General features: G+C 44.4%; 1 protein-coding gene across 1 annotated transcript; it reads right to left on the bottom strand.

The window, feature by feature from the left end:
* Positions 1 to 18538: 18538 nt before the first annotated feature.
* LOC132823532 (sodium-dependent phosphate transport protein 2A-like) lies at positions 18539 to 60917 on the bottom strand. The gene is made up of 11 exons (XM_060837475.1): positions 60717 to 60917; positions 57466 to 57625; positions 51937 to 52080; positions 46350 to 46461; positions 44755 to 44950; positions 41899 to 41994; positions 34993 to 35113; positions 33396 to 33563; positions 30295 to 30411; positions 23730 to 23854; positions 18539 to 19111 (listed from the first exon to the last, which is right to left on the bottom strand). Exons 1-11 carry the CDS (start codon positions 60915 to 60917, stop codon positions 18539 to 18541), a joined length of 2013 nt encoding a protein of 670 aa, XP_060693458.1.
* Between the last annotated feature and the right edge of the window lie 11172 nt (positions 60918 to 72089).

Genomic DNA, 72089 nt, shown 5'->3' with positions numbered 1-72089 from the left:
AATCAGGGGCTGGACTGTTTGGGTTGCACTTTCATTTCCAACCCAGAAGAGTATGAATGCAAGACTACCCCATTTCCCATCTGAAACTTCAACCCATACTCTTGACTGAAGCATGTTGGATCCTTTCAGCAAACGTGTCAAACTGAGGCTAGATCTGCTTTCTCAGGGGAACACGCTCGGCAATATTGCTGTTATTCTCAACAAGATAAGCTCTCAAGTTCAAAGCAGAATACTTGGCCATTTAGTTCCATTATTGCCTTTGAACACTTGATTTCATGAACATTGGTGCTTTACCTGAAATTTGATGCTGACGTGAAGGTTGTGAAAGGGTTTGGATATCTTCTGATAGTAAAAATATGTGACAGAAATGTGACCTGTTTCTTTTATGTCTACAGCACAATCTCTGTGGAGGGCAATTGTCTCTGTTCCCCAATATTCTGCTGGCCTTATTGTTCCTCTACATAGTTTCGTCATTTGAAGTGCAAGTTTCCTATCTTTCTCCACCTTTATCGAATCTCCTGAAGCTAACTTTTCTTTTTGAGTATAATCTGTTTGACCTACATGTAATGCAGCATATTTAACAGAGAAAGGAGCACATAAACTGCCACACAAATCTGCCAATGCTATTGTGTATAATCAAAAATAATTGTCATCATAGATTTTTTCGTTGTTGCGTTTGAATGCTAGGAGAGCGAGCTATATAATTTAAGCGATAGCTTTCTGTGGTAGTTATTTGATTCAACTGCTTTTATGTTGGTTCCTTTTCGAACTAAACTCTCATTGAGTGAAAACATCTCTATAGTTGCCAGGAAACACAACTTAGTTGCTGCAGCGACAAGAGAAAGGAAATGTTCATTCAGAACGGTAGAGACATGGTGATAGGACAGTGAGCTGGGATTAAATCACAATATAGTCTATCCCTAAAGTGCCTTGCTGGTTTTAAGTGTTAGATTGAGAAGTGTCTCAGTCCCGGTAAAAGAAAATAATGTTTAACATCAATTGCTCTTTTTAAGTAGATTTCAGAAAAGTGAATCATTTGACTAAAATAATGGTCTTCATTCCTCATGGGGAGCATTTTAATTGCAATATGTTTCTTGTGAAAAGATGCTTAAGGTATGCTGTAGGTTGTGGAGTCTCAGACGCAGGATTTTCTTTTGCTAAAAGCCCTGATGACTCACCAAATCCTTGCCATGGAGTGAAAATGTGTTGCTTGAAAAGCGCAGCAGGTCAGGCAGCATCCAAGGAGCAGGAGAATCGACATTTCGGGCATGAGCCCTTCTTCGGGAAATTCCTGAAGAAGGGCTCATGCCTGAAACATCAATTCTCCTGCTCCTTGGATGCTGCCTGAACCTGCTGCGCTTTTCCAGCAGCACATTTTCAGCTCTGATCTCCAGCATCGGCAGTCCTCACTTTCTCCTCAAAGATTTCATGGGGCACAAGGTGAGATGAGTCCGTTGTACAGGAATTTCTGGGTATACCTCTGAGGTTTTATGAGGCTCGTAAATGACATCCAGGCTCAACTTTCACAGAATCAAATCAGATTGTGATGCGTTGGGATTGGGATGGTTTGGTAAAAATTCACGTGAAAATTTGGGTCTCAATATCTAAATGGAAATCTTAACCTTCTGCACGTATTGATGAGGTAGGATGAAACAATTTTTAAAGAAAACCCACACCCAAACTCAACACACCTTGAAACTATTTACTTTAATAGAAATGATAAAAGGCCCAGATAACCAATCTACTCTTAGAAGGTTGGTTACTCATAGAGTCATAGAGTCATAGAGATATACAGCATGGAAACAGACCCTTCAGTCCAACCCATCCATGCCGACCAGGTATGCTCATTGAGATACTTTAATGAGGTTGCATATGCCTGATTTTACTTCTCCTCTATTTTTATCCAGGATGACTGAAGGTCCCAGTTCTTAGAAAGCAGGACATACCAAGGGAGGCTGAGTTTCGGAGCCCAGCACTTTTCTTGGTGCAGGAGGAACAACAGTACGCCAGCCCGTTTCTCTCTTTTGTTGATCCTGACATTATCATAAAAAACTCTGCTGGGACCCCGTCAATGATATTACCCTTCACTGTGTGGTCTCGCCATCTTCAAAGCCTCCTCATCAGCTATCACTGCCCCAATCGCTCTCTGCGACCTCCCAATTTAACCCTCTGAATGTATAAGCCACACCCTTCCACAGCAGTACAAATGTACCTGATATTGCTGTCAACTTTATTTGCTGCCCCTCACCTGTGGATTTTCTGTAGCATTAGTATTATTTTCAATATGAGCAGTTATTCATTGATATTTGCAGTGGCTCAGTGGTTAGCACTGTGACCTCACAGTGCTACTGGCCCAGGTTAGATCCCAGCCTCGAACGACTGTCTGTGGAGGGTTTGCACATCTTCCCCGTCTGCTTGGTCGTCCTTTAGGTACCCTGGGCTCCTCCCACAGTCCAAAGGTTCGATGCATTGGCCATGTTAAATTACCCACAGTGTTCAGGGATGCGCAGGCTGGCTGGATAAGTCAAGGGATATACAGGGGTGGGGTGGGTCTAGAGGGTCAGAGTGGATTCAATGGGCCAAATGGCCTGCCTCCACACTATAGGGATTCTATATGTGTTCATTGATATTTTTGTTTTGCTGCATGGCTAACAGGCTAAACAATGATTCACATGTTATGATCAATGTTCCCCACCACCTCTGTTGTCTTTACAGAAACTTTAGTTTTACATCAGGAAGTTTTGTTAAACGGGATCAATGCTCTCAGTGTTATGGGAGATGCTGTGCAAAGTTTATTGGAATGGGAACGGCAAAATATCTCCGGCAGCGTGTAGCTGAACATCATCAGGGCGAGTTGGCCAATATAACATCTTCTGGTGGCTTTGCTGAGGTGAAGTTTGAGGAGGAGAGAGTGGCATTGTGGCTGCACAGTACATTGTTGAGATTACTTTTGGAACGCCATGTTCCATTCCAGTCTCCCTGCTATTGGAAAGACATGGAAATTCATAGGGTTTAGAAAAGATTTACAAGGATTCTCCACAACCACCTGATGAAGAAGGGTCGCTCCGAAAGCTAGTGCTTCCAAATAAACCTGTTGGACTATAACCTGGTGTTGTGTGGATTTTAATTTTGTACAAAGTTGTTGCTGAGACTGAGCTACAGGGAGAGGCTGTACAGGCTGGGGCTGTTTTCACTGGAACATTGGAGGCTGAGGGGTGACCTTATAGAGGTTTAGAAAATCATAAGGGGCATAGATAGGGTAAATAGTTAAGGTCTTTTCTCCAGGGTAAGGGAGTCCAAAACTAGAAGGCACTGGTTTAGAGTGAGAGGGGAAAGATATGAAAAGGACCTAAGGGGCAGCTTTTTCATACAGAGGTGGTGCGTGTGTGGAATAAGCTGCCAGAGGAAGTGGTGGAGACTGGTATAATTGCAACATTTAAAAGGCATGGATGGGTAAAGGAACAGGAAGGGTTTAGAGGGATATGGGCCAAGTGCTGGCAAATGGGACTAGATTAAGATAGCTGGTCGGCATGGACGAGATGGGCCGAAGGGTCTGTTTCTGTGCTGTATGACCATATGCCACTGTGCTAGTATTCCAGAATCGTTTGGGGACTTAGATGGCAAGTTCCAGAATTAAAATCTGGAAATCAAAGTTAACCGAATGGTTGATTGTTGTAAAAACAAAACCAGCTGGTTCACAGTTGTCTTTTTGGGAAGGAAATCTGCTGTGCTGACCGATATGTGATTGAGGTCCACTACAATGACGATGCCTCTTTACTGCCCAGGCAGGATGAGTAATAAATGCTGACCCAGCTAGTGACACCTAAATCCCTTGAATGAATGTTTAAAAAATCACAGAGAGGTAGTTGTAGCCCATTTGAGCTCCAGGAGGTAGGTGCTGGCTCTGCAGGCAAGAAGGGGAACCAGTGCTATCAGCAATGGTTTAATTACGTTAAAGATGACTTTTCTGCACTGAAAGAAAGTAATAGTTCAAAGACCTCTCTAATTTCCTTCACAGTCCAGTTTGTGCCACTGACAAGTCACGAAGCCTTCCCCAAGATTGGCAGGATAACTGCTGTTTCTTCAGAAATTTAAAATAATCAAAGTGAAAGAAGAACAGTGCGTAACATAGAGAGTTCACGCTGAGATTGTTGGAGCCAATGTTTTATTACGATTGCGAACAAAAGTCCCATGTGATCTTATCTGGTTTTAGTCAGGATTTGGAGATGCCGGTGTTGGACTGGCGTGTACAAAGTTAAACATCACACAACACCAGGTTATAGTCTAACAGGTTTAATTGGAAGCAGCTGAAAATGTGTTGCTGGTTAAAGCACAGCAGGTCAGGCAGCATCCAAGGAATAGGAAATTCGACGTTTCGGGCCAGAGCCCTTCATCAGGAATGGAAGCACACTGGCTTTCGGAGCGACGCTCCTTCATCAGGTGATAGCGGAGGGCTCGATCGTAACACAGAATTTATAGCAAAAATTTACAGTGTGATGTAACTGAAATTATACATTGAAAAATTGATTGTCCGTTAAGCCTTTCATCTGTTAGAATACAGTGATAGTTTCACTTCTTTCATCTGTAAATCACAAAACCTTTTCTTAAAAGTTGCATTCTCGGGTTAGCTGTTAACAATGGTGATAGCTAGACAATATGTTGAAGGTGTTAGCCCCCTGTGTTCTCTGTCTATGACCTGATGTTTAGATTGATTCTAATCTAAAAAGTGAGATAACAGAGTTTTACATAAATTCACGCATGCATTCATGTAGAACTCTGAGCTCAAAAACTGCATGAATTTATGTAAAACTCTGTTATCTCACTTTTTAGATGAGAATCAATCTAAACATCATGGCATAGACAGAGAACACAGGGGGCTAACACCTTCAACAGGTTGTCTAGCTATCACCATTGTTAACAGCTAACCCGAGAATGCAACCTTTTAAAAAAGGTTTTGTGATTTACACATGAAAGAAGTGAAACTATCACTGTATTCTAACAGATGAAAGGCTTAACAGACAATCAATTTTTCAATGTATAATTTCAGTTACAACACACTGCAAATTTTTGCTATAAATTCTGTGTTACAATTGAGCCCTCCACAATCACCTGATGAAGGAGCGTCGCTCCGAAAGCTAGTGTGCTTCCAATTAAACCTGTTGGACTATAACCTGGTGTTGTGTGATTTTTAACTTTATCTGACTTAGGCTGCGAAAGAACAGCAAATTTAAAAGAAACCAAGTAAATTGCTTTTATTTAATCTATTTCTTAGCATTTTTTTCTGCAGGACTAGCGTCACAGGTAAACAGGTTGGTGAAAAAGGCCATGTGGCAAGCTTGCCTTTGTCAGTCAGAGCGTTGAGCGTAGGAGTTGGAACATCATGCTGCGTCATGTGGAAGACCACATTTGGAGTACTGCGTACAATTCGGGTCACTCTGCTACAGGACTGGAAAGGGGTGCAAAAAGGACTACAAGGGTGTTACTGAGACTGGATGGTTTGAGTTATAAGGAGAGGCTGGATAGGCTGGGACCTCTTGCCCTGGAGCACAGGCAGCTGAGAGGTGACCTTGCAGAAGTTTACAAAATCATGAGGAGTGTCAGAAGGTGAATAGACAAAGTCTTTTCCCTAGAGTAGGGGAGTCCAAAACTCGAGAGCATAGGCTTAAGGTGGGACAGAAAAGATTTAAAAGGGATCTGAGGGGCAACCTATTCACAAAGAGGGTGGCGTATGTGTGTATGAACAAGGAAGTGGTAGAAGTGAGCACAATTACAATACTTAAAAGACATTTGGAGAGGTACAATGGACTGGAAAGGTTTAGAGGGATAAGGATCAAATGCAGGCAAATAGGAAGGTTGGTCAACATGAACGAGTTGGGCCAAAAGGCCTGTTTGACTTTATGGCTCCATAAAGGAATCTCTGGTGAGGCTAGCGTTTGGAGGTTACCCCGAATTACCCTTCAGTAGGTGTTTTTTGCCTCCTTTCGGATATCCTTCCCTGATCTTTCACTGCTTATGTTAACCCTCATAATCCTCCTAAGAACTGAGGCATGGGTAATATCATATGGTCCAACAGCCTTTCATTACAGCACACTGACATATACAAATGTTACATTGACAGGCACATCCGTGACAGGGCCAATATAAATTACAGAGAGTAGCAAACTTCCTTTAGCGTGTCATGCTTCAAGTAACTTGAGTTAAGGTGGAGTCTGGGACCTTATGGCATCAGGTCACATGTTATTACGCAGTATTTACATTATGAGCATGTCTGCTAAAGGTATATTGACATACTGAATGTCCTAAAGGGGTATTGACCGTGAGACAGCACGCAACAGTGATGGTCCTGTTGAACCACTCCTGTCCATGTGGTGTATGTACAGCCACAGTGTTCTCAGGCAATATTGTAATTCAGCTTCAGTAAAGGGCCAGCAGTGCAGTTTCAAATCAGAATGGTGTGTTGGCGTGGATGGGAAATTGAAAATTGAGAGACCATGCCACTAAAGTCACCCGAAGGTAAAGCAGGAATAGAAATTAATGGGAAACACTGACCTTGTGATACTATTACAATATTATTTATCCAAAGACCTGGGTAATGTTCGGGGACTTGGGTTTGAATCCAGCCATACCAGATGAAAGAATATGAATTCAATAAAAATCTGGATATAATATGCAGCACAGTGGCTCAGTGGTTAGCCCTGCTGCCTCACAGCACCAGGGACCCGGGTTTGATTCCAGCCTCGGGCGACTGTCTGTGTGGGTTTGCTCCGGATGTTCCGGTTTCCTCCCACAGTCCAAAGATGTGCAGGTCAGCTGAATTGGCCATGCTAAATTGCCCGTAGCGGTAGGTGCATTAGTCAGAGAGAAATGGGTCGGGGTGGGTTACTCTTCGGAGGGTCGGTGTGGGCCGAAGGGCCTGTTTCCACACTGTAGGGAATCTAAACATGACCATAAATTCATTTTCAAATGTTGGGAAAGCCCATCTGGTTCACTGATGCCCTGAAGGGAAGGAAATCCTGACCCAGTCCGGCCTACACGTGACTCCAAACTCTCGGTCCAGGAGTTGACTCTTAATTGCCAAATGGGCGTTAAACACTGCCTGCAGCATGCACATTCTGTAAATGTATCTAAAAAAAACTAGATAACCTTGTGCTATCGCCTTCGTTGGTTTACCGTATCATTGCCAATTCTCCAGAGTGTTCCAAAAACAGGTAAAAACAATGACTGTAGATGCTGGAAACCAGATTCTGGATCAGTGATGCTGGAAGAGCACAGCAGTTCAGGCAGCATCCAACGAGCAGCGAAATCGACGTTTCGGGCAAAAGCCCTTCATCAGGAATAAAGGCAGTGAGCCTGAAGCGTGGAGAGATAAGCTAGAGGAGGGTGGGGGTGGGGAGAGAGTAGCATAGAGTACAATGGGTGAGTGGGGGAGGAGATGAAGGTGATAGGTCAGGGAGGAGAGGGTGGAGTGGATAGGTGGAAATATAGGATTTTCTGATGGTAGTTCCCACTGAACCAGATTGAGAATAGTTGAGCTGAGAGTTGAACTACACTGCAGCCTGCTGGTGAAGAATCAGTACTGCAGGAAGAAGATGACACAATCCTGGAAATTGTATTGTCCAATGAGGAGAAATGTTGAGACTGGGGAGATTACAGCTTCAGAAATAGTTGGTCAATTCTCTCTGCTTTTTAAATTAAAATGAAGTAGTTTATTTTACTCGGCATCTTGAAACAGCAGGAATTCTCTGTCTTGACGGTCAGGATGAAGTGTAGGACAAAAGGCCCAAAATTAACTGACAGAAGGTTTACCAGCAGACAGGAGAGGATTTCCTGCATTTATATCAAACCGTTTCATGGGTGACCAACATGCTTTACAGATGATGAAATGCTTTTGAAGTATGGCTTTTGTCATAATTTCAGGTACACTGCAGCCAATGTACACTCAGCAAACCACGTCCCACATTGTAACCTGTTTTCGCAAAGGTTGGCATTCCTGATGAAGGACTTAAGCCTGAAATGTCAACTTTCCTGCTCCTCAGATGCTGCCCGACCTGCTGTGCTTTTCCAGCGTCACCCTTTTCAACTCTGATTATCCTTCTGCAGTCCTCACTTTCCTCAGCGAGATAACTCCACTGGCCATATTCTCCCACATTGAATGAGACCACAACAGAGACAGGCAGGAAATTGAAAATGGCTGCGATGGAATATCGCCAGAGACCGGACCCTCACACATCCTCCCCAGGTCAGAGGGCAATGTCGACCGAAGAACTCACCCTGGGGCAAGTAGAGGCCAATTGAACTACTTGTCAGGCCTTATTTAAAGCCTTTGAGAGGGCCCAATGGCCGTATTGGACCAGCTGCCCAGATGTGAGGACCAAAGGAAAGCTGGTCATCACAAGACAAGGAAGGCGTGGGATTTAATAAACCCCCTCCCCCCCACTCCACCAAGTTCGAGGGGTTGTCACCCTCCTGGCATTGGATGGGCATCATGACAGCAGCAAGAGTATTAGGAAAGATACCAATAGAAACAGGGCAGTATGGTGGCATAATGGTTAGCACTGCTGCCTCACAGCGTCAGGGACCCAGGTTTGATTCCAGCCTCTGTGTGGAGTTTGCACATTCTCCCCGTGTCTGTGTGGGTTCCCTCCGGGTGCTCCAGTTTCCTCCCACAGTCCTACAATGTGCAGGCTATGTGGGTTGGCCATGATAAGTTGCCCCGTGTTGTCAAGAGATGTTCAGGTTAGGTGGGATAACCATGCTTGGAAACCCCTTGTGGCATTACTGGGATAGAGGTCTGGATGGGATGTCTTCAGAGGGTTGGTGCTGACTCAATGGGCTGAATGGCTTCTTCTACACTGTAGGGAAGGTATGATAAAACAGCAATGCTCCCTCATTAATCCAAACTCTTTGGAGACAAGGAGTAGCAGCTTGCATAGGTTCCAGTGCTTTGGGAAGCCAGAGGTGAGGGCCAAGACTCTAGTCTGACCATGGAGTCTGAAGGCAGGGACTCACTGGTGAAAGAACATGCAAATCCTCTCTGGGAAGATGATTATAGCCATCACTGTGATGACGGCTCTGATTTTTGTGATGAATTCCTGGTGTGGAGTTTGAATCAAAGGAAAGTTTGTGAGGAACAGAGACCACCAGTGGCCCTGGAGCAGAGACCAGGTTTCCTAGTGCCACCTCTGAACGTTGGTGAGCATTTGAGTGGTTATAACTTGTTGATGATCAGACAGTCACATGAAGAGAGGAAAAGCCAGCTCAGGTATCCCAGAGTCACCGAGCAGACATTTAACCGCAGCTCGGTAAAAGATTCATAGCTCGTTGTAATTTTAAATTGAAGGTAAACAAGTTCCCAGATAAACAAGCACAGTCATATATGGCCACACAATGTCAGAACAACTTTATTTCAGCATTGTCCCATTACACATTGCGATTTGATTCAGTCCTTTAAATATATCCACCATAAATGCAGAGAAGTCCCAACTCCCCACAGCTCATCCTTCTCCTCAACTGCTTCCATTGGCTTTTGCAGCACCATGTGGAATGTTAGCACCTTTCATACCTTTCAAAGCATTGTACAGAAGGTTTCAATTATTATGCAAGGAATGGAGGGATATGGACTGTGGGCAGGCAGAAGGGACTAGTTTAATTTGGCATCATGTTCGACACAACATCGTGGGCCAGAGGACCTGTTTCTGTGCTGTAGGGTTCAACGTTCTTCGTTCTGTGATGACTCCATTTATTACCAGTGCGGTTCTGCTAGCAAATGCCACAGATTAGGTCACATCTGTTCAATCCTCTCTGACAAAGTGAAGGGAATCTTTCATTTTTGTTAGCAATTTATATCCCAAAGGTATACGGTTAACTGAAGCATAGGGAAATAATGTTCCAATGATTTTCCGAAGCAGTGTTGAACTTGTGAAGTTCATTCACTGCTCTAATGAAGAAAATGAGATGGGCTCTTTTTTTGTTGCGTGCTGTAAGCAAAGAGAGAGTGGCCTCATGATTATTAGTTAGTGATGCTGAGGCTAGGACACTGGGGAGAGTTTCCAAAATGCATCACAGGTTCCTTTCTGACCATCCTAGAGGGCAGGCTGTTTAGGTTGTGAGTTAAAATATAACACTGCCAACAGTGTCGCACCCCTTCAGATTGCCAGTTTGGTAAGATTCTGGATTAGGAGTTCAAGACTCCGAAGTGGTCCTTGAACTAACAACTACACAGCTGAGAGCGGAGACGGTGAACACCCAGTGCCTGGTTTAAATAAATGACCCCTGGTGCTACACAAAATTACATTATCGGGTCAAGAAAACGCCTATTGTTGAGGTTGTATGAATTTCAAAGTGGGACTCCAAAATATTCTGAGTAAATGTGTTCAGGTGGCACGGTGGTTAGCACTGTTGCCTTACAGCGCCAGGGACCCAGGCTCGATTCCAGCCTCAGGTGCAGAGATTGCACATTGTTTGTTCAGGTTAGATCGATTGGCCACGCAAAATTACCCAAGGTGTCCAGCAATGTGCAGGCGAGGTGGGTTAGCCGGGGTAATGCAGGGTTAGAGTGTAGGATGATAGGTCTGGGTAGGATGCTCTTCAGAGGGTTGGTGTGGACTCAATACGTCAAATGGTCTCCTTGCACACTGTTGGGATTCTATAACTCCTAAACTCCAATATATTGCTAACCAGCCTAGAGTTTTACAAGGGCCATGTCTAGTGCCATTTCCAAACCAGAACCCCATTAAGGAGGTTTGGAATATCGGAGAGAAATGGTAACAGCATTATTTGATTTATAAAATATTCAATGAATATGATTTTATATTGATGTCCAAAGACTTGGAATGGTGTTTTCCTTGTCACCCTGTAACTGCTAGAGTTCAGACCATTGAAATATTTTCTTGTTCTTTTTCGGTTGTATGGTTTTAAAGTAGCACACAGTTGAAACAATATTTTGGATTTAATATTTTCTCTACGCTAGTAAAAACATTGCAAGGCATTTAACAGGAATGCAGTCAAACCAAAGTTATTGCAAAGGCAAAGATAGTTATATGAGGGGATGCCACTGATCCAGAATCTGGTTTCCAGCATCTACAGTCATTGTTTTTACCCCGGATAGAAAACCAATAGAGTTTTAAAGCTCTTCTGCAAGTACAGGAACAAGGAGTTGAACTTTAGAAAAGAATTGTAGAACTTTGAATATAAGGTAACAGCCCTTAGCTTTGTGTCAAGTCAGTGCGAGATATGCAAGAATTGGAGGAGCGTTGAAGTCTTGGATTGTGATGGATCGAAAGAAGGTCACCGAGATGGTGAAGCTTGGGACCTGGAAGGACATTTAATCCAAAAAAAAATTTAAGTTGGTGGACTGTGAACTAATGTTTCAGTGAGCACTGAGGCAGTGGATAAACAGACCGTGGTGTGGGATAGGAAATGGCCAGCTGAGGTTGGAAGCAGGCAGGTCAGATGCACACTCCAATAGTTGAGTTTGGAGATAACGGCATTTTTAAGATTGAGGATCATTTTTATTGTGGGTTTCTTCCCAGAAGGTGCTGCAACAATTTAGGATGACAAAAAAAACATAGGTAAAAACAATGACAGCAGATGCTGGAAACCAGATTTTGGATTAGTGGTGCTGGAAGAGCACAGCAGTTCAGGCAGCATCCGAGGATGCTGCCTGAACTGCTGTGCTTTTCCAGCACCAAGAATCCAAAAAAAACACATCTGACTTCAATTGAGTTGGATACGGGGATGGGGGTGGTGGGAGTTGGGGGTGGGGCAGGGGGTTAAGTTTTCTAAGCCCAGAGAGCTATTGGCACATGGTCACATTGTCTGCAATTTTCTGACTGTTGGTATGAGGAGGTTAAAATTGCATTGTTATTATCAAGAAAGGGGAGAAATGGCATCAATATCCCAACAAAGCCCTGAAGAAGGAGCTCAAATTAATGATTTAAGGAAAACAAATATATAGACAAGGACTCGGAACTGAACGTGGTGGTAATGTTGCTAACACAAACCTGAAAGTTGTTCAGAGCCGGTAACAGCAGGTTAAAACATAACCAAATGTTCTCTCAAGTGCAGACTTTAGGGAATTTGCTAATTGAGGTCAGAGTATTGGAGAGCTTAGAAATATTTTGTTCACGTGTGGTTGGCTCGCTATGCACCAGGAACACTGTGCCTTCTGAATTGCATATCCAATAACATTTTTTAACATGTGACATGTTGCTGGTATTGTAGCATATTAATATTGGCAGGAACCCTGACGCTGAGCATTTAGGAGAATCCTACCATGCGTTGGAAAGTGAGCCAATAGGTACTTGTTAAAATATGAAAGAGAGTGAGAGGGCTACAGTCTATGTTCCTTTAGTTCAGTTGTTGACTGCTGTGGTCTTGGGTGCCAGAGGGGTGAAGCACTGCAGATAACGGCTATAGGTCACTCACTGTCCGAAAAGGAGAGAGAGAGAGATATGCTCTGGATGGGAAGTCTCTTGGTGGCTTTGATTGCAATTCCTCTCCCCTTCTCTCTGTCCCTCAAGATGTCTTTTCTCCCCTTAATGTATGTATTATATGCAAAATGACCCCCTTTGCAATCTGGTGGGACTAGTTCAGTTTGGGAACATGGCTGGTATGGCCAAGTTGGGTCAGTTTCCCTACTGTATGACTCTACATTGGGTATATGTGGGCGGCACGGTGGCACAGTGGTTAGCACTGCTGCCTCACAGCGCTTGAGACCCGGGTCCAATTCCCGACTTAGGCGACTGACTGTGTGGAGTTTGCACGTTCTCCCCTTGTCTGCGTGGGTTTCCTCCTGGTGCTCCAGTTTCCTCCCACAGTCACAAAGATGTGCGGGTCAGGTGAATTGGCCATGCTAAATTGCCCGTAGTGTTAGGTAAGGGGTAAATGTAGGGGTATGGGTGGGTTGCGCTTCGGCGGGTCGGTGTGGATTTGTTGGGCCGAAGGGCCTGTTTCCACACTGTAAGTAATCTAATCACATATACGGAGCTGAGATTGACACCAAGTAATGAGCGCACCTAGTTTAACATTCTAGTGCAACGCTGAGAGGGAAGTAGGATCAAACCATTGCCCTATTTCACTGGATCTGGTAAAGCTTCCCTTAGCACAAAAGGGTAGACAGTTCTGCTCGAGTCCAAGCCAACATTCAACCCTCAAACAACAGCCCTAAGTGAAGCTTTGCTGCATATTCTACTTAAGACTAATTTACCAGATCCAAATATTTCCCCATTGACAATGTGACAGCAAATATGCAGTATATTAGATATTCAATGCATGGTACCATATAAATGGACACATTATAAATATTTGCATGGCAGTAATGCAAATTGTGTGTGGTGTCAGATGTTCTTACACATTAGTGAACTTTAGCGGAAGGCTTGTGTTCAAACACATACCCAAACACATGCTGGGAAACTGCAAGGGGATGAGCTATGAAACTGGATGTTTTTCTTCATGGTACTTAAAGACAACTTCAGAAATGATGTTACTTACAGAGAGGTCAATTCCCAGGTGGACTTTGTAACACGGAGGGTAATGTTTACCTTGACTGGTTAGATGGTAAAGGATTAGAGAAGAGAAGCCCATTTTTATAACCTATCACTTCCTCAGTGAGTGAACTCTACTCTGACAGATTATAAACTGTTTATTCTTCTGTTCTCATTCATTTATGGGAAAAGAGCATTATTGTCATTTATTATCCAAAAGGCACTGTGGGACATTTGCATAAGTGTCATCCATTTTGGCTGGAAAATGGACTATTGTTTAAATTGTTAAAAAATGCAGCATGCTGCTATACAGAGGGACTAGGGTGTCTTGGTGCATGAGTCATAACAGTTCGTTTGCAGATGCAGCAGGTAATTAAGAAGGAAAATTGAATACTGTCATTTATTTTTGAAGGATAGAGTTTAAAAACAGGGAGGTTATGTTGCAGCTGTACAGGGTGCTGGTGAGACCACACCTGGAGTACTGCGTGCATGTTTGGTCTCCTTACTTGAGAAAGGATGTACTGGCACTGGAGGGGGTGCAGAGGGGGTTCACTAGGTTGATCCTGGAGTTGAGAGGGTTGGCTTATGAAAAGAGACTGAGTAGACTGGGACTATAGTCAGGCAGGCATGAGTGAGGGCAGGCATGAGTGAGGACTGCAGATGCTGGAGATCAGAATCTAGATCAGAGTGGTGCTGGGAAAGCGCAGCAGGTCAGGCAGCATCCAAGGAACAGGAAAATCGATGTTTCAGGCAAAAACCCTTAATCAGGAATGACTTTTGCCCGACACATTGATTTTCCTGCTCCTCGGATACTGCCTGACCTGCTGTGCTTTTCCAGCACCACTCTAATCTAGACCCTGGGACAATACTCATTGGAATTCAGACGAATGAGGGGGGCTCTTATAGAAATGTATAAAATTATGATGAGAATAGGTAAAACAAAAGCAGGGAGGTTGTTTCCACTAGAACTAAGGGGCATAGCCTCAAAATAAGGGGGAACAGTTTAAGGATTCAGTTGAAGAGGAATGTCTTCACCCTGAGAGTTGTGAAGCTGTGGGATTCCCTGCCCAGTGAGATAGCTGAGGTGGCTTCATTGAATGTTTTAAGGCAAAGGTTGATAGATGTTTAGAACAGTAAAGGAATTAAGGGTTATGGTGAGAGGGTGGGTTAGTAGAGCTGAGTCCACGAAAAGAGTAGCCATGATCTTATTGAATGGGGAAGTAGGCTTGAAGGGCCAGATGTCTTCCAGATCCTGCTCCGAGTGCTTCTGTTCTTCTGTTTAGATTACTAGGCCACTCGTGTTGTATTCTATCCAGGGTAGTGAGCAGTACACCACCCCCTCTCACACTTTACCCTTCCAAATGTCTTGTTGGCACCAAAAGCAATACAGTAAGACTTCAAGTAAAAGCTTCTACATCTGTATTAAGTACAAAATATGTCCATAATATAACAATATATTCAAACAGGCTACGAGAACAGTAATGTTGAATGCAATTTCGCCAAGGAAAGACAAATGTTTTCTGTCCTCAACATTTTCCGAAGACTGCAAAATACTCCAAGGGGAAAAGGAACTCATTCCGGGCAGTGTATGTTAATCTTGTTATGACTGCAGGACCCCAAGAGGAGACTCATATTCAAAGATTGGAGACTCAAGTGAATAAGTTGGCATATCTGATCCACAACTCCACTAAAATTCCAGTAAGTGGGACATTTGGAAGCGGGCACCGTGACTGTCTGGTCAATCTAAGACTGTAAGTTGAAAGTACAGCCTCTCACCATCAAATTTCATGTTTCTTTCTTCCACTCCCCTGACCACTGCTTTGGGTTATCAAACTCTGTGACCGGTCAATCGCTGGTCAACTTGCTTGTAAATATCTGAGCAGTGTCACATTGCAACAAGTCCAAGAGAGTGAAATGACACTACGTGACATGATTTAAGCTCACATGTGCTCCTTCATTGAGGATGAATGAAGTGGACAAAGCAATGGGGGTGACATTACAATGCTGAAAATGCAGACACAGCAACACCATCATGAATCAGGAACCCATTTGACATCTAGGCCGTTGACTTTAATTGAACAGAAAATTGCGTTGGGTAGATGATGACTTGCTATGGCCTGTTTTGTGGAATCTGCCAAAATAAGTTTTGTCCCCGAACTCAACTAACACTAAAGGAAAATGAAATTCCATCGACATGTTAATCATAGAGCACTTACAGATTATTCATAGTACATTGACATCACACAACACCATTTAGGTGTCCACGTTATCCCTGTAATTCAATGGGGAATAAAATTACAGCTGTGGTCATCCCTACATTGGCATCGTCGCATGGGGATCTGGGATCAATGGCATAATTAAATATCGCGCATTGCTTTTGAGTTTGAATAGTGCTGAATAAAGGGCACACTTTGTCGAAACTTTCTTGTCTTGACTCCTCAGGACATTTCAGAAAAAATATCAAAGTACTAAATGTGCTTGTTCCAACTCAACAAAACAGATTGCAACCATTTTCTGCTTGATTTCTCAGGTCAATTCCAGAACCAATCACAATCAACTTGCCTGATTTAAATTGAAACAAAATTTCACAATCAATCAAACTCATACATTGTCCATGGCAATGCCTCTATTAATTACAGTTCAGCTGCTGACAATTCACCACTCTGTTCTTAAAGGATACTGGAGATATTAACTCGAAATTTGTTGGTAAGCTTAAATTAAACTCGATGGAAAAAAACATATGAAGCCTGATGTTGACCTAATGATTAGAAAGCTCACTGGTTTAATGTTTCAAAATCTGAAGAATCTGTGTACTAATGCTGAAAGCCAACAGTAATGGACTGAACTGTCAGAGTAACAGCGAGAGGCTGGAGTCTTGTTTTTGAATCAGACTAGGCCATTAGATGTGATAATGTGACATTTTATGAGTGGGCATTCTATGAGTGGGCATTTGGGATGGCACAGCAGCTGAGTGATTAGCACTGCTGCCTCAGAGCAGCAGGGTCCCAGGTTCGATTCTCATCTCAGGGTGGCTGTCTGTGTGGAGTTTGCACATTCTCCCTGTGGTTTCCTCCAGTCTCCTCCCACATTCCAATGACATGCAGGTTAGGTGAATCAGCCTGGAAAAATGTAGAGTCACAGGAATGGTATAGAGTGTGGGTCTGGGTCGGATGCCGTTCGGAGGGTCAGTGTAGACTCAGTTGGATGAACTGCCTGCTTCCACGCTATAGGGGTTTTACAAACAAGAGAATGCTTGATCATAAAACTGTCCTTCACAAATATCACATGGTCAATGAGATGACATAAGTAAGCTAAGTAAGTCAGAATTTGTAACAGCCAAGAGAGAAGCCTCTTTTCCAGGAGAAAATGAGGAAGTCTGAATGAATAAGTCAATGAAACCAGTCTTGGGTGATGCCGTGTTTGTGATGTTTACCAGTGGTCAGCCCCATCTTTGCTGATTAAAAGTTATGAGGAAGCCCTGTCTCAGAGTGCAGATAGATTAGATTAGAATCCTTACAGTGTACTACAGTTAGTTAGCACAAAAGGTTTTCTGATCAATGACTGGAGTTGGGACAAGATAGATGGATTTCAGTGCGATCCTCAAGCACATCATTGTAAACAGGTTCACTCGTAATTGTAAGCTTGATATGAGTAAAATTGTTTTGCATCATTTTGTGGTGCACTTTGCTTTAGTAAATGGCATTGGATATATCCCATTGTTAGAACTGCCTTGGATTGTTAATAGCTAAAATAAACCCGATGGATGAGGGAAAGTAGGAATGAAAGCCTACAATACAAAAATATCATTTTTATTTTGCACTGGTATTTATTGTCTTGATGAGTGAAAGACGAATGCTTCAACAAAGTCTGTCTTTTCTTTCAGTCATACTCAAGTACTGTGCTGCGACATTAATGTGCTTTTGTTTGCTGAGATTGCAACAGGGGAACTGAAGAGTTCAGGTGAAGGCCGGTTCCAACTTCAAATCTGACCTCAGACGTCTTTCTATGGGACGTTTCTGGGGTATCGAGCTAATCAAATCAAGTCGGGACAAACCAGGGAAGGTGAGAATGGACAACGATGCTGATTCATCATGGCTCGCAAATACTGTGGACCATGAATGTGGAAGAGGGAGTTTTCACAGCCCACCACGACCCACTTCCCCCCCCCCCACCCCGCAATGTACTTGAAGAACCTGGGAGTGACTGATAAGGCCACAATGTGTCCTGGAGATAGGTTTGCAGATAAAGCCTAGTTATCGTCTTCTAGCAGAGTGATGTGACCTGAGTGCATCTGGCAACTGATATTGGCACGTGCTCGTCAATAGTCTTGTCTCTTCACAGTTTTGAAATTGAATATTAAGGCATTAAGGTGTAGAATTCTGACTTACTGCAATCAATATTACTGCTTCGCTGCTTTCTAATATTAAACGAACCAACTTCCAAGATTGTTCTGCAATTAAAGATCAAGCTAGTGGACAATTCGTGGAGCAACCCAGGATGGAAAGGCTAACTGAATCATGCCCTCTTTCTTTCATTCTCTTACTTTTTTTAAAATCAGGCTAAAAGATTTTAGATGTGATAGAGTATAAAAGGCAGGGCGAGAATATGTGGAAATGGTTCATCGATTGAAACCTTCAGAATTGTGACCAACCGGAGTTACAGGCACAAGTGGATGGATGATCAGTGGTGTCAGACTTTATCCAGCATTCTTACCTCATTCAACTTCAAAAGGATCTAACACCCACTCAGTCGGCTGTAGGGTGGGGGAGACTGTCTGGGTATATTCCAGTAAGAAATCGTTTAACTAGCATAGCAGGTGTCTCCCTCAGCAACATCTACTTCACTCCATCCAACTGCAGAAGATACAATGCTGCCCAAATCCACTCAAGGAGCAGAATTGCACTGTCCAGGTCACGGAACGTGGGGACCGAATGGGAGGTGGTGGGAGGGGCATAGGTCAGCTGGGGAGTGGGGGGGGAAAGGGGGCAAGAAGGAAGAACTCTGCAATCTTGGAAGAGATGTCAAGGATCCAAGAGGAAGCCTCAAGCAGGGTCTTACAGCTGTGTGATGTCCAGCATGGGCAACCTGTTCAAAATGGGAGAGGAGGCGTCGACCGAAGGTTCCTCCGAGTAGGTGATGGGGGGGCTGTCGCAGGCAGCCTTCATCTTCAGCTGTGGAGACTTCTCACTGCAGCTCACACCCTCCTGGCTCTCTGTTTTGTCGGCACAAACGCAGTGGTCTGTACAGCAGAGGGCAGCGTTGGTTATGACCCGATCCATTGGCTTCAGGGAGTGCATCCAGATGGGGAGGAAGTCCCAGGACTGGAGCTTCTTGGGCAGGTAGCCGGGCCTGCGCGTTTGCAATACATTGACGATGCCTATGAAGACGAGGATGCCCACAAAGGGGGCACCCACTCCGATAAGGACCTGCCAACCAGCCATGGAGAGGCCAAAGATCAGTGAAGGGAGCAGAAGGAAGCAGATGATCAGGTATAAGACAGCAAACCAGCGGTACTTGGCAGTTTGTTCACCCAGGGTCTTTGCCATGCGTATAGGGAAACGGGTGATCGGGAGTGGGTACCACAATATAATCCCAGCAATGTTGAAAAAGAAATGGGAAAGGGCGATCTGCAAAAACAAAGAGTTCAAATGAAAATTGGTTCTCCTCATAATTTAGGCTAAGACATGTCTTAACTGGTCCAAACATGATACCATGGAGCATCTTTATTTAGAATTAAGATGGTTGTAAACGTTGGTACTATTAGGAAGCAAATGGGATTTGCTTGCCTCACTCACAACAGGACTGCATTTCGGGCATAGAAAGATAGGACATTCCAGATGGGCAGTGACCATGGTCTGTTCGCTTTGGTTCTCCAATGGACCCAGCGTTTCATTTTGTCTCAAAGAATTCAGGAAACTATGCTGAGCACCGAGACTCAGCTGACTGTGTGTGGCATTGCAGTTCACAGTTTCATATCAGTAATCTCGGGTCATTATCAGTGAGAGTTACAGTGTACACTTTCTCATAGAGCATAGAACAGTACAGCACAGAACAGGCCCTTCAGCCCACAATGTTGTGCCGACCACTGATCCTCATGTATGCGCCCTCAAATTTCTGTGACCAGATGCATGTCCAGCAGTCTCTTAAATGTCCCCAATGACCTTGCTTCCACAACTGCTGCTGGCAACGCATTCCATGCTCTCACAACTCTCTGCATAAAGAACCCGCCTCTGACATCCCCTCTATACTTTCCTCCAACCAGCTTAAAACTATGACTCCTCGTGTTAGTCATTTCCGCTCTGGGAAATAGTCTCTGGCTATTGACTCTATCTATGCCTCTCAATATCTTGTATACCTCAATTAGGTCCCCTCTCCTCCTCCTTTTCTCCAATGAAAAAAGTCCGAGTTCAGTCAACCTCTCTTCATAAGATAAGCCCTCCAGTCCAGGCAGCATCCTGGTAAACCTCCTCTGAACTCTCTCCAAAGCATCCACATCTTTCTTATAATAGGGCGACCAGAACTGGATGCAGTATTCCAAGTGCTGTCTAACCAAAGTTTTATAGAGCTGCAACAAGATTTCACGACTCTTAAACTCAATCCCCCTGTTAATGAAAGCCAAAACACCATATGCTTTCTTAACAACCCTGCCCACATTTTAAGGGATCTATGTACCTGCACACTAAGATCCCTCTGTTCCTCCACACTGCCAAGAATCCTATCCTTAATCCTATACTCAGCTTTCAAATTCAACCTTCCAAAATGCATCACCTCACATTTATCCAGGTTGAACTCCATCTGCCACCTCTCAGCCCATCTCTGCATCCTGTCAATGTCCCGCTGCAGCCTACAACAGCCCTCTATACTGTCAACGACACCTCCAAACTTTGTGTCGTCTGCAAACTTGGTAACACATCCTTCAATCTCCTCATCCAAGTCATTAATAAAAATTACAAACAGTAGAGGCCCAAGAACAGAGCCCTGTGGAACACCACTCACCACAGACTTCCTGGCAGAATATTTTCCTTCCACTACCACTCGCTGTCTTCTGTCAACCAGCCAATTCTGTATCCAGACAGCTAAGTTTCCCTGTATCCCATTCCTCCTGACCTTCTGAATGAGCCTACCATGGGGAACCTTATCAAATGCCTTGCTAAAGTCCATATACACCACATCCACAACTTGACCCTCATCAACCTTTCTAGTCACATCTTCAAAGAACTCGATAAGATTCGTGAGGTATGAGCTGCCCCTCACAAAGCCGTGTTGACTGCATTTAATCAAGCCATGCTCTTCCAGATGGTCATAAATCCTATCTCTCAGAATCCTTTCTAACATCTTGCAGACGACAGACGTGAGACTTACTGGTCTGTAATTGCCGGGGATTTCCCTATTTCCTTCTTGAAGAGAGGAATTACATTTGCCTCTCTCCAGTCCTCAGGTACGACTCCAGTGGAGAGCGAGGATGAAAAGATCTTCGCAAGTGGCGAAGCAATTGCATTTTTCATTTCCCAAAACAGCCGAGGACAAATCTGGTCCGGGCCTGGCGACTTGTCAATCTTAATGTTTGATAAAATTTTCAGCACATCAGCTTCCTCCATCTCTATCCATTCCAGCATGCACACCTGCTCTTCTAAGGTTCATTCACTACAAAGTTTATTTCTTTCATAAAGACAGAAGCGAAAAACTCATTCAGGGCTTCCCCTACCTCCTCAGACTCTATACACAAGTTCCCTACGCTATCCCTGATTAGCCCTACTCTTTCTTTGACCATTCTCTTATTCCTCACATAAGTGTAAAATACCTTTGTGTTCTCCCTAATCCGTTCTGCCAAGCCTTTCTCGTGCCCCCTCCTGGCTCTGCTCAGACCATTTTTAAGCTCCTTCCTCGCCTGCCTGTAATCCTCTAGAGCTGAGCTTGACCCTAGCTTCTTCCACTTCATGTAAGCTACCTTCTTCCTTTTGACGAGAAGCTCCACCGCTCTCGTCATCCAAGATTTTTTTATCTTACCCCTTCTTGCCTGTCTCAGGGGGACATATTTATTCATCACTCACAACAACTGTTCCTTAAACAGTCTCCACACGTCTATCGTGCCTTTACCATGGAACAATTGCTCCCAGTTCATGCTTCCTAACTCATGTCTAATCGCATCATAGTTTCCTCTTCCCCAATTAAATATCCTCCCATTTTGCCCAATTCTCTCCTTCTCCATAGCTATGTAGAATGTAAGGCAGTTGTGGTCACTATCACCAAAATGCTCTCCCACCACAAGATCTGATACCTGTCCCAGCTCGTTTCCGAGCACTAAGTCTAGAATGGCCTCTCCCCTCGTCGGCCTGTCAACATACTGAGTTAGGAAACTCTCTTGAACACACCTTACAAAAACAGCTCCTTTCAAATCTTCTGCTCGAAGGAGGTTCCAATCAATATTGGGAAAGTTAAAGTCACCCATTACAACAACCCTACTATGTCCACACTTTTCCAAAATCTGCCGACCTATGCTTTCTTCCATCTCCCTGCTGCTATTGGGGGGCCTGTAGTAAACCCCTAGAGAGATGACTGCTCCCTTGCTGTTCCTAATTTCCACCCATACTGACTCGGTAGGTACATCTTCCTCGACAATGGTAACTTCTGTAGCTGTGATACCGTCTCTGATTAGTCGTGCTCCACCCTCTCCTCTTTTTCAATAGCAAATCTTTTAGTTTATTCAACTGCAAGATGTTTTGCATCAACTGATGCTTTTGAAATTTAAGAGGTGCAATTAATATATATGTGTGTGGGTGTGTATACATACATATAATTTACTTTAGATTTTAGATTTTGAACTAGTGGCATTTGGGTTTGGTCTGTGTGTATGAGTGGATTTAATGATGATCCTGTCAGTCTTTCTGGAACGATGATCTGTTTTTAAAACTAGTACAAAAAAATCAGGATCATTTTTATCTTGTTTAAGGGAAAACCCAAGTTTGGAAAGCTTTAGATGACAGTTTGTAAAAGCCCTGCTTGAAGCTCAATAAAAAACAGTTTCTTCTGAAGAAAGGAAATAATTTTTTTTAAGGAAATGTCTTATAGTGTGATTGTTTCCTCTTGAAATTTCTAGACCTGAAGTATTTGGTTAGGACCCTGAAAGATTTATTTGAAGCTGAGAAAATCTAAGCTCGATTGTGTGTATAATCAAAAAAAAGAGACAAGCAAACCATCATGACTGGTAATTAGATTAGATTACCTACAGTGTGGAATCAGGCCCTTCAGCCCAACTAGTCCACACCAACCCTTCGAAGAGTAACCCACCCAGACCCATTCCCCCTAACTAAACAGGCCAATTAGCATGACCAATTCACCTAACCTGTGCATCTTTGGACTGTGGGAGGAAACTGGAGCACCTGGAGGAAACCCACGCAGACACGGGGAGAATGTGCAAACCCCACACAGTCACCCGAGGCTGGAATCAAACCCAGGTCCCTGGTGCTGTGAGGAACCAGTACTAACTACTGAGCCACCGTGCCATCCCAATCAAAGGAAGTTAAGTCAAACATATAGATCTAACAGAACATGGGCACTATCTCTGGTACATGTAGACTTTAATGTAATGATGTTAGGTTAGGTAGAATTGTATATTTACCATGTGTTTCAGAACTTTTAAAATGATGTTGTATGTAAATAGATTGATTTATTCGAATCATTTCTTTTGCATAATAAACTTCCATTTTATTGTGAAAATGAAGTCAGCAGCACTGCATGCTTCTGTTTCAGTGAAAGTCCATCTTGTTGAGTGAAAAGTGGGATATGATCTATCTCATAAGATCAGCTCAGATCATAATACTTTTAAGGAATCAACTGAAAAGTCAATGAGTCAAAGTTCAACCCTCGGTTTGCTGCATGTTACCTACTCAGTCGCTTAAAACAAAATGAACTACAATTGATCTCAGTGCTCGATTTCAGAAAATAAATTGGATGTTTTCCTTCTCATTTTGTTCTTCTGGAGAGTAGGTGTGTTAGACCATAATGTGATAGACCTTTGTGGCTCAATACCTGCTGGATTGCATTAGCAGGATGTCACAGAAGAAAGATGGGCATTTACATGTTCTCTATAGCCAGGTCCCATCTCAGATGAATACCTCTTGAAATAAAGAGTAAATAAATCAGAAACATTTAATGAAAACATAAACCTCATTTAGTCCTGGATGTATTTCCCCATTTGCATTCATCAACAAATACAAAGACTCATGACTTTGGGACAAGTTTTACCTGGAAGGCACTTGGTAACATGTCACCTGGGCTGGCCAAAGCTGCCAAGACTGCAGTAGTGGTAGTGCCAATGTTGGATCCCAGGGTCAAAGGGTAGGCACGTTCAATACTGATCACTCCAATACCTAGACAACACAACAGAACATCACAGGTTCAATTCAACCACTCTGCAACTGATCAAACAGTACACCTCACTTATCAAGTACCTCACTTATCCAAGCCAAGAAACGTTGGTGTGCAGTGATTTAAGAAGTGAGGCCAAGAATTGCCATTAGAGTCTTATTGATTATCCAGTGAAATTTTACCAAGAAGGATTTTGAAGACTGATACTTATGGAAGTGCACAGAATGACAAGACACATGCAGTGCAGGATTGAGATTAGATTAAATTAGATTCCCTACAGTGTGGAAACAGGCCCTTCAGCCCCACAAGTCCACACCGACCCTCTGAAGATTAACCCACCTAGACCCATTTCCCTCTGACTAATGCAATTAACACTATGGGCAATTTAGCGTGGCCAATTCACCTGACCTGCACATCTTTGGACTGTGAGAGGAAACCAGAGCACTCAGAGGAAACCCGAGATGGACGGGCCAGTAGCTTTTACAGGTAATGGTGGTGAGGATCCCTCCCAGAAAAATGGCCAAGCACAGGATTAAAATGGAGCTTATATGGGGAAGGTTGGGAGGAGGGAGTATAGAGGTAAGGGAGAGAGGAAGGATAATAGAGAGGGAGAACTTTTCAAGTGTAATGACTGATACGATGGAGGAAGCACAACGTAAAGTGCACTCTGCCAGCTCCTACAAACAGCTGTGTAATAAATAAGCAGAATTAGGTGTTGCTTGAAAGATATATATTTATCAAGACACTGGAAAGGCATCTTCATGACATCACTTAACCATTCCACTTAGCTTATTTGTCAGGAGCATCGAAGCATTGGCTGAAAGTGTCACCTGAGAAATGAGAGTGCAGCATCTTCTCTCAGAACCATGGTGGGGAGTCATTCCAGATCATGTTGGTTAAACGACAGAAGTGGAACCTGCCTCCATAGCCTTCACACACTGAAGTGAGAATTTAAGGGCTGAATTTGACAAGAGATTTTAGAGATGCAGTTTTGGGATGAGGTGGGTCCCAGGTGAGGAGTGTCTCAGGTGAGTAGTGTATCAGGTGAGGTACGTCTCAGGTGAGGTATGTCTCAGGTGAGGTGTGCTCTCAGTGAGGTGTGTCTCAGGTGAGGTGAGTCTCAGGTGAGGTGTGTCTCAGGTGAGGTGTTCCCCAGATAAGGTGTGTCCCAGGTGAGGTGTGTCTCAGGTGAGGTGTGTCCCAGGTGAGGTGTGTACCAAGTGAGGTATGTCTCAGGTGAGGTGTGTCTTGGGTGAGGTGTGTCCCAGGTGAGGTGTGTCCCAGGTGAGGTGTGTCCCAGGTGAAATGTGTTCTCAGTGAGGTGTGTCCCAGATACGGTGTGTTCTCAGTGAGGTGTGTCCCAGGTGACATATGTCCCAGGTGAGTAGTGTCTCAGGTGAGATGTGTCTCAAGTGAGGTGGGTCCCAGGTGTGGTGTGTCTCAGGTGAGGTGTGTCTCGGGTGAGGTGTGTCTCGGGTGAGGTGTGTCCCAGGTGAGGTGTGTCCTAGGTGAGGCGGTCTCAAGTGAGGTGTGTCCCAGGTGAGGTGTGTCTTGGGTGAGGTGTGTCCCAGGTGAGGTGTGTCGCAGGTGAAATGTGTTCTCAGTGAGGTGTGTCTCAGATAAGGTGTGTTCTCAGTGAGGTGTGTCCCAGGTGACGTATGTCCCAGGTGAGTAGTGTCTCAGGTGAGATGTGTCTCAAGTGAGGTGGGTTCCAGGTGTGGTGTGTCCCAAGTGAAGTGTGTCCCAGGTGAAATGTGACTCAGGTGAGGTGTGTCTCAGGTGAGGTGTGTCCCAGGTGAGGTGTGTCCTAGGTGAGGTGTGTCTCAGGTGAGGTGTGTCCCTGGTGAAGTGTGTCCGAGGTGAAGTGTGTCCCAGGTGAGGTGTGTCCCAGGTGAAGTATGTCTCAGGTGAGGTGTGTCTTGGGTGAGGTGAGTTCTAGGTGAGGTGTGTCTCAGGTGAGGTGTGTCTTGGGTGAGGTGTGTCCCAGGTGAGGTATGTCTTGGATGAAGTGTGTCCCAGGTGAGGTGTGTACCAGGTGAGGTGTGTCCCAGGTGAGGTGTGTCTTGGGTGAGGTGTGTCCCAGGTGAGGTGTGTCCCAGGTGACGTATGTCCCAGGTGAGTAGTGTTTCAGGTGAGGTGTGTCTCAGGTGAGGTGGGCCCCAGGTGTGGTGTGTCCCAGGTGAAGTGTGTCTCAGGTGAAGTGTGTCTCAGGTGAGGTGAGTCTTGGGTGAGGTGTGTCCCAGGTGAGGTGTGTCCTAGGTGAGGTGGTCTCGAGTGAGGTGTGTCCCAGGTGAGGTGGGTCTTGGGTGCGGTGCGTCTCAGGTGAGGTGTGTCCCAGGTGAGGTGAGTTCTAGGTGAGGTGGGTCCCAGGTGAGGTATGTCTCACGTGAGGTGTGTCCCAGGTAAGGTGTGTCCCAGGTGAGGTGTGTCTCAGGTGAGGTGTGTCTTGGGTGAGGTGAGTTCTAGGTGAGGTGTATCCCAGGTGAGGTGTGTCCCAGGTGAGGTGATTTCCAGGTAAGGTACATCCTAGGTGAGGTGTCTCCCAATTGAGGTGCATCCCAGGTGTGGTGCATCTCAGGAGGGCTGGGTTAGGGTTAGGATTAAGCGGTTCCCATTTGCCTAAACAATCTGTAAAATATCAGCAGCTTCACAATTCTCTTCCTGGGATATGGGTGCTGTTGTTTCCAGTCCCTAATTGCCCCTGTACTAAACAGTTTGCCCAACCCTTTTCAGAGGGCAGTAAAGAGTAGAACATATTGCTGTGGGTCTGGATTCACATATAAGCTAGACTGGGAATGATTGGCAGATTTCCTTCCCTCATGGACATTAGTGAATGTCTGTTTTTACAACAGATGAATTTTTACAACAATCAATGAAAGCTTTCATGAATACTATTGCTGAGAGTGGCTTTCTGTTCTGGATTTATCAACTGAATTTATCCCACCGTCTTGACTCCTTGTTCCCAGCCTACTCGTCGAGTTGCATTACCATTCTGAGACCATCTGCCTGTAATGTGTCCCTTTGAAGGCCGTTAAATATTGGGACAGCTGACCCATCTCACTGACTGTCTTTAGCCCCTCCTGATGGAGCTCCCCAGTATCTTACTGCCGTGAAGCCACCATCCAGAAAATGACAAAATTCTGCCTAAAATACTTGAAACACTTTTAAAGAGGGTAAAGGGAAACACTAGAGTTCAATTTCTGCATAGGTCTGGTGCGGCCGCATCTGGAGTATTGTGTGCAGTTTTGGTCGCCATACTATAGGAAGGATGTGGAGGCACTGGAACAGGTGCAGAGGAGGTTTACCAGGATGTTGCCTGGTATGGTAGGAAGATCGTACGAGGAAAGGCAGAGGCACTTGGGGCTGTTTTCATTGGAGAAAAGAAGGTTTAGGGGTGACTTGATAGAGGTGTACAAGATGATTAGGGGATTAGATAGGGTTGACCATGAGAACCTTTTTCCACGTATGGAGTCAGCTATTATGAGGGGGCATAGCTTTAAATTAAGGGGTGGTAGGTATAGGACAGATGTTAGGGGTAGATTCTTTACTCAGTGGGTCGTGAGTTCATGGGATGCCCTGCCAGTAGCAGTGGTGGACTCTGCCTCTTTATGGGCATTTAAACGGGCATTGGAGGAAAGTGGGCTGGTGTAGGTTAGGTGGGCTTGGATCGGCGCAACACCGAGGGCCGAAGGGCCTGTACAGCGCTGTATTTTTCTATGTTCTATGTCTTTGGAAGGTGCGAGGACAAGGTAGTAATGTGGCTTGAGGAGGAGGCCAGAGTGATATAATTAATAGGCATTGGGACAGTTTCCAGGTTCCGGGCAGTGTCCGTCATCTACCCATCTGTAGAAGCCAACAGATGGTGCCCAATTAACAGGCTGTCTTCGGGTTTACTGTCCAGCTTGGTGTGACAAGTGACACACAGACGGCATGATAGGAGAGTGAGCTGGTCACCCTTTCGGAACAGTAAACACCGCTGAGGAACAGTGACACCCGGAACGGTACCTCAAAACGCAGCCACCCATTAAAGGATCCAGGAGAAATATTATAGAAACAAAGTCCAATATCCTGAGGGATCCTCAGGGCAGTTGGGGTAGCAGGTATATTTTGCTACGATTGTAACTCTTTCAGTCTTCCGTCTCCCTGACACCAGCATTTCTGTCATCCTGCGGAGTGAATGTCTCTGAGTGTTCCTGACACAGCAGGGGCCTGTCACAGTGCCAACCAACTGGCGACATTTTCAGAAAGTGACCCTTTACCAAGACCTTAATGACACTGATTCCATGTCCACCTTCACTGATTCTCCCCACTGGGAAGCTCGCTAGAGGTCCGCGTCCTTTGCGGAACGGTCATCACTTGGTTTTCTGTCACTTTCCAACCTCAGACACCTAATTTCACCTGAAAGAGCATGGAAGGAAGTTCCTCTAAGCTGCTATAAATCATTGGTTAGGCATTGATGAGAGTATTGTGACAAACTCAGACAGAGAGAATCTCAAGGCCTGTGAGGGAAGGTTTACCAGTACATACAAATGGTCAGGAGCAGTTCCTTTGAGAGTCCAGAGAAACTGGGAGTGTTCTCCTTAGAATAGAAAACATAGAATCCCTACTATATGGAAGGAGGCCATTTGGCCCATCAACTCCACACTGAACCTCCAAAGAGCATCCCAACGACATTCATCTCCCCCTTTCCCCCATCCTATCTCTGTAACGCTGCATTTCCCAAGGCTAATCCACCTAGCCTGCACATCCCTGGACACAATGGACAATCAGAGGTGAAAATGTGTTGCTGGAAAAGCACAGCAGGTCAGGCAGCATTCAAGGAACAGGAGATTCAACATTTCGGGCTTATGCCTGACCTGCTGTGCTTTTCCAGCAACACATTTTCAGCTCTGATCTCCAGTCCTCACTTTCTCCACAATGGACAATCAACCTAATCTGCACGTCTTTGGACTGTGAGAGGAAACTGGAGCACCCGAAGGAAACCCACACAGACGTGAGGAGAACGTGCAAACTCTACACAGTTACCTGAGGCTGGAATCAAACCTGGGACCCTGGCGCTGTGAGGCAGCAGTGCTAACCATGGGGCCACCACAGTGGTTATTGCAGGCACAGAGAACAATGAAAGGTATGAAGAGAGTGAATAAAGAAACCTTCTTTCTGTGGGAAGTTTGATCACCCAAAGATACAAATTTAAAAGAATAAGTGGAAAGGTGAAGAGACTTCTTTTTTTTCATGATCTAGGTGACATTGTCTGAAAGGGTGGTGAAGGCATAATCTGTCATAGTTTTTGTTATTATTAACCTTGCGTCAGCTACAGACATGTGGAATTTTTATCCCAGCACATGATTTTTAAAGACTTGGAGATGCCGGTGTTGGACTGGGGTGTACAAAGTTAAAAATCACACAACACCAGGTTATAGTCCAACAGCTTTAATTGGAAGCACTAGCTTTTGGAGCGACGCTCCTTCATCAGGTGGTTGTGGAGTATAAGATAGCAAGACACAGTATTTATTGCAAAAGTTTACAGTGTGCACTTCAAAGGGCGAAAGGCACTACAAATGGAGCTACAATCTCCTGGGAGCTATGTCAGACTGTGAACACAACAGAAAAGCAAGAAAAGAGACAATGTTTGAGTGTTTTTCATTTAAAAATGCACAAGGGCAGGGTTAAAATCCCTGTCTGTGTGTGTTAGTGGAAGAAGTTGTGCTAGTGAAAGTGAGGTCCTTGTGGCTGCCAGCTTACATTTGTGCACTAGCGTGTTGTGAAGATTACAGTTGACAGACTCCTTGTCACCCCTGCATTGCAGATAAATGCCACTCTTGCTCTCAGTACTGTCAGCTTATGACTATCAACAGGAAATAAGATCAAAGAAATTCAACTAACTTCCAACTCCAAGAATCCCAAAATTGACTGTTCAATTACTAACATTCCATTATCTATTTTTCACAAGTGAGCCATGAAGTCTGATTGTTATATTATTTAAACTTTTCTTCTTTTTGACTCTCACTTCTAATCTACGCATTTAGGAACCAATAAATCATTCATTTTTATAAACTGATGAGAGCATGGATAAATGAGTTCCTTTTGAAAAGAAATTGATCTGGTGCTGGGAGAAAGATGCCCACAAGACAGAGGATACTTTGTGAAATAACCTTTTTTTGATCACCCAACTGGGTAGGCGGCAGTATCAGTTCATTGTAGCTTACCCTGGAATTTGACATGTTGGGGTATCTGTCTAGAAGTGTAATTGATTGGAAGTTCTCACTGGGGTCTGTTAAAGCTATCAAATGGGTTGTGGAGACATGCTTGGAATGGAAAGAATTGTAATTGATAGAGCTGGCACAGACACAACGGGCCCGACATGTCGTAATTCCATGATTCAGAGACGCGTGACGGTTTCGCCACTACATTGGCACACTTTTTGAAAGAGCTGTGAGCTTACCAATGAGGGGAGTAATGGCTGAAGTAAACACTGAGCTGCTTTGGACTACGAACGTAATGCCAGCTCCCACCATCATGGCAAGATAGCCTGCCAACCAACCAAATGGATATGGAAAATCTGAAAACAAGGAGAGAGGGTGGTATGAAATCGATTTGAGTTGCCATCCGTCTGAGCACCCACAGTTACACTCATTTACCTCAGCTCACTGTGGGCTGTCACCGGACTCGTCAGCGATCAGTCTCACCAACTCCTTATCTGCCAGCAACAATGTTTGGAAACTTTCTCAGAAGCAGGCTAGCTCTCCTCAACTGTAAATCTGCATTTGTTCCTTTAGAATAAGACTTTACGATTAGTCCACGGGATCATGTGACAGCTGTCCACAACAGCATTTTTACTTCACTGGGCTTTGGGATTTCGGCGTCACTAGCGAGATCGGTATTTACTGACCTTTCATCGTTAGCCCTGAGAAGACAGTGGTGGTCTTCATTTTGAGCGGCTACACTTCCTGCTGTGATAAGTGTTACAATAGACAATAGACAATAGGTGCAGGAGTAGGCCATTCTGCCCTTCTAGCCTGCACCGCCATTTAATATGATCATAGCTGATCATCCTCAATCACTATCCTGTTCCTGCCTTATCTCCATAACCCTTGATTCCTTGAGAGCTCTAACCAACTCTTTCTTAAATGAATCCTGAGACTGGGCCTCCACTGCCCTCTGGGGCAGAGCATTCCACACAGCCACCACTCTCTGGGTGAAGAAGTTTCTCCTCATCTCTGTTCTAAATGGCCTACCCCGTATTTTTAAGCTGTTAGCTCAAGTGCCCAGAATATTGACCCCGTGGCAGTTAAAGGCTTTTTGGGCTTTTTTCACATGTTCCTACTTAGTTATTATTTAATACCAGAGCATGCAGCTTCTTCGGTTAATCCAGTAACCAGGCACTCTTGAACTGTAGCCTTACTGACTACCAGGAAGTATATTGGGTTGAAGTGCATGGCTCGAATTACTTTGGTCATTATAGGTGGAGATATGCTGCTCTTTTAAATACAACCAGATGTGGTCCTTCATCCCTCTATGATTGACATTTGTATAAAATATCTCTCACAAGCATTTAGCATTAGATCAGATTACTTACAGTGTGGAAACAGGACCTTCAGCCCAACAAGTCCACACCGACGCGCAACCCACCCATACCCCCACACTTACCCCTTATCTAACACTACGGGCAATTTAGCATGGCCAATTCACCTGACCCGCACATCTTTGGACTGTGGGAGGAAACCGGAGCACCCGGAGGAAACTTACGCAGACACGGGGAGAATGTGCAAACTCCACACAGTCAGTCGCCTGAGTCGGGAATTGAACCTGGGTCTCTGGCGCTGTGAGGCAGCAGTGCTGTCCACTGTGCCACCGTGCCGCCCACAATGCAACTTGGAGCTTGGGATGGACTAGAACTACACACAATGCAACAGCATAAACAATTAATACTTATCATTCACAGAGCTGTATGCATAAGCATGGTGGAGGAGTGTCAGACAGAAGAGAAGCAGACCCTTCGGTCCAACCAGTCCATGCCAAATATAATTCTAAGCTACCTTAGTCCCACCTGCCTCCTCCTGGTCCCAATCCCTCCAGACCTCTGTTATTCACGTTCGCATCAATTTTATTTTTTAAACATTGTGATTGTGCCCACATCCACAACTCCTTCAGTATGTTCTTTCCAAATGTGAACTACCTTTTATGTCTTTTCAAAGACTCTCTCCTCTCACCTTAAAAATATATCCCTCTTCTTGAAATCTCCCATCCTAGTAAAACAACATCTACCATTACCCCTGCCTGTAGCCCTCATGATATTATAACCCTCCAAAAGGTCACCTCTCAAACCTCCAGTGACAAAAAAGGTCCTAATCTCTCAGTGCCTATGTGGTTAGACATCATCAAAACAAAGGTCCTTGTGCATATCACTAACTATTGTTACAGTATCGTTAAGATTAACCCTTGACCCTACAAGCTTTGATGTCATGGATCTCATTGCTGATCTCCTGCATTGATGTAGATGTTGATGTCTTCCAAACTTTCATTTCTGCCAGGCTGTTTATGAAATTGATCTACACAGCTACCCCATCCATTTTGAAAAATAACTTCGCCCATCATACGATCCATCAAATAGCAATGTTAACTCTCAGCAGGAGATGGAAAGAGTGATCATGAAAAGTTCTGGAGCCAGACAGGTTATTAAGATGTTCAATAGTCCACTTCTGTAGTCTTCCTCAGGTCCTGACAAGGAGGAGAAAACGAGGACTGCAGATGCTGGAGATCAGAGTCAAAAAGGTGTGGTGCTGGAAAAGCACAACAGGTCAGGCAGCACCCAGGGAGCAGGAGAGTTGATGTTTCAGGCATAGGTCCTTCATCAGGAATGTGGGGGTTTTACAATCACCTTCCACCTGCATCTGCCTATAACCTTCTCACCCACCTTTCCCCCAACCTCACCCCCACCTCTCTATTTATCTCTCAGCCCCCTTCCCCCTCCACATTCCTGATGAAGCCTTATGCCTGAAACATCGACTCTCCTGCTCCTCGGATGCTGCCTGACCTGCTGTGCTTTCCCAGTGCCACGCCTTTCGATCCTGACAATGAGGAACATCACCCAACAGCTTTTTTTAAATCACCACTGGTCCATAGTTTGAGTTTTACCTGTGAGGTTTATTACTGACAGCTTTGGATTGGTCCATATTTTCTGACAAAATGCGAATGTTTTCAGAATAACTTGACTGGACAAAAGGCAAAGGATCGAGAAATCTGAACTAAAAACACAGGCTGCAGGAAACACACAGGACGTGAGTCAGCATCCATTGCAAAAAGAAGGCAGTGGTAATAATTCAAACCTCTCGGCCTATGGATGAAGGCTCATCAATCTGAAATGGCAAACTCTACATTTCATGTGCTGTGTGAATATCAGAGTGCTTTATATTTGTGTTTCATTTTAACTTAGATTTGATAAACCTCTGCTCAGAAGAAGTGATAACACTTGAGTGCTTGTGTTAACTGGCATTGAGAGACACAGCGCAGAATAAGGTCCCTGATCTGCAGTCAGCCACTCACCAGTGTTAATGACGTTTTTAATGGCTTTAGCAACTTGTCCCCTCAGCATAGCATTCAGCAGCTTGACTATTAGGACCAGGCATGTGCAAAGAACCACTAGCGAACCAGCCAATAGGATCAGGCCCACCACTAGATCAGACATAGTGGAGTTTACAAACAAATGGTTACCTGGAAACAAAGCAAAAACAACGAATGATCAAACAGTGATTTGTAATGAAGTCAGGCCGTTCCTGCACTGACAACAGATGAAGGGCTTACAGAGCAACGTATTTGCTAAACTCTTGACAATCCAATGACTCTGCTTCTAGGCGATGACTACAGCTGCTGAAATGTACAAGGTTTTGTTCAGCGACTGGAAGAAGGTATCCCAAAGGCTGAGGTGCCTTTCACTGTCAATGAGCTGAGGTACATGTGAGCAGTAGCCGGAGTTTTAATGTCAGCGTGCTGTGGAGTTCACAGCAGAAGAAACAAGCACTAATAAACCCAGCACTGCAGGTAAAAATCACACACTCTGAGTGACAGAAACTACTTAACCAGTAAAGCAATTCAAAAGGAAAAAGGGTCAACAAATTTCAAATAAGATGCAAAGCCAAGAATCCAATGTTTGACTATTAGAATTCCCCTATCTATTCTTCACAAATAATACAAGACTAATCTATGCATCTTTTAACTTTTATCATCAGAGAATCCCTCCAGTGTGGAAATAGGCCCTTTGGCCCAGCTAGTCTACACTGACACTCCGAAGAGTAACCCACCCAGACCCATTCCCCTACCCATATATACCCCTACTAATGCACCTTACCTACACCTCCCTGAGCACTATGTGCAATTTACCATGGCCAATCCACCTAACCTGCACATTTTTGGATAGTGGGAGGAAACTGGAGCACCCGGAGGAAATCCAGGCAGACACGGGGAGAATGTGCAAACCACATAGACAGTCACCCCGAGGCTGGATTCAAACCCAGGTCTCTGGAGCTGTGAGGCAGCAGTGCTAACCATTGAGCCACATCTCTGACTGGACTCATCTCTCATTTCTAATCTCTGCCTATGTGTGTTGTGTTATTATTTTGTGTTGCATTTAGTAGTTAACAAATTTTCACTCTGTTCCCTCCAATGGTAAATCACTGCCCTAAGTCTCAAAATCTCTTAGAGTAGAATCACCAGAATGATGTCAAGTACCTAAAATATCACTGTGTGGATACACATTATGGTGTGTGTGTGTGTGTGTGTGTGTGTGTGTGTGTGTGTGTGTTTGTGTGTGTGTGTGTGTGTCTGAACATAAACCATCAAACTATTAAGATCATAAGATGTAGGTGTAGAAGTCTGCTCCAAACTTCAATGAGATCATGGCTGATGTGATAATCCATAACTCCACTTGCCCGTCATTTCCCCATCACCCTTGAATGACCTACTGATACACAATCTGCCTCTCTCATACCTGAATATATATTAAGAGATGCTCAGGCACTAGTTCAAAAAAGATGACCAATCTTATTCTTGATTAACAAAATCACTGTGTTCTTTTTCAATAAAGTACACATTTGCACGAATATATAAACAGGCAACAAATTGTGAAAGTTACGTTCACGCGTACATTTCTCAAAGTTTTCTTCGTAAGTTCTGTTGACTAAAGTCCAGGTGGAATTCTTGTCTTGCCAGCATGATTCCAGTGCTGTACACTTCTCCAGACTGTCCACGGTGATGTTGTCCTGTAGCTGTAAGCAAATCCCATTATCATACACCCAGAAGTCGGTAAAAGACTGCAGTAACAGTTGGTTTAAAAGTGGTTTCATCGACATCGTTGCGACTGTGTTTGGATGAGGAAACTCATCCGTTAAGAATGAAAAACCACATCATCCAGCAGCTTTTTTAAAGGATTGCACAAAGCTTTGCCCTTGCTCAGGAGTCTAGTCTGTACCTTGAACACCCCTTACATAAGGAAAATCTTCACAACCAGTTCGAACATTGCCTGGCTTCTATTCGTTTATGTGTCACTGGAGAAATATGTGAATCCTGAAATACACTTGCAACAATAAGTTGCAATGAATCTTGAAAGCCTCAATCAGAAGTGGCCAAACTTTCCAAACTGGGACATGCAAAGAATAATATTCTGCCATTTGAGAGCCATAAAGGAAGGGATTACTGCGTTCCATTCTGGTCTCCCTGCTATCGGAAGGATGTTGTGAAACTTGAAAGGGTTCAGAAAGGATTTACAAGGATGTTGCCAGGATTGGAGAGGGGAGGCTGAATAGACTGGGACTGTTTTCCCTGGAACAATGGAGGCTGAGGGGTGCCCTTATAGAGGTTTATAAAATCATGAGGGGCATGAAGAGGGTGAAGGAGCAACGGTCTGAAAGCTTATGATTTCAAATAAACCTGTGGACTACAACCTGATGTTGTGTGACTGTTGACCTTGTCCATCCCAGTCCAATGCCAGCAGCTCCTCAGCATAATTTATTCTTATTAGTTTCTTCCTACAGAATCAGGGAATTATAGATACAATAATATAGTATAGTACGTTCATCCCACATGTCTGTGCTGGTTGTAAAATTATTATCCAACATATTCCCATCTCCTCACTTTCTTGTCCACATTATTATATTTTATGGCCTTGCAAGTGAATTTCCAAGTTTTCTATTTTTCTACAACCCTGTATCATTTATCCTTTCCCCTTGTTTTCACTTTACCTTTCATTTCTTTATTTCCATTTTAAATTCTGCATCTCTTTTTCCCTCTTTCCTTATTTTCATACCACTCCCCTCCCCCCTCCCCCCACCCCGCCTTCCCAGTTTTCTGATCGATGGAAAAAGGATAAATAAATTTCAAATGGCCTTAAAGCCAAAGTGTTCTCTCAAGAGATTCCTTCAGCCAATACGTGTCCTGGGGAACAAGGCCTACTCTGAGGAATAATGACAACCACAAAGTCACAGATGAAATCATATTTGGTATTAAAACAGGAAGGAGGACAAACAAAATTAAGATGGCCAATCAGAAAAGAGCCTGCCCAGAGAATTGAGCTCACCTGTAATTATCATAGTATCATAGAATTCCTCGGTGTGGAATCAGGCCATTCAGCCCATCAAGCTTATACCGACCCTCAAAGAGCAGCCCGTCCAGACCCATTGCTACCCTACTCTTTAACCCTGCATTTCCCGTTGCTAATCAAACTAGCCTGCACATCCCTGGACACTTGGGGCAATTTAGCATGGCCACTCCACCTAATCTGCGCATAAAGTCATAGCACAGAAACAGACCCTTTGGTTCAACTTGCCCATACTGAACAGATATCCCAAATCAATCTAGTCCCAGCATTTGCCAACACTTGGCCCATATCCCTCCAAACCCTTCCTATTCATATACCCATCCAGATGCCTTTTAAATGCTGTAATTGTACCCGCCTCCACCACATCCTCTGGCAGCTCATTCCATACACGTACCATCCTCTGCTTTTAAAAACGTTGCCCCTCAAGTCCTTTTTATATCATTCCCCTCTCACCCTAAACCTATGCCCTCTAGCTCTGGACTCCCCCACCCCAGGGAAAGGACCTTGTCTATTTATCCTATCCATGCCCCTCGTGATTTTATAAACCTCTATAAGGTCACCCCTCAGCCTCTGACGCTCCAGGGAAAACAGCCCCAGCCTGTTCAGCCTCTCCCTTTAGCTCAAAACTTCCAACCCTAGCAACATCTTTGCTGACCTTGTAAATCATGACATCTTTCCTATAGCAGGGAGGCCTGAATTGCGTGCAGTATCTTTAAGTGGCCTAAATAATATCCTGTACAGCTGCAACATGACATCTCAACTCCTATATTCAGGTCCCGAAACGTCGATTCTCCTGCTCCTCGGACGTTGCCTGACCTGCTGTGCTTTCCCAGTGCCATAGTCTTCGATGCCTGAACTGATCGATAGAGGCAAGCGTACCACACACCATCTCCATCAGCGTAAAACCTCTCCCATCAGCGTTAAACAAAATTTGACGCTGAGCTGAAGGAAAGATGTTGGGACAGTGAACAAAACATTTGGGTAAAGATGTTCTAATGGACAAAGTTAAAGAGGAGCAAGAGTGGGGCTGAGGGCAAGAGGGAAAATCCAGAGCTTCGTAATGAGCAGCTGGAGATATAATCATCAGTGACGGGGGCAACAGGAACTGGGAACACATAAGGGACCAGAGGCAGAGGAACTCAAGTTGGGAAAGGATTGTGGGGCTTCTGTGGATCGCATAGAGGGGAAGGGGCTGACAGGTGATGGGAAGGATGGAGGGAGTCACAGATGGATTTGAAACCAAGGCAGGAATCTTGAAATGCTTGACCGGGAATCCATTAAGGAGGGAAGCAGCAGGGTGTTGGTGTGATTTAAGAAGCAAGCAGAGCTTCAGATGAGATGAGGTTTATGAAGAAGTGGTTAGTATTAGAATAGTTGAGGGTTTCAGTTGCAAATAAGCTGAGGGAGAGTACGTCCATAAAGTATTATCCAGCTTATTGTGCGACCTCAGGCTCATCCCATTGAAACAACCTCGTTCATTGAAATCAACCCCCACTATCAACATCCCAGCGTTTACCACTGACCAGAAACTGAACTGGACCAGCCACATCAATACAGTGACTACCAGACCAGGTCAGAGGCTAGGAACACTGCATTAAAGAGGTCACCTCCTGACTGTCCAAAGCCTGACCACCATCTGCAAGGCACAAGTCAGGAGTGTGATGGAATACTCCCCACTTGCTTGGAGGGGAGCAACTCCAATGGCACTCAGGAAATTTGACACCATCCAGGACTTGACTGGCAGCACATCTACAAACATTCACTGTCTCCATCACCAGCACTCAGTAGCAGCACTGCCCACCGTTGACAATACGCTCTGCGGAAATTCACTCAGGGTCATGAGGCGGCACCTTCCAAACCTACAGCCACTTCCACCTTGGGATTCAGATATTTGGGAACGCCACCATCTGCAGGTTCCCCTCCGAGCCAGTCACTATCCTGACTTGGAAATGGGTCACCATTCTTTCAAGGTTACTGGAACAGAATCCAGGAACTTCCTCCCCAATGACATTGTGGAGACCCTAGGAGCAAAGAGATTGCAGCAGCTCATGAAGACAGCTCCTCATCACCTTCTAAAGAACAATTAGAGATGGGCAGCATATAGCGGTTCAGCCAGTTATGGACCCTCTGGATGGACCTTTTTTTAAAAATGCAGTGGGAAGTACAGCTCAAAATCCGATAGGACAAAATTGCTAACAGTTGCGAACAGCGTTGAAAAGTGTGGAGCTGGAAAAGCACAGCAGGTCAGGGAGCATCCGATCATCAGGAGGGTCAACATTTCAGACATCAGGCCGTCATCAGGAATTCTGAAGCAGTGGCAGTGGACCCAAGAGTTCAGGAAACTGAACTGATGGATGAAAGAATGACAGGGGGGAAGAGTCCTTGCTGTGAGTTTTCATGCACTGTCCAGTGAAACAAAACATTTAATTGCAGGATAAATTAACCCCTTACACAGTACACACTAGTACCCTGCTTCTGGCTCAGACACTCCCAAAATTGCAATATATGGGGAGCACACTCACAGCCTGTAAGTATGTAACATGTGCACATTTTTAACTCAGTTGGTGAAACGGGAGTGCCTTTTCCCTCCTGGACTGAAGAGTCTCTTTTCATTCATGAAAATCTCTATGCCTCGACATCAGAACCCAAATGAACCATACCATTGTGTGATTTGACTCTACAGCATCCTGACAGTGTGGAAACTGACCATTCGGCCCAACAAGCACACACCGACCTCCTGAAGAGTGACTCGCCCAGCCCATTCCCCTCATGCAGCTAACCTACACATCCCTGAACACTATGGGCAATATAGCATGGCCTAATCACCTAACCTGCACACCTTTGGACTATGGAAGCAGCCGAAGAAAATCCATGCAGACACAGGGAGAATGTGCAAATGGTTGGAAATTTCCTGACAATCAGCTCTTTAACCACATGAACAGGTTTCCTGCCACCAATGTCTCTGCTAGAGACAGGCAGGAGGCTGGAAGAACACGATAAGCCAGGCAGCAGCAGGAGGTGGGGAATGCAATGTTTCAGGTGTAACTGGAAGAAGGGTTGCACCCAAAACGTTGCATTCTCCACCTCCTGATGCTGCCTGGCTTGCTGTGTTCTTCCAGCCTCCTGCCTGTATACCTTGGATTGCAGCATCTGCAGGTATTTTTGTCTCTAATCAATGTCTCTGCAGCTAATCCCAATGCCTCTGCAGCTAATCTCACCATCTCTGCAGCTAATCTCACCATCTCTGCAGCTAATCTCAACATCTCTGCAGCTAATCTTACCATCTCTGCAGCTAATATCACCATCTCTTCAGCTAATCCCAATGCCTCTGCAGCTAATCTCAACATCTCTGGAGATAATCTCTTGCACATAAGCAACATCAAATTGAATCAGTAGCACAATGACATCAGGGATCCAGTCCAACAGATGTACACCATAAGAGTATAGGAGCAGAAAGTAGACCATTTGACCCATTAAACCTGCTCCACCATTCAATCACTTTCTCGCTGCCTCCCCGTAACCTTTGACCTCTGCTTTAAGCATGCTCAATGCCCTGGCCTCCACAGCCTTCTGAGGCAATGAATTCCAGAGATTCCCCACTCTCGGGCTGAAGAGGTTTCTCCTTAACTCTGTTCCAAAAGGTCTTCCCTTTACTCTAAGGCTGCACCTTTGGGTCCTCCTCTCTCCTACCAATGGAAACATCTTCCCAACATCCACTCTGTCCAGGCTGTCCAGTATTCTGCAACTTTCAAGCAGACCCTCCTTATATCGGTCTAAATTCCATCGTGTACAGTCTCAGAGTCCTCAAACAGCACGTCACCGTTTGCACAAATTCCATCACCTGGGGCCAACATAACCCTCCGTTATCCTTGTCATTTAATCTCTGCTGTATTCCAATCTATCACAGACCTTCCTTTTCATTCTTTCCTTCATCGTCCTTTTTCTCTGCCCTCATTTGTAAAATGTTTAGTCGCCACCTTCTTCCAGCCCTGACAATAGGTGATCGCCCTGAAGTGTTAACTGATGCTCCATCCACAGGTCTCCCCCAGCCTCATGCACAGAGCCAGCAATTCCTATTTCAGAACTCAGATAATCGGAGCTGAATCTGAACTAGGTGCAAACAAACCTAAAGGTTCATGTGTGCAGGGATTCAAAAAGTGACCGTACAAGTTGAGAAGTTTACTAACAGAGCGTTCCTATGATTGTCATCATAGCTCAATGGTTAGTTCTGCCACCTCACAGCACCAGGGATCCAGGTTCGATTCCCTTCTGTGTGGAGTTTGCACATTCTCCCCCTGTCTGTGTGAGTGTTCTCCGGTTTCCTCCCACAATCCAAAGATGTACAGGTTAGGTGAGTTGGCCAGGCTAAATTGCCCCATAGTGTTCAGGGATGTGTAGGGTAGGTGCATTAGTCAGGGGTAAGTATATGAAAATAACGTAAGGGAATGGGTCTGGATGTGTTACTCTTTGGAGGGTCAGTGTGGACTTGTTGGGCTGAAGGGCCTGTTTCCACACAGCCAGGATTCTATGATGCCTGAATGTCACTTTACAAATTGAGCAAGAGCTTTTAATAGTAAGGACATCACACTGTATCTATATGACAGACTGGTCAGAACACAGCTGGAAGTTCAACAATTGTTAATTGCGTGTAGCACAGAAAGAGGCTATTCAGCCCATCATTTGTATACCTACTATTCTCCAATAGCATTTCACCCAGTCTCACTCCACTGCCTTTCCTCCATACCTCTACTGTTCTTTTTCTCTTCAGCTAATAATGCAATTCCCTTTGGAAAGCCACAGTTTAGTCCATTGCACTGTGCATTCCACATCCAAACACCTCACCTCCACGCAAACGTTATCTCTCACTTTGCCTTGAGTCTTTTGCCTTTTACCTTAATTCACGTCCTTGGGCTTAGGTTTGATAAGAACGAATGGAAGCACTAGATTTGTCCTTGCTTTAAGTTTATCACCTAATGTTTGCAACCTTTATAGTCACTGAACACTAGCAACCGCAAGCTCTCTGCCTCTCTGACTCTGGACGGAATGTATCCATCCCTTCCTTGACCTCCAACTTTGGGGACTGGCCTGCACCCACTGCAATTTTCTTCTTCTTCTTCGATGATAGATATTGGCCTTGTCAACATTGCTCATGTCCTGAAATCTCTTGGATGGCAGAACAAGCTTGACCAGCTAATTGGCTACCTTTCCTCATTTGACTTGATGTCAACATAGCAGCCAGCCTCCATCTTGAACCACATCAGCCCGTGCGGCAGGGGGACTGTCGCAGTGCTGTTGGATATGGAATTCCATAATTCCAATACAGCAATGTTGATGGAACTGTGGTACACGCTCCTATACATCAGGCCGTTAGCTTAATCTGTGCAACCCAATAACCACAAAGTAGAACCGAAAATGAAGCAATGTTTGACATTACTAAACCCCGAGATACTTTCTTACTTGTACAGTCCTTTTGATGCACCAAATCTTCACGAGACTCTTGTTTCGAAAACTTTCATCCCCAATCGCTATTGCAGTGATGACGGATTTATCAAGCTGAGAATAAGACACAATGTACAGTTGAATGCACAGATACTGTGTTGTAGATTTCTATGACTCTATTAAACAAGAAGGGATCGCCATCTGGTAAGTACATTGAACGACTAAAGGAAACAAGGTGTGTTGCACAAATTTAACCGGGGGCTCGTCCTATCATGACATTGGCCAGGGTGAGAGCGAGCAGAGTTCAATGGTGGATATCCAAGCAAACGTGGGCTTCAACTGCTGTATGAAGCTAAGGTGATCACCATTGCTTTATCGTCTAAAGGAGATGTCCCTCACAGTGTAGCTCTCAGCCTTGTGCCAGAGAGCTGTTGGAATCTGGAACTCACTGCAGGGTAGAGGCAGAGATCTTCATACCATTGAAGAAGCATTGAGGTGTACATATCAAGGCTTGTGTGCCTATGGGCCTAGTACTGGAAAATGGGATCAGAATAGTTAGGTGTTTGTTTGGCGTGGATACAATGGGCCGAAATGGTGTTTCTTCTATGCTGTAGATTTTCATGACTCTATAACTCTGGGAAACAAGTAGGGGTCCCTGTCTGGCTCTCAACTGTCTCAAACTACATTCAACTACCAGACTCATCCTTCACCTCTTTAAAGTCTTAGGCCGGTCTGTTAAAATAATACAGAAACATGTTGGATTTAGGTGCAAAATATGAAGAAAAATTATGTAATTACAGTTGAACAAACACACACCACTTATGTGTGGCATTGCATAGCTTTTATACCTCAAGTAGACATTTTTCAATCTTACTTCTTCAGTGAATACCTTGCGAAAGGGTATTTCAAAACATATTCTCCCACCATCTGAGGGTGCGTCCTGACCAGCTGTGCTTTTCCAGCACCACACTCTTCGATTCTGATCTCCAGCACCTGCACCCTCACTTTTTCTATAGTTTTTGGAAGGTCCTCTAAGCGCTAATTCTTCTGCATCTTTTAAATGTTGAACAGTGTTAGAATCATGATGGCAGGAAAATTAATCCAGACACTTCCTCTAAAATGTAAGTCAATGTCTCTCCTGATCAGTATGAAACAAACTCCAAACAGCCAAAGGAACGATGTTGGGGATCTGCAAGATTTTGGACAGGGAACTATTGACCTTTTTAAAAGGTGCTGTTAGCATTGTAAAAAGTGAGCCAATTGTACAACATTGATTAAGATTGAAGGTTCCTCATTCCAGTCTGAGGTTTAAAAAACTCACAACAAAAGACAATCAACCTTGATATCACTCATACCTAATTAGGTACAGCTGTACAATACATCTTTTAGGCTACTTTTGTAATACTGTGTTCAATTCTGGTCTCCCGTCCTTCTGGAAGGATGTTGTGAAACTTAAGAGGGTGCAGAGAGGATTTGCAAGGATGTTGCCAGGGTTGGAAGGTTTGAGCTACAGGAAGAGATTAATTGGCTGGGGCTGTTTTCCCTGGAGTGTCAGAGTTTGAGGTGTGATCTGGCAGAAGTTTCTAAGGAGCATGGACAGAGTGAATAGCCAAGGTCATTTTCCTGGAGTGATTTTGGAATTAAGGTGATGTGTAAGAGGGGAAAGATTTACAAGGGAGCTGAGGGCTAACCTTTTCATGCAGAAGGTGGTTTTATGTGTGTGGAACATGCTGCCAGAGGAAGGGGTAGGGGTTGGTACAGTTACAATATTTAAAAGATAGGTGTGTGAATCAGAAGGTATTAGAGAGAAATGGTCCAAATAGGACAAGGTCAGGCTGGAATATCTGGTCGGCATGGATGAATTGGGCTGAAGGATGTGTTTCATTGATGCACCAACTCTATGACTCTATGATACTGCTGGAACACTTTATTGGAATAAGGCAGAGGAATCTAGACTGCATCTGGGTTTTTTTGGTTGGATAGAATCACGTGGAATACACAACACAGAGAGGGACCATTCAACCTAATCGGTCTTTCTGGGTCCACTTGAACCTTAAGTAGATGTTCACCAATTTAAAATGAAACAAACTGCATCATGGTGTCATGCTCAATTTGTATTACGTTATGTCACACACCAAATCCTCATTCTCAGCAGGGGAATAGGGATATAGAATTCCCATGCATAACTGAAAGCAGGAATACCTCTAGCTTGTAACTCTCCTGTCTACCGTACTGGGCAAGTCATAGAATCAGAGATGTACGGCATGGAAAGAGACCCTTCGGTCCAACCCGTCCATGCCAACGAGATATTCTCACCCAATCTAGTCTCACCTGCCAGCACTTGGCCCATTTCCCTCTAAACCCTTCCTATTCAAATACCCATCCAGATGCCGTTTAAATGTTGTCATTATGCCTGCCTCCACCATTTCCTCTGGCAGCTTATTCCATACATGCATCACCCACTGTGTGAAAAAGTTGCCCCTTTGATCCCTTTTACATGTTTTCCCATCTCACCCTAAACCTATGGCCTCTAGTTCTGGACTCCCTGACCCCAGGGAAAAGACTTTGTCTATTTAGCCTATCCATGTCCTTCATAATGTTGTAAACCTCTATAAGGTCACCCCTCAGCCTCCGACGCTCCAGGGAAAACAGTCCCTGCCTGTTCAGCCTCACCCTCAAATCCTCCAACCCTGGCAAAATCCTTGTCAAACTTTTCTGAACCCTTTCAAGTTTCACAACATCTTTCCGATAGGAAGGAGACCAGAATTGCACACAGAAAAGGTAGCCTGGTGAGTCCAGAAATGGTGGGTCGCACATTAGCAGGTAGTGAGGAGGGAGCGCCGATGCCGTTAAGAAAAGAACTGTTGCCCGTACCTGTATAATGTGGTCAGTGAATGGGTCTGTAATGATTCCAAGCAGGTTTGGGGCGTCCTTCCCTGTCTGGATTTTGAAGCTCCCCACCACAACTTTAGTGAGACGATATAAGAAGCCACTGGCTACCTCAATTGGCAGCAGCACCAACACAGAAAGCCAGTTGAAGCAATCATGGACAGTGGCACCTGCGAATGCCCTATGATTCATAAGGAGAAAAAAAGTGTGAATTTGGAAGTAAACTTGCATGAACAGTCCGGGTCATAGTCATGTGAGGAGATGTTTCCTTGGTAGTTGATTTATCAGCGTATGGCCTGAGCTAGATATGCATCTAGAAGGCCCCATGCATGGGTCTCGAATCTGCTTGGACCCCAACAAGAGGTGCAATGATGGTGAGACAATTTGCTGGATTGGAAAGGATTGGCCAAGGTTCTCATGAGCTGTTTGTATTCCAGTAACCCCTGCAGGAAATGGGAACTTTCAGAGTTTGTCACAGATGACATCAGGATGGAGTACGATGACCCTGCTCACCCACATGGTTAAGGTAGACACTGCTCCAACCAAACTTTAACCTGAGACTGAATAGAATGCATTTGTTGTACTGCGTAAGGATGCAAGTGCAGAAATGGGACTTCCACGCTTGGCTTTGAATGATGGCCCCTTGCAAAATGTGTTGGAAAACAGCTCAGACCTTGGGATCTGTTGCCCAGTATGAGCTAGTGTTCCCTGGAGAGAGAAGTGCAGATGGTATCATCAAAATCAATGAGCTTACCCATTGACAACATTGTTGCCAAATCTTCAAAGTTAGTTAGATTTTCACATTGCAATATGCCATTTTATCACTTGACAATTGAATCCTAAACCGCATTTTGGTGCTGATATCTGATCCATGTTCCATTGACATAGATACAGACAAGTCACAATATTACGGCAGGGGGAAATGGCCACAAAGCTCTCTTCAAGGAATAAATCCTTCATTTAATATCTGATCCACAAGTGTCTATTTGACAGCCAGCACACAGCTAGAATATGCCTGAGAGTGGATATACTGCTCTGTGCTCAGGCAACGTTTGTTGGATTAATACCATAGAAGGTCGAAAGGCCTTTCATTTGATCAATAATCATTAGGCCATATGAGTATTAAAGACAATGTTGTATGAGATTCAATTATTAGTCCTGACTAGGATAGAACTCATTGACCTTATGGAACCAAACTCATTCTTCTATTCCAGATGCTTTGGTAAAAACACAAACTCAACAGTTTCTAATTGCCGATACATAATTATGAATAGCACTGCTGCCTCGCAGCATCAGGGACCCAGGTTCGATTCCACCCTCAGACGACTGTCTGTGTGGAGTTTGCACGTTCTCCCAGTGTCTGCGTGGGTTTCCTCCGGGTGCTCCGATTTCCTCCCACAGTCCAAAAATGTGCCGGTCAGATGGACTGGCCATGGAAAACACGGGGTTGCAGGAATAGGGTAAGGGTTTGTGTCTGGATGGGATGCCCTTCAGAGGATCGATGTGGGCCCGATGGGCCGAATGGCCTGCTTCCCACATTGTACGGATTCTATAAAAAAAAAGTTATCGGGCTATCTTACCGTTTGAATTCATTTCTGTCTCCAGCTTGCATTAGGGCTACAATAGTGTTGGTTACTGAGGTTCCAATATTAGATCCCATGATGATAGGAATTGCAGAACGCACTCCCAGTACTGAAAAGAAAGTAAAAGTAAGTCAGTGCATGTTTCTTATATACTGCAGACGTAGATTGTGCCACACAATATCAGAGATGATCATAATGTATTCCTGATCCATTGCAATTAGGACTGACCTATCTGTTGGTGTATATATTCACTTATACTGACAATCATCAGGTCATCTGTCCCAGATAGGTACCAAAGTCTCACAATGTTACGTCATATAACATCAGAATTAGACAGTAAGTGGGTCTTTTCCAAGAGGCGAAAAGAGGCTGCTGGCTAAGGGCATCGCTTTGCGAATCGTTTCAGGCAACCCCTACGGCTGGCTGGGATGGATCAACGTTATACAAGGTCAGTGATGGCATCAACTAGTCTTGAACACCTAAAGCATTTGGGTGAGAAATATTCTGAATTAATTTTTCCAAATTAGCTCCAGAAATTATTTGCGTTTTTAGCCTTTCTCATGGTTTTTGGATGCCTGGAGGCAAGTGTGTAGCACAACAGAGTGTTGAGTTGAGTTGAGTCTTTGGGGTGGACTGTACCTCTTTGTATGTACTGGCTGCATCAGTTGTCAGTCCACAACTCCTCAGTGATTTAATGTTCACTGAGTCACCCAATGGAAGGGCTACGACACTCAATCACAAGAAACCTCCATTAGCTAGAAAGAGAAAAGGTTAAATTCATCAATCCCACTGTGCAGCGTTGGTTGGCTGACCTGCTTCCTCGAGGTTTCTCTCTCTCTCTCTCTCTCTCTCTCTCTCTCTCTCTTTCTCCCCCTGTCTCTCTCTCAATGTCTCTTTCTCTCTCTGTCTATCTCTCTCTCCTTTTCTCTGTCCCTGTCTCTCTCTTTTTCTCTCTGTCTCTGTCTCTCTCTCTGTTTCTCTCTGTCTCTCTCTGTCTCTGTCTCTCTGTCTGTCTGTCTCTCTTTCTCTCTCTTTCTCTGTCTCTCTCTCTCTCCGTATCTCTGTCTCTCTCTCTGTCTCTCTCTCTCTCTCGATGTCACTTTCTCTCTCTGTCTATCTCTCTTTCCTTTTCTCTGTCTCTGTCTCTCTCTTTTTCTCTCTGTCTCTGTCTCTCTCTCTGTTTCTCTCTGTCTCTGTCTCTCTGTTTCTCTCTCTCTGTCTGTCTGTCTTTCTCTCTCTTTCTCTGTCTCTCTCTCCGTATCTCTGTCTCTCTCTGTCTCTCTCTCTCTCTATGTCTCTTTCTCTCTCTGTCTATCTCTCTTTCCTTTTCTCTGTCTCTGTCTCTCTCTTTTTCTCTCTGTCTCTGTCTCTCTCTCTGTTTCTCTCTGTCTCTGTCTCTCTGTTTCTCTCTCTCTGTCTGTCTGTCTTTCTCTCTCTTTCTCTGTCTCTCTCTCTCTCCGTATCTCTGTCTCTCTCTCTCTCTCTCTCTGTATCTTTGTCTCTGTCTCTGTCTCTCTGCCTCTCTCCCTCTCTCTCTTCAAACACAGGCCCCTCACTGGGAACTTGGGTTCGATGAGGATGAGGTAATCCCGTAAATAGTGGTTGTGGGACAGCAGGTTTAGGTTTTAATAGCCTGTAGACTGGAGGAGGAAGGGTAGAATGAGTGAGATATGGAGCTCCACTGTAGTGAGGTCCGAGGTTAGAGTGGGATGGAACTTAATCTTACGCAGAAGTGAAAAATGGAACAAAGAAAAACAGTGGCTACTCTAATGTCTGACTGATTTCTCACCTACTGGAGGCCAAGGCGAATTTGTAACCCAGTACGTTAGAGCAAAAGAGTCAAAAGTCATTGATGTGTTAAAGATATTTACATCCCTCTTCAAAATGTGAATGTTTGAGGACTCATTCAAATTTCAACACAAGCTTCTGTAAAAACTACACAAGCAACACATCAGTGCCTTAGAAATCTTAGGTAAAGAAATCTCTACACGGTAATGTGGTGGAACATCTATATTTTCAGAAAGAGCCAAGCCAAAGGTTCATCACGGGGAGAGTCTGACAAAGCTGAAGGCATGGCGAGATATTTCAACAGGAATTTAAACCTATCAGAGATCAGCCAGCTAATCCAACAACCACCCCAAAATTTTCAAATTGCGCTTAGTTCCTTCCATGTCGTTAAGTTGCATCCCAAGAGAAACATTTCCCACCGAAACCCAAAGAGGAAGTGATCTCCAGGGAGAGGTGAAGAAATGGTAAAAGTCTAGTTCAAGTTGGAGAAAGAATATTAGGAAAAGTTGAAAGTGAGCCAAAGAAGATGGCAGAAGGATTTACCAAAGACTTGTTGAAAGAGATACATTTTAATCAGGGCGTTAAAGGACGGCATGGAAACTGGATGAGCATAGCCAGTATAGGAAGAAAGTTCCGGAATGGCTGGTCTCAATGGCGGACAAATGGACACCATTATTTGCAGAGGTGCTTTGGGATTTATAAAATGTCAGCCAGAGGATCAAAGGACTGGAGTTTACATAAAGTAGACAAGGCTGGAAGAAGGTAGAAGGCCAGGCAACATCAGAGAAACAGGTAGAGAAGTCAACATTTTGGCCTTCTTCAGGAATCTGCAGGGTTTTTGTCGTCGCTAACTAAGGATTTCACATGAAGGCTGTGACCTGTCCACCGTCTGAAAACTGGGGATGATTCTGCCTCCACCTGTTTGGGAGATCCATGACCAGATTTTACTGTTGGTAGGCTGCGAACTACCTGAGGTCATTTCTTCCACATGCATGCAGAAGGATATCCCAATTCAAAGTACCATCAGGGCCAGGGGCCCTCCTGTGTCAACAGTGTCACTGGGAGCTGTGGCCATCAATGGGACTGCAGTCTGTCCTCAACGATGAGCAACAAAGGGAGTTGGAGATCCAAGTTCAGATTACATCCTCACAGGCAGGCCTTGGTGAGAGGGAATCATGGCTTGGGGTGGAGGGCATGCAGTCGGATGGTGGAGGGGCACAGGGGTGTCTCTATCAAACACAGAGTTCCCAAGCATTGTCTTCCTAACCTGCAACTCTTGACACACGGTGTATCAGACCATAACATGTGTGATTTAATACTAGCAGCAGTGGAGTTGGTCCTGAAGCAATCAGTAATTGGCCACTTTAGACCTCAGTTGGAGAAGGACAGGAAAATTGGCCAATCAGTGGGACATGGAAGAGAGATGGGCATCGTGCCAACACCCACCTGACTTTGCCCCCTTCCAGGCAATCTCAAATTCTGAGCAGAGAGTTTGGGGAGTAGGGGCGGAGGTTTACAAATGTCGAGAGGCAAAAATAAAATATTCCAGTATCAGGTCTAGAATATGGTATGGATCACAGGTGTTTGGATGACCTGGAATGTATTCAGGGTGAGGAATGGGAGAGCTGGAGTGAGCGCAATGGAGTAATTGTGTCTGGAGGCAGCAAAGGCATCAATGGATCTAGTCAGGGTCAAACTCCCGTGATGTTATCCAGGTGGAAGTAGGTGGTCCTTGCAGTTCTGAGGATATGGGATCAACAGCTCATCTAGGGCCTGGCCTAGACACCAAGATTGGTTGGGATGACAATGACACAGTATTTGTGATGGGGAGCACAGGCAGTGGCTTTAACCTTTCCTAAATATTCATTGTCTCCACAATCAAACGTTGCTGTGAGCTGTTTGTTTTCAAGGGGTGATAGACTTGGCTAAAATACCTTACATAAATGTCATCCATATCCTAATATCACACCTCTCCAATCCTTTGCTACCTAAATGTCTTCAGGCAGTTGGTCAGCAGAGACTTGGGAGCTGACATTCTTTTGTGAGTTTCCTCTTCAACCATGCAACTGGCCAAGCGACTGTCTGCAAGCATTCCTAAAACCTTCGAGCCACAGGTTCTCGACAATGTGAAAAGAGGTCCTTTGGCCTATTGGTGGCAGCACGTTGCCTAGCACTGCTGCGTCACAATGCCAGGGACCCGGGTTCGATTCCAGCCTCGGGTGACTGTCTGTGTGGAGTTTGCACATTCTGCCCGTGTCTGCGTGGGATTCCTCCGGGTGCTCCGGTTTCCTCCCACACTCCAAAGATGTGCAGATTAGGCTGGATTGGCCATGCTAAGTTGCCCATAGTATTCAGGGATGTCTATGTTAGGTGCATTAGCCAGGGGCAAATATAGGGGAGGGGAATGGGTCTGGGTGGGTCTCTCTTCAGAGGGTCAGTATGGACCTGTTTCCGAAGGGCCTGTTTCCACACAGTATGGATTCTAATTCTAATTAAGTCTACAGCATCCCACTCTATTCCCTAACTTGCACATCCCTGGACAATTTAGCACGGCCAACCCACCCAACCTGCATATCTTTAGACTGTTGGAGGGATCGAAAATACCTGGAGGAAACCCACATGAGAACAGGGAGAATATGAAAACTTCTCACAGACAGCCATTCAAAGCTGGAATGGGACCCGGGTTCCTGGAGGTGTGAGGCAGCAGTGCTGACTACTGGGCCACTATGCCATGTGGAAATTAAGCAGTACAACAAGGGACAAGTGAAACACAAAGATCTGTTCTCAGATAACTAATTGCGTAAAAGAAGGTTGGAATGTTTGAGCTACAGGGAGAGGCTGAATAGATTAGATTACTTACAGTGTGGAAACAGGCCCTTCGGCCCAACAAGTCCACACCGACCCGCCACCCACCCATTTACCCTTTACCTAACACTACGGGCAATTTAGCATGGCCAATTCACCTTACCTGCACATCTTTGTGGCTGTGGGAGGAAACCGGAGCACTGGGAGGAAACCCACGCAGACACGGGGAGAACATGCAAACTCCACACAGTCAGTCACCTGAGGTGGGAATTGAACCCAGGTCTCTGGTGCTGTGAGGCAGTAGTGCTAACCACTGTGCCACCGTGCCTCCCAAATAGGCTGGGGCTGTTTTCCCTGGAGCGTCAGAGGCTGAGGGATGACCTTATAGAATTATGAGGGGCATGGATAGGATAAATAGGCAAGGTTGAGGAGTCCAGAACTAGAGGGCATAGGTTTAGGGTGAGAGGGGAAAGATATAAAAGAGACCTAAGGCCAACCTTTTCACACAAGGGGTGGTACGTGTATGGAATGGGCTGCCAGAGGAAGTGGTGGGGGCTGGTATAATTGCAACATTTAAAAGGAATTTGGATGGGTATATGAATAGGAAGGGTGTGGAGGGATATGGGCCGGGTGCTGGCAGGTGGGACTAGATTGGGTTGGGATATCTGGTCGGCATGGACGGGTTGGACCGAAGAGTCTGTTTCTGTGCTATTCATTTCTATGACTCTAAACAAAACTGAGCTTGAAAATACTTGTGTGCATTCAAATATCTGTTTTCCTAATGTTCTCCCAGTAATAGGTTAAACACAACAGCAGGTTATAGTCTAACAGGTTTATTTGGAAGTACTAGCTAGTTATTTCATGATCGAGGTGGATTTTGTGCACAGTTTGCATGGACGGTAGTGGTTTAGGGTGAGTGGTGAGATCGCTATTTCCCTCTTTTGGCCTAGAGTTTCCTTGATCTTCCTGTAGGCAGGATGGGTTGACTTACGTCCAGACGACACCATGCTGACAATGATGGAGGTCGATGTACTTGAGCTTTGCACTAAGACAGTGACCAAAATTCCCACCACGAGCCCGGCGACTGGATTAGACAGGATCGCGTTGTCTTTAAAAATGTCGCCAGCCACCTTGCCTGAAAGAAAGAAACCTCATTAGCCCAAACTCAACAAGATATTCAGATATGTATCACTCATCTTCCTGCTGGTTAATAAGTGACAAGAGCATGGACAGGTCAGCCTTGCTCCTTACACCCTGCTGTGCAAATTCCAATTGTTTCTGGATGCTTTGCTTTTGGAAAAGAGAAAACTCTGGGATTATCAAACTCATTGATTTTGGCATCAAGGAAAACAAAGGTGGGTATTGTGGGCATTTTCCAGATGCAAATTCTGCCCAGTGGTGCCAAGTTTAACAATGAGAGGATGTCTGTCCAATCTCTCTGTGCTTTTGGGGGTGCTGTAATCATCATTAGGCTCATCATGACAGGTATTCTGGGCAGCTGGATAAAACAGGAAGACATGGTGGGCGGCACGGTGGCACAAGAGGGCGGCACGGTGGCACAGTGGTTAGCACTGCTGCCTCACAGCGCCTGAAGACCCGGGTTCAATTCCCGACTCAGGCGACTGACTGTGTGGAGTTTGCACGTTCTCCCCGTGTCTGCGTGGGTTTCCTCCGGGTGCTCCGGTTTCCTCCCACAGTCCAAAGATGTGCGGGTCAGGTGAATTGGCCATGCTAAATTGCCCGTAGTGTTAGGTAAGGGGTAATGTAGGGGTATGGGTGGGTTTCGCTTCGGCGGGTTGGTGTGGACTTGTTGGGCCGAAGGGCCTGTTTCCACACTGTAAGTCTAATCTAAAATTTTATTATCCAAAACAGGATTGTTAATTTTGGGTGGGCATAAGTGGAGGTGTTTGTTACCCTTTTCATTGCCAGCCCACGTAGAATCCCCTGGCTTTTCTAAGATTGACATGGATTCATTCCGATTCCCCATCAACACTTTGGGAGGAGGGGTCTGTGGACTTTACTATGGATAGGCCCCTACCCACTTTGAGATTTGGGGTAAGGTCCACACCATCTAGTGGAGATAGTCAGGAATCCTGATGGATCATAGTAACACACAATGGATTCTCACAACAGCTTGGACTCTTCATTGTAATGGAAAACAACTGCTTTCCTCAATTATTTCACAAATAATCATTTTCACAGACCGGTTTCCATTTCTCCCTGTCCCTCCCATTGCTGGAATAATCAAATCTCACTGACGTTCAGAAGCCTCCAGGCAAACATTTTGATTGGATGGGATAGGTTTGTTGCTTTTGAACAGAATTTAATTAGCTGTGCATTAGGTTTAAAATAAATAAGAAATTAGTAACAGGCTTCCTTGAATTACATAGAATGGATGCAATACTTACTTGACCTCATCCACATCAATCTATTGTGGATGTAGCTGTGTATGGTATTACTGGTGGTATTGACCACCGTGGTTTCAAATACCCGTCTTCACATTGAGGAAGTCTTTAACCATGTTCTGTGGCACCATTACTGTGAGAAATGGGATAGATAGATTCCAAACTGGTCGAGTGACTTAAACTTAGATGCCAAGAGATTCTGTGGACCATTGGGTGTAGCAGAATTGCACTTAACCTCAAACTGTAATCTCATGGCTCAGTCTCTGACACCCTCCCCTCCCCCCTACCATTACCATCTGAGCAGGAGATCAACTCTGGTTCAATAAGGACTGCAGGAGGCCATGCCATTAGCAATAGCCAACACTATCTGGCCTCCTGGAGAACATAATGTTGGTTCTCTTTTACACTTTTAGTGAGATAATGATTCTTAACTTACTTCATCCCCCAAAACACGAGTGGTATGGTAGCTCAAAGGGCTTTAGCGTGAAACATCGATTTCGCTGCACTTTGGATGCTGCCTGAACTGCTGTGCTCTTCCAGCACCACTAATCCAGAAGCTCAGTGGTCAGCACGGTTGCTTCACAGCAGCAGGGACCTGGGTTCAATTCCACCCTTGGTGACTATGTGGAGTTTGCACATTCTCTCTGTGTTTGTGTGGGTTTTCTCTGGGTGCTCTGATTTCCTCCCGCAGTCCAAAGATGTGCAGGTTACGGTGGATTGGCCGTGCTAAATTGCTCCATAGTGTCCAAGGATGTGCAGGCTAGGGTTAACTGTCAGAAATGCAGAGTTACAGGGATAGGCTAGGGGGCTTGTGTCTGGGTAGGATGTTCTTCAGAGGGTTGGTATGGACTTGATAAGCCAAATGGAGTGGTTCCATGGTGTAGGGATGCTCTGAAACTATCTAATTTCATGATGTTCAAAACCACACGATGTAAGGTTGTTGTCCAACAGTTTATTTGGGAGCACTGGATTGCTGTCTAGGTTTGTTCAATATATAATTTCAGTTGTATGACACTGTAATCGTTTTCCAAAGCTGACTGGTGCAGCGTCGTTCCGAAAGCTAGTGCTTCCAAATAAACCTGTTGGACTATAACCTGGTGTTGTGTGATTTTTAACTTTGTCCACCCCAGGCCAACACCAGCACTTCCACATCATAATTTTAAGCTGCATCTACCTTATCTATCTATGTGTTATTTTCAGACTGTTTAATGTGCTTTGGCAATGATTATTGGCAATGACCATCTTGACTTTATCCACAACAATGTTCAACTGCAGCCCTAATAGAGTCATAGAGATGTACAGCTTGGAAACAGACCCTTCAGTCCAACCCATCTATGCTGACTGGATATCCCAACCCAATCTAGTCCCACGTGCCAGCACCTGATCCATATCCCTCCAACCCTTCCTATTCATATACCCATCCAGATGCCTTTTAAATAATGCAATTGTACCAGCCTCCACCACATCCTCTGGCAGCTCATTCCATACATGTACCACCCTCTGCGTGAAAGCATTGCCCCTTAGGTCTCTTTTATATCTTTCCCCTTTCACCCTAAACCTATGCCCTCTAGTTCTGGACTCCCTGAACCCAGAGAAAAGATTTTGTCTATTTATTCATGCCCCTCATGATTTTATAAACCTTTATAAGGTCACCCCTCAGCCTCCGACACTCCAGGGAAAACTGCCCCAGCCTGTTCAGCCCCAACCTGTAGCTCAAATCCTCCAACCCTGACAACATTCTTGTAAATCTTTTCTGAACCTTTTCAAGTTTCGCAACATCTTTCCAATAGGAAGGAGACCAGAATAGCACACAATATTCCAACAGTGGCCTAACCAATGTCCTGTACAGCCGCAACATGACCTCCCAACTCTTGTATTCAATACTCTGACCAATAAAGGAAAGCATACCAAACCTTTTTTACTATCCTATCTACCTGCGACTCCACTTTCAAGGAGCTATGAACCTACACTTCAAGGTCTCTTTGTTCAGCTACACTCCCTAGGACCTTACCATTAAGTGTATAAGTCCTGCTAAGATTTGCTTTCCCAAAATGCAGCTCCTCACATTTATCTGAATTAAACTCCATCTGCCACTTCACAGCCCATTGGCCCATCTGATCAAGATCTTGTTGTAATCTGAGGTAACCTTCTTCGCTGTCCACTACACCTCCAATTTTGGTGTCATCTGCAAACTTACTAACTGTACCTCTTATGCTCACATCCAAATCATTTATGTAAATGACAAAAAGTAAAGGGCCCAGCACCGATCCTTGTGGCACTCCACTGGTCATAGGCCTCCAGTCTGAAAAACAACCCTCCACCACCACCCTCTGTCTTCTACCTTTCAGCCAGTTCTGTATCCAAATGGCTAGTTCTCCCTGTATTCCATGAGATCTAACCTTTCTAACCAGTTTCCCATGGGGAACGTTGTCGTACGCCTTACTGAAGTCCATATAGATCACATCTACTGCTTTGCTCTCATCAATCCTCTTTGCTACTTCTTCAAAAAACTCAATCAAGTTTGTGAGACATGATTTCCCACGCACAAAGCCATGTTGACTATTCCTAATCAGTCCTTGCCTTTCCAAATACATGTACATCCTGTCCCTCAGGATTCCCTCCAACAGCTTGCCCACCAGTGAGGTCAGGCTCACTGGTCTATAGCTCCCTGGCTTGTCTTTACTGCCCTTCTTAAACAGTGGCACCATGTTAGTCAACCTCCAGTCTTCCGGTACCTCACCTGTGACAATCGATGATACAAATATCTCAGCAAGGGGCCCAGCAATCACTTCTCTAGCTTCCCACAGAGTTCTCAGGTACACCTGATCAGGTCCTGGGGACTTATCCACTTTTATATGTTTTAAGGCATCCAGCACTTCCTCCTCTGTAATGTGGACATTTTGCAAGATGTCACCATCTATTTCCCTACAGTCTATATCTTCCATGTCTTTTTCCACAGTAAATACTGATGCAAAATACTCGTTTAGTATCTCCCCCATTTTCTGCGGCTCCACACAAAGGCTGCCTTGCTGATCTTTGAGGGGTCATATTCTCTCCTTAGTTACCCTTTTGTCTTTAATGTATTTGTAAAAACCCTTTGGATTCTCCTTAATTCTATTTGCCAAAACTATCTCATGTCCCCGTTTTGCCCTCCTGATTTCCCTCTTAAATATGCTCCTACTTCCTTCATACTCTTCTAAGGATTCACTCGATCTATCCTGTCCATACCTGACATATGCTTCCTTCTTTTTCTTAACCAAAACCCCAATTTCTTTAGGCATCCAGCATTCCCTATACCTACCAATCTTTCCTATCACTGTAACAGAAATATACTTTCTCTCGATTCTCGTTATCTGCTTCTGAAGGCTTCCCATTTTCCAGTTGTCCTTTTACCTGTGAACATCTGCCCCCAAACAGCTTTTGAAAGTTCTTGCCTAATACCGTTAAAATTGGCCTTTCTCCAATTTCGAACTTCAACTTGTAAATTTGGTCTATCCTTTTCCATCACTATTTTAAATCTAATAGAATTATGGTCGCTGACCCCAAAGTGCTCCCCTACTGACACCTCAGTCCCCTGCCCTGCCTTATTTCCCAAGAATAGGTCAAGTTTTGCACCTTCTGTAGTAGGTACATCCACATACTGAATCAGAAACTTTTCTTGTACACATTTAACAAATTCCTGTCCATCTAAACCCTTAACACAATGGCAATCCCAGTCGATGTTTGGAAAGTTAAAATCTCCTACCATAACCACCCTTACAGATAACCGATTCTCAATTTCCCTCTGACTATTGGGGGGTCTATAATACAATCCCAAGAAGGTGATCATCCCTTTCTTATTTCTCAATTCCACCTAAATAACTTTCCTGGATGTATTTCTGGAAATATCCTCCCTCAGCACAGCTGTAATGCTATCCCTTATCAAAAACACTACACCCCCTCCTCTCTTGCCTCCCTTTCTATCTTTCCTTTCACATTTGTATCCTGAAACATTAAGCTGCCAGTCCTGTCCATCCCTGAGTCATGTTTCTGTAATTGCTGTGATATCCCAGTCCCATGTTCCTAACCGTAATGAAGATTTCAGTTGAAAAGTTGAAGAATGATGTGTTTAATACCTCCAGCAAGTTGGAAAGCTGCACTGAGGACATCGAGAGAGCACACAAACATGTAGAGAAAGCTAAACAGCAGCAGCATCTTCATCATGGAGCTCAGAATGAATTTCACTTTCCCCTTTGCACCCAGCTCTGAAAAAAAACAAAAGAGATTTCTCAGCTTCTTACCAGGTGTGGCAAGAGTTTACTTAACTGTTGACTCCCACGTTTCAGTATTTCATGACAGCTTCTTGAGTATATTTATGTGTTGCTAAAGGGGGTACAAAGGACGGAGGAACCATATCATCACCATGAGATAACGTGATCATTTTTCATTTCAGGTTTCCAACTGTTAAGTCTGAACGCAACCAATATCATTCTCATTTTGTTATTTCCACACAGGTAACAGGTCTCACAAAGTGCTTTAATTGTCTAAGCCATTAATTGTTAAGTTATTGAGCACTTAACCTGAGTTACTACACAACCCAGGAGACATTTTGTATCAACTTGTCTTGTATACTTCAAAATGGAGGACCATATGACCAATATGGCCATTTCTAAATCTTACTAGCTTCTCTCACTGGCTATTAACCTAAAGGCTGTGACTAATCATCTTGACAATATGAACCAAAATCGTTTTAAGGCAGTTTTAAGAACGTGGATTCAATATTAAAGAAAATCAGTAAACAAGGATTCAGTTTGTGTGATTGTGAAACTGTTGGATTTGTTAAGAAAGCTCAAGCGTTTCACCATTTTTCTGAAGAGGAGGAAATGTATCTGTGTCTGACATGTATGCGATGCCTTGTCCACACTAATGTGATTTAACACTTAAATGCCCTCTGACCTGGCCCAGCAAACCATTCGGTTGTTTCAAATTATGCAGGAGGAACCACTACAATCCGATAACACAGTCTCGTATCTCAAAATTGAATTTAAAAATAAATCAATAAATCCAAATTCACTATTACCATGCTAAGACATCTCACTCATGTCTACATTTCTGGTTGATGGAGGAGTCATGAATTGACAAGATATAAGCCTCTCACTCCATTTGACAATCTGTTAATAGCTCATTAGATACTCTTCATTAACTGATTGGAGCTATTGATATATTTCCCATCTTTCCTTGATTGTTCACCCAAGCACATTCTGAGTGCACTGGACAGATCATTGGGAGATGATTGAAAACGGTTTTGCAATGACTGAAAATGTGAAGAATGGTTGAAGTAGCGAAATAGTGTGAGGGATGCGGGGGAACCAATCATGCCTAATTATAGGTGATGACGAGCAGTCTCTCTCAGGGAAGAGGCTGCTCATCGTGGATTACAACCAGAATGAGAAGCTGTGTGTGGAGATTTCTAAGATATGATATCTGGGGTCGGTTGTGCTGCAGCAATCACATGGTCTGACTGAGCAGGAGATTCTGCCAGGCGTTGGGGTGTTGGAAGGATTTGCAGTCCAACAGGCAACCTGTTTCAGCTCACCTTTCTTCACCATAATGTCTGAATTATTGACTCAAAGGTGGGGACACTAACTGGAATGATTAGAGCAATGAGCTGAAAATGTGTTGCTGGAAAAGCGCAGCAGGTCAGGCAGCATCCAAGGAGCAGGAGATTTGACGTTTCAGGCATAAGCCCTTCTTCAGGAATGAGGAAGCCCTCATTCCTGAAGAAGGGCTTATGCCCGAAACGTCGATTCTCCTGTTCCTTGGCTGCTGCCTGACCTGCTGCACTTTTCCAGCAACACATTTTCAGCTCTGATCTCCAGCATCTGCAGTCCTCACTTTCTCCTCGATGATTGGAGCAATGTCAGCCAGGATGGATCTCATAGAATATGGGTTCCCTGACTGGGGCTGTCAATCTGGTCCAATCAGGGAGCCCTGGCTGACAGATCTAACAGGAGTTTTGGGGGCTCTGCTCACTCGTGGAGACAGCTCTTTGTTAGGTGGGTCAGTGTCATGCACTGTGCACGTGTAAATAAAGGGAGACTTGGTGACAGGAGACTGACCTTTGTGGAGTTATGTCACTCCCCACTGAGCCATAAGAACACCACTCTACCACCAGCACCATTGCCACCAGAACGGCAGATATGGATGAGATGACTCAGTGATATTGAGCTAACTGTAAGTCAGATTTTTGCGAAGGAGGATTATCAATGTGTTAATTTCTCATATTTTTGATTTTGATCTCTCTACCTTTGGCTGCAAGGCCCTAAGATCTGGAATTGTTTCCACCTTTCAACCTCATTATATATTTTTAAGGATATTCCACAAAAGCTGCTATCTTTAAGCAAACATCTGATGCCTGCCTTAATATCTTATTATTTTAGACTTTCAGTATCCACAGGAGTTTGCTTGAACTCTAATATTTCTTAGAAACATGTAGGCCATTCAGTCCCTCCAATCTGCCCTGCCAATCCAGATCATGTATGACCCAATGCCATTTTCCCATGCCATCCCCAAATTGATAGATGCCATTGGTAACTAGAAATATATTAATTCCTGCTATGAATACATTCAATGATTGAGCATTCACAGCTCTCTTGGGGAGATAATTCCAAGGATTCACCAGTCCAAGTGAAGAGATTGCTCTGCATTTCAATGCCAAATGGTTTCCCCATAAATCTGACACTATATTTCCCAGTTCTAGACACACACTCACCCCCTGCTCACACCACCCAGCAGACAACATCTTTCTGCGTATGCAATTCCTCTAAATTTTGTTTGATCATATCTGTTGTGAGGTGACCTGATCCTTTATCATAAAGTTAATTGCAATAATGAGGAGGTGGCTGAAGCGACCTTCTTTTATTTTTCCTCTCCCCTTTTGAGTTCAGCTCCATCATACATCACTCTTTCAGTCTGGACTCAACTCTGTCCTTTACCAGAATCTGAAAAACCAAAAGAAATTTTCTCAACTCTCTGATTAAGTGAAAGTGAGGCCCGCGGATGCTGATCACATTCCTGATGAAGAGCTTATGCCCGAAACATCGACTCTCCTGCTCCTCGAATGCTGCCTGACCGGCTGTGCTTTTCCAACAACACACTTTTTGTCTCTGACTAAGTGACCATTATGTTGACCTTCTGCAGTTTTGCCCCCAAACCAGAACCCAACAAGTACACACCAGTATCCTGTTGACTTGTGTGATTGACAAATTGTGGTTACATCCCCATCATCAAAATGAAAATAGAAATACAATTAGAAATAAGGAAAGAAACAAGCATTAAATTCAGATACTATGCTGCCCTGAGACAATTTGATTTGAAATCTCAGTACCTTACCTCTCCATTGAGGTACATTGGAATTGTCCAGTCTGGCAAAAGCCCAGGCCACAGCTGAATGTGTGTCAATCTCAAACTTATCCATGTTCTCCACCAGGTTGACTGTTGAGCCTGGGCAGAGGTATCCATGATCCGAGTGTGCGACCCCCCCGACTGCAGGCAGATGGTATGGTTTGGTGCCAGCGACCCCATTCATGCCTGCCATATTAGAAGAACACAATGATGATTGTTGAATCTGACATAACTTTGGATGATTCTCAGCCGGGCATGACGTAGTGTGTGGAGGGGCTCTGGCTGAGAAATTGCTGGATCCCAATACCGAGACTGTCCAAATGCTCATGAACGTAGGTTGAGAAATCTGGACTCACAATGTGCTGAACTGCGCTCTGCGAAAGTATTGCAGTACATTGGCAATATCCAATTGGTGAGGTAGGGGTTAGGGTGTTCTGAACACGCGTGTACATTAACATCTGTTATGAAATGAATTGGTCCTTTTTCACCACAGATAATTGCTATAAAAATGCAGTTGGTGGAAGTGACTGCCTCTTATTTTTCCTCTCCCCTTTTGAGTTCAGCTCTATCACTCTTTAAGGCTGCACTTAACCCTATCGTTTATCAGAATCTGAAAAATACCTCAAGTTATTTTCAGTATATTCTCAACAATAATAAGTCAACAACTCCCACCCATGATCCATCAATGCCCAATCTTTAATTCACTTGCACTGTAGTGAGATCTGATTCCATCTTTCAGATGAGACGTCACTCAGACGAATAGCCAATGACAACATGCATCCCATTGAGAGTCCAGCATGATTAAAAGACTGTATATGATGCATATGTGGAGACAGATGGAAAAATGAACTAATGCATTGGAGCAGTAATGTATGTAGATGCCAATTTGTGTAATTAAATATATATGTGATTATGCACGCTTTTTTTCTTTTTATTTGAGATATTCGGATTGAAATTCTATCATATGCAAATGTCCTTCATAGTGTACAGTAGTCATGTGACCTCTACCAGGAGACACACAGACTGAAGGCAGACATCTTGAGTTCCATTTTGTTACAATACTAGGGTAAGGCCCTAACTAATATTGTTGGACAAACATAAAAGATTCCCCGGCCCTACTTCAAAGGAGGACAGGGGTTTTCTGACTGGAATCTGTAGTGATTGGAATGAGGCCAGAATAAGAATATGAGTTCCCTGACTGGGGCTGTTTATCTGGTCCAATCAGGGAGCCCTGGCTGACGGATATAAACAGGAGGGTCAGAGGATCTGTTCACTCTGAGAGCTGGCTCTGAGCTAGCTGGAACATTGTCATGTACTATGCACGTGTAAGTAAAAGGTGACTTGGTGATACCGGCCTTTGTGGAGATATTTCAGTGTCCTGCCTCCATATATCCCTCACCCAACACCAACAAAACAAACTGCAGATGTTTATCACGTTGCTGTCCTGCAGGGTTGGAAGGGCACAAGTTGCTTGATGGGTTTCCAAATGACAATGAGGATTGCACTTCATAAGTCTGAGTGATTCATTGATTACAAATCACACACCAAGGTCTCCAGGATTTGCATGTAGCTGCTATTCTGCAAGGAAAGTAAATTAGCGCACCATAAAGTCATGATGGCACGAAAAGTACAGCTTTGTCCTTCATACTTTGTTTTTGTCTCTTTTTGGGAAAGGAAAATTTGCCAGGATTTCTACTCCTGACTATTATCATAAATAAACTCAATTTCCCATGACAGTGCTGCCCAATCCACATTTAGATGGTGACTCAAATACTCAAAGAACGAATGAAGAGACTGAGTCATGTTGGTGCAATGAAATGGCAGTGACTGTTCAATAAGAGTGAAATTCCTGTGCTCAGTAGTGAGTTTGCAGCTTCTATTCTGCTCATCTCTTTTGAATTCTGAAGAAACTCTTTTGTTTTGAGTGTATAACTACAGCGGTGTGTTCAAGTTTATTGAAGTTGTGATAAAACTATGGCTTTAAGAGTTGTATTTTGACCCTTTCGTTTGAAGCTAAACACACTTTATTCATACACTATAATTAAATACAGACAAAATAAACGTAACGAAAAAGTATTGGCTTAACTGTACCTCTATCAAAATATTTAATAAATAATAAACTACTCATTAACCGTTCCAATATAGCAATATATCTACGTTAGAGCCCAGGTGTCTCTAGAGAAGGAACACGTGGTGTCCACCAACACCTTGGAGTTGTTCAGGGAGAGGTGGGCGCCGCAGGAAGTGGAGTGCATTATTTCCCCCTCCAACTCTATTTTGATTTAGTCACTGCCCTCCCCTCTACTGTTTGATCACACAGCATTGCCCTTTGATGTGAAGGGCACTGCTTGTCACTGGCCACTCGGGTGTTTCCTTTCTTCCTGGTGGTGGAAACTGAATAAAGATTCATGTACACCTTGTGTCTCTCACTGTGTCTCACACCTGCACACACACAACATGGGGGCTGCGGGGAAAATAAGCACTACCGGTATCAGGTGGGGGTGGGGTGGGGGAGTAAGCAAAAAAAAGGAAAAAAACAGAAAAAGAATAAAAAGGAAAAAAAAACAGAAAAAAGTAGCAACATCCCATAAACACACCCTTGGCGGAGGCATATTCAGTAACATAGATTGTCTCGCATACAATTTTAGCAGCAGGAAGAGAACCCTAGCTTTTAGCTGTAGCGAAGAGAGAGAGATTTGCAGCAGCTTTGACAACCCTAAGAGCTACTGAAAGTGAAAACTAAGACCCTGGTTTTGTGGGAGCTTGACCTCACCCATTCAGGCTGCTTCTATTGTTCCAACTTTAAAACAACCCCAAGATCTCACAAGCTGTTTACTTTATTGGCTTGAAGCAGAATGCTCATCACCTCTGTCTCAACCTCCCTCCATACAAACGAAGGACAAAATGCAGCTTCCTAAAGCTATAGTATTATAACAAGGTGAAACTGTTATGTTGTGATAATATCTTTCTACAATCTGTGTGCCTTTTGGTAGAGGTCACATGACTATAGTAGACCAGCAAGAACATTTTAATATGATTGAATTTCAATCCAGATATCTCAAATAAAAAGGAAAATAAGGTGTGCATTATCACAAATATACAAATTGGCAGCTACATACATTACTGTTCCAATGTATTAGCTCATCTTTCCATTTGTCTCTGCATTTGCATCATACACAGCCCTTAAATCATGCTGGACTCTTAATGGGATGCATGTTGTCATTGGCTATTCATTTGAGTGATGTTTCGCCAGTGTGTGTCATTCCTGCTTCTTTGATTGCTTCTATGGTAGCTGTTATTGGTCAATTTCTGTCTTTAGGTAGCTGCGACCATCTGGTCTGATGGTCAATGCATGACCTGTGTAACAATGCATTCATTGCTCCCTGGTCATCCTCCTGCATTTCAGATACAGCTTCTGGAGCTGAATATATGCACCTGAGATTGCAATGGCATATCAGGTCGCTCGAGGCTAGTGATGGCTGAGTGGTATTATGGTGAGAGTATTCATTGGAAACTCAATGTTCTGAGGATACAGGGTTTGAATCCTGTCATAGCAGATGCTGGAATTTGAATTTAATTTTGAAAAATTCAGAATTAAGGACCTCTTGAGGACCATTGCCAATTGTCATTAAAACCCATCTGGCTCACTAATGTCATTCAGGAAGGGAAATCTGCCATCCTTACCCGATCTGGCCTACATGTGACTCCAGACCCACAGCCAATGTGGTTGACCCTCAACTGCCTACTGAAATGTGGCTCAATTCGGAGACAGCTAAACGGGGAGGGGGGTGAGCCAGAGACATTCACGTCCTCCTGCATATGATCAACGTAACAACTGCTCCATATAGGCCCCAAGCTGCCACTGGTACTGGGTTTGCTGAGATTGTTGAATGCTTGTACCCTGAGTGGCTCTCCAATGGGCAACAGTTCAGCAGCCAGGTCAAGAAGGAATTTTATCATTTTAACTTGATTTTTTTTTCACCCTCACTTTTCACTACATTTGTTTCAGCAGCCTTTTTGTTATTAGAGGAGCGACATGCCAATAATCTTGGTGCTGGGCTGCCTCCCATCCCTGCAGCAGATACGCTTTTCCACACTCGAGGAATGCCTTGTAAGGGTCATTCTGCTATAATGTGGCAGTTTTATTCCTCTGCAACCTCACACTATGGAAAATCACAGTATAGAAAATCACAGTATGGAAAATCACTGTATAGAAAATCACACTTTGGAAAATCATGCTACAGAAAATTGCACTATGGACATTCACGCTATGGAAAATCGCAGTATAGAAAATCACAGCATAGAAATTACACTATGGAAAATCACGCTGTGGAAAATCACACTATGGAAAATCACGCTATGGACAATCACGCTATGGAAATCATGCTTTAGGAAATTGTGCTGTAGAAGCTCATGCTATGGAAAACACGTTCACATCATGCAAACACCATCCACAACTTATCAATCACATTATAGCCAATTCATGCTGATAAAATGCATGTTATCGCAGAATGACCTGTATATGTCTGTGTGGTCTTGGTCTGATTTCTTAATGGCTCCTGCGGTGATCTCTACTGCCACCTCAGCCTTTTAATTTGACCGGGGATCATATGGAGGTGTTGCTTGTGTCAAAATTTCCAATCTTCCATGAAGCAACTGAACTCTTCCCTCATAAACTCAGGGTCATTGTCACTCATGACAATTCTATAAAGACTGAAGTGTGTTTTTTTAGGCATTGACAATCCCAGTGGTAAATCATTGAAGTCCATCTCCCGGTATTCAGAATTGTAATCTACGATGACCAGCTAACCAGCTCCTGTGAGTAGGAAGGGTTATATCGAGGGTCACGTGGGTATCATTCATGATTGTCTAGCATGCTCAGTTTGCGACTGATTCGACCCACTGAGCTGGCTCCTGTTGCCCTTAAATCCACTGCTGACATTTGGGCAGAAGACCTCACTGTTTGTCCTTCTCAGATTTGAATCAATTATTAGGGTTTGCATCGATGCATCGTTGCAGCTCTCCTGACAGCTCCTCCAGGAGAATCTTCAGCATTCCTATGTCATCATCTCTAGCTGCCTACTGTGTTCTTACAGCAATAGGTGTCTTCGTGATGATCTCAGGCCATCCTTTCTCGAGCAGTTGGAGATTTGCTTGATTTGAGCCAGCCATCTGTCTGTTAGCACCTCTCAGCCCGCTTGGGCCACCCCTTGTTCCTGATGAAGGGCTTACACTCAAAATGTCAACACTCCTGCTCCTCGGAAGCTGCCTGACCGGTTGTGCTTTTCCAGCACCACACTCTTTGACTCTGATCTCTAGCATCTGCAATCCTCCCTTTCTCCCATCTGCCTGTTACATTCAGTGCCCCCTCCACAATGGGTTGGCTTCCTGAGTGTGGCACGTTTCTGCTTCCCAATGAATGTGGAAGACTTCACACTCTGTTATAGCATCCTCTGCTCTCTTCGTTAGGAGTTGCTGTTCTTGACACTAAGACTGCAACATGCATCTCCTACCCCTGTATATCACATTCAGATGCTATCTCTGTCACAAGAGTATTGCTCTGTGCAGATGCAGATGACATGTTGTAGGGTGACTATTACCATTGGGAAAAGACTATCTCATAAATCTTTTCCACCCCAACATCTCTCACAGGGTGGCATGGTGCTTCAGGGAAGATCACTGCTGTCCCACAGCATCAGGGACCTGCATTCAATTCTAGCAGCATCTGTGTGGAGTTCACATGCTCTGTCTCTCTGTGTTTTTAGATAAGATTCATTACAGTGTGGAAGCAGGCCATTTGACCCAACAAGCCCATCCCAATCCTCCGAAGAGTAACCCACTCCTCTACACTTACCCCTGACTAACATACCTAACACTACGGGCAATTTAGCATGGCCAATTTCACCTGACCCGCACATCATTGGATTGTGGGAGGAAGCCGGAGCACCGGAAGGAAACCCACGCAGACACGGGAGAATGTGCAAACTCCACACAGACAGATGCTCAAGGTGGGAATTGAACCCGGGACCCTAGCGCTATGAAGCAGCAGTGCTCACCACTGAGCCACTGTGTCACCCCTGGTTTGCTCCAGGGCTAGTGTTTCAGCATTAATGCTGCCATCGCTACTTGCTTCATTTCAGTGAATGGTGCTTCTTGTTGCAATACACTGCACAGCCCTGGTCGTGAGACGGTGTGATGTTTCACACTCTGGCAACAGCTTGGGCAAGAATTCTGCTGAATAGTCGATTAATCCAACACATCATTGCGCTACTTTTATAGCAGTTTGTCGCTGCATTGCAGCTGGACAAAAAAAAAACAACCTTTTTATCGTCGGTACATGGCCCATGTATTTGATTTCAACTGTCTTTCATTGTAATTTTTCCTTGTTCAATTTCTGGTTCTCTTGGCAAGTTCTGTCGAGGAGTCACATCAGATTGTGATCATAGTCAGCAATAAGTTCTTCTCTTGTGTCTCTATAAATGAGCAGACCATCCACTGGAACTCATGATCCAGGATGAGCACTAACTATCTTATGTTGTCCACATTGATCATCTTCTGGATTAACAAACCACCAAACAGTATGCACAGTCTCTGTATCTTGCGAAGGGCATCCAGAATGCAGCTACATACCCATTACTTTCATCTAACTTTACTCACTAGTGACCATCAAAAGGATGGTGAAGATTTCTGCAGTTGCAAGTTGTGGCAAAATTATTTTCATGATTGGAATTGGGTCATGAAGCCTTCTTTAAACCTTTCATTCCTGCATACTGTCTGCCTTCCAGGATTTTTCTCTGATACTGTTTGGGGTGGAATGGTGGCTCAGTGGTTAGCACCAGGGATCTGGGTTTGATTCCTCCCTTGGGTGACTGTCTGTGTGGAGTTTGCACGTTCTCTCTGTGTCTGCGTGGGTTTCCACCGGGTGCACCAGTTTCCTCCCATAGTCCAAAAATGTGCAGGTCAGGGTGAATTGGCTGTACTAAATTGACCATCGTGTTCAGGGATGTGTAGATTAGGTGCATGAGTGATGGGTAAACATAGGGGAATGGGTCTGGGTGGGTTACTCTTCAGAGGGTCAGTGTGGACCTGTTGGGTCGAAGGGCCTCTGTCCACACTGTGGGAAATCTATGAGTCTGTTATTAATCCATTCTATAGGAATTGCCTATTTCTTGTTTCCTCCCTTCTTTTCCACCTCTTCTTACCCGATCTTCCAGGATGGCCTTGGTGACAGCCAGAACTGTCCTCAGCAGATCCTGAAATGATTTGATATTCTCATCTATTTCAAGATGATATTATCCTGGAAGACATCGTCATCCTGTGAGCATATCTTTCTACTCATCTGAGATATGTCCTATCATCTATGCTTTAGTTTGCTGGGTCACTTTGCAAATCTCTTTTAAGAACTCTAGCGTTAGACTTGCTCTGGCTGTGAACAGTGACATTATTTTCTTTGAGCTTGGCTGCTAGGTCCTAGTTCAGGTTATCGCAATGACGTCTCAATGTGGTCTTTCCCCTTGGCATAGCCATGATGCCACCATATACACTTAACCTTCCACTCCAGAGCTTCATTTATGTCTCACCCATGTTGAGCCACTTGGCACAGGTCTGTGAAGATCAGGACATGTATAATGCACCAGTGTTTACATGGCATTTATGTTGGTTCAGAGGTCACAAAGCATCACTCAGCTGTCAACTCAGTTGACCTAAACTGTTTCTTGGTGCCAAATGATTTGGCATAATCTTCAAAAGCTCTCTCTTCAGTTGGCATCTGTGCCAGCTTATTGGCCTTTCCCCATCCCCATGTGCATCCTTGCATAAGGACTTCCACAGTATATGCATCCTGCAGCTTTTTTTTAGATTAGATTAGATTACTTACAGTGTGGAAACAGGCACTTCGGCCCAACAAATCCACACCGACCCGCCGAAGCGCAACCCACCCATACCCCTACATTTACCCCTTACCTAACACAATGGGCAATTTAGCATGGCCAATTCACCTGACCCGCACATCTTTGGACTGTGGGAGGAAACCGGAGCACCCGGAGGAAACCCACGCAGACACGGGGGGAACGTGCAAACTCCACACAGTCAGTCGCCTGAGTCGGGAATTGAACCCGGGTCTCAGGCGCTGTGAGGCAACAGAGCTAACCACTGTGCCACCGTGCCGCCCACAGACAGCTTGTCTGTAATTGTTCTGCCCTGTGTGCCTGGAGGATCTGTCGGCATAATGTTCGATCTAGCTGACATGATATTGAATATTGCTGTGGAGGTCAATTTATCTTCTGAGTGTAAAATTGCCTTCTCTCGAGAAACGCACTTTCCCGTTTTCCCTTACGGCTCCTGTCTTGTCTTAGCTCATCCTTTACTTGTGCAAGTTCACAGGTTTCTGCAAACTGATGCAACACATTGATAAGTGGACAGTTTTAATTTTTTTCCCAATTAATTAGAATCAACTGGCCATGTGTAATGTTCACTTGTGGCTTAAAATGTGCCTTCAAAGCTTATAAAATTCCTGTTGCTTGTTTTTCATTGAATCCCTACAACGTGGAAGACAGTTTGGCCCATTGTATCCATACCGACCCTCCGAAGAGTATCCCACTCAGACCCACCCCATCCCTGTAACTCCGCATTTCCATGGCTAATCCACCCTAACCTACACATCCCTGGATACTATGGGTATTTTAGCACGGCCAATCCACCCTAACCTACACATCGCTGGATACTATGGGTATTTCAGCATGGCCAATCCACCCTAACCTACACATTCCTGGATACTATGGGTATTTTAGCACAGCCAATCCACCCTAACCTACACATCCCTGGATACTATGGGTATTTTAGCACGGCCAATCCACTCTAACCTGCACATCTTTGGACAGAGGGAGGAAACCAGAGCACCCAGAGGAAATCTGTGCAGACACGGGGAGAATGTGCAAACTCCATTCACAGTTAGAATCAAGCCCGGGTCCCTGATGCTGTAGGGCAACATTGCTTACTACTGAGCCACCATGCCACTCTAAGAGTGATTAAGGGTGAAATAAATCATCTTTGCCCAGTAGTAATAACTGTTTAGTGACTTGCATTGTTCTAGGCTCTGCTCCAAAGCAGTTGCTACGACTGTTCAGGGAAAACCTCCCAGTCTTGACTCAAATCCCCAGTAATTTTACAAGTGCAATGTTTTCAGTGTGATCTTCATTATTTTATTTCCATGGCAGCTCACAGCTCTGCAGTTATGCTTTTTAGTTCAGATGAAGACACACGCGATCTATGACAATATGTTTGAGGTGAGCGCAGCAGCGTGTTCAATGCAAGGACCTTACTGACGTGGAGCTTATGATCATAGAATCTCTGCAGTTGTGGAAACAGGCTCTTCGGCCTAACAAGTTCACACCCACCCTCCAAAGAGTAACCAAACCACCCACCTCATTATCCCACACTTACCCCTGACCTTCAATTCCTGAACACTAGGGTCAACTTAGCACAGCCAATTCACCCTAACCTGCACACCTTTGGACTGTGGGAGGAAACTGGAGCACCCGGAGGAAACCCACGCAGACACAGGGAGAATGTACAGACTTCACACAGACAGTCGCCTGAGGCAGGAATTGAACCCGGGTCCCTGGTGCCATGAGGCAGCAGTGCTAACCACTGAGCCACCGTGCCACCTCCATCTCTCTCTTGTAGTGACCACTAGCATCACTGCCAACGTTGCACTGTATCTCGACAGATCCCTAACAGTAGTGGACAGGTAGTAACAATGGTTAAGAAAGCGAATGAAATTTATTTTCTAACTCATTCCCAGGACGAGGGCGTCACCGGCTAGGCACTGGTTAGTGCTCGTCCCTAATTAGTTGTAGGGCAGTTGTGAGTCAACCACATTACAGTGGGTCTGGAGTCACATACAGGCCAGATTATAAGATCAAAGTAAATTTGGCCATTCAGCCCATCAAATCTGTTCCATCATTCAATACCTGATGGATTTTTCAACCCCATTTTCCTACTTTCTCCACATAACCTTTGACCCCTTGGCATTCAAGAGCTTATCTATTTCTGTTTTAAATATTCTCAATGGCCAGAGTAAGGAATGCAGTTTCCTTCCTTAAAGGACATTAATGAACATCTATTTTCCTCCATTTGCCAAAGCATAAATTATAACCACACAGAAATTGCGCTCGAGCTCTATAATATACTCGTTCAGCTAAAGTACTGCATCAACTTTCAGACATTACATTACAGTCAATAATGATTGCGCTGGAGAAAACATTTAAGGCAATCTTGCTAGGACAGGACATTTTAACTGTACTGAGAGATTGGACAGGGATTGTTTTCCTCATAACAGTGAAGGCTGAGAGGAGATTCAGTCGAGGTGTATAAAATTATCGGGCCTAGATAGAGTGGACAGGACGGATTAATTTCTCTCAGCAGGGAGATCAATAACTAATATAACTTTTAAGTAGCGAAATCAACGTTTCGGGCAAAAGCCCTTCATCAGGAATAAAGGGCTGATGAAGGGCTTTTGCCCGAAATGTCGATTTTGCTGCTCCTCGGATGCTGCCTGAACTGCTGTGCTCTTCCAGCACCACTAATCCAGAATCTGGTTTCCAGCATCTGCAGTCATTGTTTTTACCTCTCTAACTTTTAAGTAATTGGTTGAAGGATGGAGGGATCTTTAACTCATGTCCCTGAAGGCTATTAGAGATAGAAACTCTCGTTTACAAAGCACTTCGATATTAATTTGAAGTGTTAGGGGACATCAGACCAAGAGCTGGAATGTAGATAGAAGTTGTTTGATTCCTTTCCAACTGACATAGATCGATTGAACATAACCACTTCCTTTTAGGCGGCACATTTCTATAGCTCTTGAAGATTTTATAGATTGGCAGCTCCATGAGCTACTTGGCTTTGGAATGAAGTACCAAGGCCCAGACCAGAACCAGCATCAGGAGCTTACTGACTCCCTATCTTTACTTTTGTGCATCTGTGACACATTGACATGAGAACATAAACCGTGAAGCACATACAACGACTTTTGCATTTGTACATATAATTGCATGATATCTTCCAGCTCAAACATAAGTTATTTGTCCAAATAACACACTGTTCCAATGTCTACACACACACTCCAGTTAGTTCTAACTATCACGGTCCTTTCACCCTATCCTTCTAGAAACGTAACTTGCTTTGCACGACTTCATATTCTGACCCATCTTAGATATGTATGAGCGTTCTGAAAGTAGCATGTCATAGATCTTGCTTGTGAAGGTTACAGAAGAAAGAAAGGGACCTTCTTTGACGGTGGGAACCTGTGAGAGGTGAGTACCGTTGATGATGGCGCATGGCAGCTGTGGAGAGTCGG

The sequence above is a fragment of the Hemiscyllium ocellatum genome, chromosome 16, assembly GCF_020745735.1.
Source record: "Hemiscyllium ocellatum isolate sHemOce1 chromosome 16, sHemOce1.pat.X.cur, whole genome shotgun sequence".
NCBI lineage: Eukaryota > Metazoa > Chordata > Chondrichthyes > Orectolobiformes > Hemiscylliidae > Hemiscyllium > Hemiscyllium ocellatum.
This window is presented reverse-complemented; position numbering and strand designations above follow the sequence as displayed.

Coding starts and splice junctions, on each gene's coding strand:
- LOC132823532 (XM_060837475.1), bottom strand. CDS start 60,917: ATGAATGGGGTCGCTGGCACCAAACCATACCATCTGCCTGCAGTCGGG. Junction 57,626..60,716: donor TACCTCAATGGAGAGGTAAG/GTACTGAGATTT, acceptor ACACCTGGTAAG/AAGCTGAGAAATCTCTTTTG. Junction 30,412..33,395: donor TAAAAACGTCATTAACACTG/GTGAGTGGCTGA, acceptor CCTTGTTTTCAG/ATTTTCCATATCCATTTGGT.